A 72,089-nucleotide genomic window follows, 5' to 3' on the forward strand; every position below is an offset into this window, starting at 1 on the left:
GTGTGGCTCTGGTGTTGGGGCATCGGTAGAGGTCACAAGGAGGCTGTGTGGCTCTGGTGTTGGGGTATCGCTGGAGTTCCCAAGGAGGCTGTGTGGCTCTGGTGTTGGGGTACCGCTGGAGTTCCCAAGGAGGCTGTGTGGCTCTGGTGTTGGGGTACCGCTGGAGGTCACAAGGAGGCTGTCTGGGAATACTTCGCGGGCTGTAGAGTTAGATTCCTCCGTTGCTGAAGTTTGCAGAGTCGCTGTGGTGTTCGCGAGGTCGCTGGTCGGCACTTCAGTCGTGGCGTTCCGTCGGCCAGAAAACACGCCGTCAAAGAAGGAAGGGTTATTTTTCTGGATCCACCTCACGTACATACTCATGTGGTGCAAGAACCCTTCCTCCATCTCGCTCTGGAAAGAAAACAAAAATGATTAGATTTAATTTCCGGAAAATCGATTAATATGAACAGAATGGGCCTCTGGAAAGTAAACTAAGTAAGATAACATGACTGAAACCAGAGAGAGATCAAAAGAAGACTTATTTTATCTCCTTGTAATCAAATGAAGAGTTGAATGATGAAAGAGTGCCGGAAAATTTGACCAACATGAATAGGCACTATGACACCGTGTAAGTAACAGAAGAGGCGGTCAAGAGGAAGGGAACCACATATAAAGCGATATAGGTCAAAAGTAAACAAAATAAAAATAAATAAAGCAGAAAAAATCGTAGAAAAGCAAAGTGAATCAAGCACGAGGGAATCAAGAGGAAGAGGAGGAACAAACAAAACTGTAAAGGCTAAAAGAACAAATATAAACCACAGAGGAAGAACTCACCTCCACGGAGATCTCGCCATCCTCAGCCGGCATAGCGCTGACCAGCCCCGCGCCGCCACCCAGGAAGACGAGGAGCAACAGGAGCACGCCGGGACCCTTCATCGTCACCGTTCTTCACGTGGGAGTGGAATGATAGGACGCTAACGGGACACCTGCTTTTATACCCTCGGGTGCTGGGCCTCACCTTGCCCACGCCCTCGTCCCGCCCCAGCCAGCCACGGCCCGGGGGAGTGTGAGGGTGTGTCATTGGTCAGGTCAGGGAGCACGTGTGTAGGGGTGTGGCGTGGGGTGGAGGTGTGTGTGTGTGTGTGACAATGATAATGATAATAATGATAATAATAATAATAATAATAATAATAATAATAATAATAATAATAATAATAATCGTAATAAACGGTTTATTGTACGGTGAGACGCCAGCAGCCCTCGAGCTGAAAATATACATCAGTGGAAGATATGAACAATGTGAAGGCAAATGAATCAAACAAATGTACAAAATAATAATATGATAGAGATAATAAAAAAATAAGTGTAAATAACAATAATAGTAATAACAGCAGTAATAATGATAATAATAATAATAATAATAATAATAATAATAATAATAACAATAATGATGATAATAATAATGATAATGATGATAATAATGATAACAATAATGATAATGATGATAATAATAATAACAATAATAATAATAATAATAATAATAATAATAATAATAATAATAATAATAATAATAATAATAATCTCAACGCATATATTTACAATGCTATACAAATAATGCTGTTTATAAGAAGAAACATAAGAACACAGGGAGACTGCAAGAGGCCGGGTGGCCTACACAGGGCAGCTCCAGAATCCCCCCCACTACTCACGATGGGTGAGGTGTAGTTTCAGGGGTTACAGGCAGAGGCTTGATCCTCGTTCTAACCATTACGGGCGCGGCGGTGTTTGTGCCCGTATCGGAGCAAAATGTTGCAGCTCCTCTCGGAGTGCTGAGGGCGGCGGGTCACTGCGGGTGGGAGGATGTCTCTGTGTCTGGGCTGGTGGAGTAGGTGTGTGTGGGGGGGGAGGGGATTTCTGCATTTTTTATTTTTTCTGGGGGGGGGGTCAGTGTGTGTGTGTGCGTGTGTGTGTGTGTAGTATATTTATACTACAGGGCCGTACCAAGGGGGGTCGGACGATCACCCTCCATCTGCTTAAAGGTCCACTTTCTGAGAAAAATAAAGAGTCCGTTTTTCGTTTTGGCAGCAGGAAAACACACCCAGAAATGTCAGTGCTTCACAACCCCGGCCTCCCAGCTGATTTGGCCCGCTTCCCTGGCCCCTCGCCCCTCTTCAAGTGGCCACAAAGTCCACGTTTTGTGGAAAACACCCCCCTTTTAAATCTCTGGCTGCCCCCTGTACTACTACTGATAATAATAATAATTAAAATAATGATAATACCTAATGATGGTGGGCTTTAGAATATGACCCTCTGAGTCCCTCCTTTAAGACTTCCCTCATCAGAATAGTATATAGTAATTTACGTCAGTAACAAGGAGGCCGTGCAAGACAGTTATGGCCGTGTATATAACACTGGAATTTATTGTCCTCTGTCGGCATTAGTGACAGATATCGTTGGTAGTGGTAAAAAAATACTATGTAAATATTTATTGGAGGATAGTTACGTTACATATTCATTCTGAAAAAAAAGAGAAAGAAAGTGTATCTAGAATAACATGAGAACCTTACTTCCTATATAGTAAATAATAAACGAGGTTTCCACACCCCTGCATGTCATTACCAACCCCAGCCAGTCACGGCGCGGGGGAGTGAGTTGTTGGTCTGGTCAGGGCTCACGTGTGTAGGGGTGTGGTGGGATGAGGGTGGGAAGGGGTAAAGTGTGTGTGTGTGTGTGTACTAATACTACTACAAGGGCGGGGGAACGACCACCACCATCTCCTAAAAGGTCCACTTCCTGAGAAAATAAAAACGTACACCTGGGACAAAAGGTTCCCGGTATTCGTTTTGCCAGCAGGATAATGCACACAGTAATGTCAAACTTTAAAAATTCTGGATCCCCGGCTGATTTGTCCCGCTTCCCTTGCCACTCCACCCTCTGGCCACAAAGGTCCACATTTACTGGAAAAAGACCCCCCCCCCACCCTTTTTACAGCTCTGGCCACGCCCCTCTACTACTACTACTACTACTACTAATGACAATAATAATAATGTGTGCTCGGGCGACGAAATGTTTAAGGGCTCTCACTCGAGGCCACCGGTGTCCGCCATTCTCGTCCTGTGTAAGCCCAGGTGTGATGAAATAGTGTTGATGAATCGGGTCTGTACTGTATTTTCATACCTGTGGAATGTCCCGAGGTGAGGTCAGCCACGGCAGACGAAGCTGGGCTGCTGGGGATGACCAATGAGGGCGTACGCCCGTAGCGAAGGTGAACGAGGATCAAGCCTCTACCTGTAACCCCTGAAACTACACCTCACCCATCGAGAGTAGAGGGGGGATTCTGGAGCTGCCTCTTGCAGTTTCCCTGTGTTTTTATGTTCTTATGAGGTAGACATACTAAATATAACATCACCGAACTTGTGTGCGTATATATATATATAAATATATATATATATATATATATATATATATATATATATATATATATATATATATATATATATATATATATATATATATATCAATGAACGTAATCAAGCAAGGTGTGTGTGTGTGTGTGTGTGATAGCCTAGCCTAATATACCAAATCTACCATATAAGAATGAATAAGAACAAGCACTGATTAGGTAGCGAATAGGAAAAAAAAATTGGGGTAGCGAAGTGGACTGACTGGCTGTAACGAGATTCAGGGAGTGGCGGAGGAGGAGGAGGCGGAAGACAGCTGGGGTACTTTCCTTCACTAATCCCTTTCTGCCCTTCCCTTAATCAATAGTAAACGTGTCCTGCCTCGCCTCACAGAAACCGCCTTTGTTGTCTTTTTGTTCTTGGTAAGTTTACTGGTGGATTAGTGAGAAGCAGGTTTTGATATCTTTTTCTTATGTTCTTAAGAGGCCGGGTGGCCTACACAGGGCAGCTCCAGAATCCCCCCCACTACTCACGATGGGTGAGGTGTAGTTACAGGGGTTACAGGTAGAGGCTTGATCCTCGTTATACCGGCGGTACTAGGCACGCATCCAGCACCCGTCACCTTACTGCACCCACACCTCACTGCTACCTGTCGTCCTCGTCCATGTAGCTATCCAGTCTACTCTTAAAACAAGCTATCGTCCCTGCACTAACTATGTGATTGCTGAGTCTATTCCATTCCCCCACCACCCTATTACTAAACCAATGCTTGCCTATATCTCTCCTAAATCTATACTTTTCTAATTTAAATCCATTACTGCGAGTTCTATCCTGTTGGCTAATTCTCAGTACTTTACTTATATCGCCTTTGTTGTAACCCTTGACCCATTTGAATACTTCTATCAGATCTCCCCGCACTCTTCGTCTCTCTAGTGAATGTAAGTTTAGATGTTTCAGCCTATTTTGATATGGGAGGTTCCTCAGCCCCTGAATCATCTTGGTCATCCTCCTGTGAACTGATTCTAGCAAGTATATATATATATATATATATATATATATATATATATATATATATATATATATATATATATATATATATGAACATAGTGAAACTGAAAGAGGCCGGGTGGCCTACACAGGGGAGCTCCAGTATCTCTCTCTCTCTCTCTCTCTCTCTCTCTCTCTCTCTCTCTCTCTCTCTCTCTCTCTCTCTCTATATATATATATATATATATATATATATGCCTAGTACTGCCGGTATAACGAGGATCAAGCCTCTACCTGTAACCCCTGTAACTACACCTCACCGTCGTGAGTAGTGGGGGATTCTGGAGCTGCCCTGTAGGCCACCCGGCCTCTTGCAGTTTCCTGAGTTCTTATGTTATATATATATATATATATATATATATATATATATATATATATATATATATATATATATATATATATATATATATATATATATATATATATATATAGATAGATAGAGTGTGTGTGTATGCCTTTAGCGACCACACCCTTGCCCCTCATTGGTCGTCCCCAGCAGCCCAGCTTCGTCTGCCGTGACTGACCTCACCTCGGGACATTCCACAGGTATGAAAATACAGTACAGATCCCATTCATCAACACTATTTCATCACCCCTTCCCACCACACTTTCTCTTACATGTTTTTCTTCAACCCACTGTTTTATTTATTGCTGTTTTGAATCTATTGTTTTATAGTTTTATAGTATCTGTCTACTTCCCTTGTTTAGTTTGTTTTTGTTTGGGTACTTTTACGCTCCCCTTTAGTGTTTACTTTTTAATCCGCTTACCTCTTTGTAGTCTAGGTGGCCCGAGCCAAGCTCTAACAGTCCCGTCTCTATTTATCTACATTCATCCAGCCTTTCCTTCATTTGCTGGATACTGCTCGCCTCCACCACCTCTTCCCACAAGCTGTCACATGTGTTAACACTTCCAAGTGTTCCTTTATTAAGTATCTTCCCATGTCCTCTCAGCACCTGCTTTCTCGCCATTAAAGAGATAATTTCTGTCCACCTCATCAAACTTATTTACCAACTTATACAGCGTGATCTCTCCCTTCTTTGTTCCAGTGTCAAGTCCATCTCCCTCAATCTGTCTTCATACGTCATAATCGAGAATTCTGGGACAATTTTAGTTGCAATTTTCTGTATCCTTCCCAACTTTCTGATATCCTTTTTGTGAGGGGACCACACAATGGAATACTCTTACATTTTGCATCATCCTGTAGGTTTCTCCAAATAGCTTGTTTCCATAACATGGCATTTGTTTGCATTAAATTCCATCTCCCATAACTGGCTCCATCTATACACTCTGTCCATGTCTTTTTGCAGCTCTTCAGAGTCTTCCTCCGTCCTCACTTATCAAGATTAACTTTGCATCGTCTGCAAAAAGGCTCATATAACTTTTTATACCCTTCGGCATATCGTTTATATATATTATGAACATTATTGGTGCCACCGTCATTTCTCTTCCCTTCATTCATCCACTCGATAACCTTTCCGCCCATTCCTCCCCACTGTTGAAGTTTCTAGATTAACCTTTTGTGCGGAACCATTTAAAGTTTTTTTTTCTTTTTTCAAATCGAGATATACACAATCAGCCCATCCTTCTCTCTCTTACATCACGTCTATTGCTCTTGAGTAGAAACATAGTAAGTTAGTGACACGATTTCACTTTTCTAAATCCAAACTGTCCCTTATATATCATGTGTGTGTGTGTGTGTACTGCTGCTACGACTAATAATAATAATGCGTGTTTGAGCGACGAAATAACCCTCAGTTCCTCCAAGACTTCATTTTTTGACGCCACCTATTCCAAAGCCTTCCCTGTATCACATTAGAGTAATTTACTAGTAATTTACTTCAGTGACGAGGGCGGGGTGCAAGGCAGTCATGGTGGTGCACATAATATTTAAAAAAGTTTGGTGATATTAGTGACATTTTTGGCTGTAAAAAAAATGTTGCTATTTACACATTTATTGGTGGATAGTTACGTAACAATATTCATTCTGTGAAAAAAAATACAAAGAACAAATATCTAGAATAACTACATAAAAATCTTACTTCCTACATAACAAATACTAAACGAGGCATCCACACCGCTGCATGTCATTGCCTCCGCTATACAAGTCCATCTTTCTTGTTCCAGGTTGAAAATTAAGGGGTTGGGAAATCCCCCACAGTACAAGTTCCTTTGATGGACATTTACAGCATCAAACTCCATATACAAGCATTCGGAAACTCCTTCACCTCCGGACCCTCTCCCAGACCAGGTATTTCCCCTTACAAAAGCAAAGTTAACCCAGTAGAATCAGCATATTATTTTACTCTTGTTACTTAGAGAATTTAATGTTATCTCGCACTTACTTCCTACTTGATACTCGGTCTAAAAATATCTCTGAAGCCAATATGGCACCCTCCAGGTGTTTTTCTTCCCTTCAGGAGTAAATAAAGGCAAAAAAACATCCCTGAATATAATAAAACCCCCAAAATATCCCCAGGTGGTTTTCCTTCCTTCAGGAGTAAATTTAAACCCTAGAATTAACAAGGCAAAAAAACATCCCTGAATATAATAACCCCAAAATATCCCTGAAGCCAACAATATCCCCAGGTGGTTTTCCTTCCTTCAGGAGTAAATTCAAACCCTAGAATTAGTCGTGTAATATTGACAGGGCAAATAAACATCCCTGAAAAAAACCCCTAAAAAATACCCCTGAAGCCAACACTATCTCCAGGTGGTTTTCTTTCCTTCAGGAGTAAATTTGAACCATGGAATTTGTTGTATAATATTGACAGGGCAAAAAAACATCCCTGAATATAATAAAAAACCCTAAAAAATACCCCTGAAGGCAACTCTATCTCCAGGTGGTTTTCTTTCCTTCAGGAGTAAATTTGAACCATGGAATTTGTAGTATAATATTGACAGGGGAAAAAATGTTCCTGAAACTATATTTTTTCGGGAATAAATCCGAACCATATTTGTAGTATGGTTCTGACGGTGCCCCACTGTTATCATCTTTACACAGATATAAATATCCTTTTTTAAGAGCAACGTTGAAGCAGGTAGAATCAGTGTTGCTCCCCCGTGAAACTATTGCACATACACTCCCTCATTTCGCAATGTTAGCATCTCATTATTGATCCAAAATAACTACTCTTCAAAGGCATTCCTCTAATGATCAGGTTAGTCAAAATTCGTTCGTCATTTTCAAGCATACTTTACTATTTTCATTTAAATTGTCATTAATTTCCTTGGCCGACCATTATTAAGTGAGTCAATACTGTCTCCCAGCAAGATATCCCACACCAACCACATAACGCCATCACAGCAAAGAACGTCCATGAACAACCTCACTTAAACCGGTCTCACTCGCGCCATCCCCTACGGCCGTCGCTCCTTCGCCCTCACAAGCTCAAATCACGATCTCACTGTTGGGGCAACCCGTTGAATCAAGGTCATGCACCAGATTGCACCGCCTGCTCCTTCTGCGATGCATGACGCAGACGACGATGCAGGAGACGAGGGCGATGAGGAACACACCGAGGGGAAGATAGGGCCAGACGGTGCTGAACACCTCCCTCAGGCGGGTGTGAAGCCTGGCGTAGGGGTCTTCATTGTCTGTCGCCGCCTTCTTCGCCTCAAGCTCGCGTTCGATGGCTGCGAGACGGTCCATGTCCTGCATCATCGACATGAGCGCTTCCATGTCCTTGCGGCGCTCCTCTGGTGTTGTGGTATTGGTGGAGTTCCCAAGGAGGCCGTGTGGCTCTGGTGTTGGGGCATCGGTGGAGTTCCCAAGGAGGCCGTGTGGCTCTGGTGTTGGGGCATCGGTGGTCACAAGGAGGTCGTGTGGCTCTGGTGTTGGGGTACCGCTGGAGTTTCCAAAGAGGCCGTGTGGCTCTGGTGTTGGGGTACCGCTGGAGTTTCCAAAGAGGCCGTGTGGGTCTGGTGTTGGGGTACCGCTGGAGTTTCCAAAGAGGCCGTGTGGGTCTGGTGTTGGGGTACCGCTGGAGTTTCCAAAGAGGCCGTGTGGCTCTGGTGTTGGGGTACCGCTGGAGTTTCCAAAGAGGCCGTGTGGCTCTGGTGTTGGGGTACCGCTGGAGTTTCCAAAGAGGCCGTGTGGCTCTGGTGTTGGGGTACCGCTGGAGTTTCCAAGGAGGCCGTGTGGCTCTGGTGTTGGGGTACCGCTGGAGTTTCCAAAGAGGCCGTGTGGGTCTGGTGTTGGGGTACCGCTGGAGTTTCCAAAGAGGCCGTGTGGGTCTGGTGTTGGGGTACCGCTGGAGTTTCCAAGGAGGCCGTGTGGCTCTGGTGTTGGGGCATCGGTGGAGGTCACAAGGCCGTCTGGTGATACTTCGCTGGCGGTAAAGTTAGATTCCTCCGTCCCAGAAGATTGCAGAGTAGGTGTGGTGTTGGTTGGCTCTGCAGTCGTTGCGTTCCCTCCCTTCGACCCGTATCTGTCGGCAACGTACATGCTGAGGAGCCATAAGTCTTCGGGCTGCCACTGGTACGGGGCGGCGGTGGTAGTGGTGGGAGCATCGCTGGTGAGGAGGTACCGTTTGTACCACTCGAGCAATACGTTTCGCCGGACCCCTGACTGCGCCTCGCTCTGGAAAGAAAAATTCAGTTAATATAATAAGTTTCGGAAAATCGATTAATATGACCAGCACAGGCCTCTGGAAACATCCTAGGGAAGACAAAAAGCGTTTTCAGCAGCGGTCCGCTACAGCATACAGTGAGTTATAAGCGTTTGTACCGAGAAAAAAGTGAAAACGAATCACAGCCCCGCTGCCAGACGACAGGCGCCACTGCCCTTGTTCTGTTTATTCCTTTGTATGTGCCCCTCATCACTTGGGCGGCGGCAGACGATTTCTCCGTGGCAGGAGTTGCCTGTATAAGTTCTGAGCCAAGTCGATGTCAACTATAATATTGCAATAATATATTTCCTTGCCCGCACATGATTATGTTTTAAGAGATGCAAGAAACCCACTTAAATACGAAAAAAATATCATTGCTCCGGGATCAAAGTCAGTAACGAAATAGTCGGACAGCGCCGCCTAGCGGTCAAAAAGATGCGAAATATCATCAGAAAACGCAGCCTTATCTCATTTTCAGGTTCTGGCAAACGCCAGCCTGGGAACGTTTGCATCCGTACGCGTTGCAACCAAAGCGTCTGACTTGGCCACACTACTGATAACGCCTAATATGACCAAAACCACGCAAAGATTATTAAACGTGTTCCCGCCCAAGTACACATTTGACAAGGCTTTTGTAGTTGTTTTAGGGCATTTCCAGGGAGTTTTATGGCCCTGTGTGTAGTCTGATGCTTATGTGCCATTAATGTGAAAAAACCTCCTGAAAACCCGATTTATCTCTTTCTCCGGCCTTTGGAAAGTTGATGTGGGAGGGGAAGCGTCTTAGAACACATAAGAACATAGGGAAACTGCAAGAGGCCTACACGCCTACACATGCCTCCTTAGCCTCCTTTTAATCACTAAGTTAAAGGAAGAGTCTGCCGGAAAATTCGATTGTAAACAGGTAATGAATAACTATCGGAAAATTTGACGGGTACAAGGCTAAACACAGGTAAACTAGAACGAACAAAGGAGAAAGAAAGGAATCGAGCAAATCATGAAAAATAAAATGCTGAAGTACATACACGTTTATGCTACTGAGAAAGTAGATAGAAGGCGATCGGTGAGAGGACGGACCCACGAAGCGGAAGAAAATAAGAGTAACTAACGCAACCAAACAGCAAGGAGTGAGATTAACCAACAAATGACCAAGAGACATAGAAAGACATAGAAAGCAATATGCCAAAAAAAAAAAAGTGAACCAGAAAAAGAAAAAGAAAAGGAGAATTTGAGATTAAGTACGAGAGAATGAAAAGAAAGGACCAGAGAGAGAGCGATTCAGGTAAAAAAAAAAGAGTAGAAAATTAAAAAGGAGAAGCAAAGCAGAGAAGAAGTAGAAGTGAGATATAGATGCATGGGGAGAAAAAGGAAACAGAAAAATGGTAAAGTTGGCAAGTGTTCCTCGCGCAGTGCTGGGAAAAAAGGGCACAAATGTCTGAATAAGTGAAGATAAGTGACTATTTCAGTTTAGAAAATTACGTAACACTGAAAAGGAAGGTGCGTGAATAAGAAGGGAGGAACGAGAGGAGGAGGACCTAAGAAGCGATACAAGGCGTTACAGGTCAAAAGAAGAAGTACGAGAGAATGAAAAGGAAGGACCAGAGAGCGCGATTAAAGTAAAGAAAAAGAGTAGAAAATTAAAGAGGAAAGCAAAGCAGAAAAAAAGTAAAGTGAAATATAGCACAAGAGAGGATCAAGAGGTAGAGGATCGCATGCAAAGACGATTTTAATTAAGGTTAAAAAAGTACAAAAAAATAGAGGAAAAGCAAAGCAGAGAAGAAGCGAGATATAGCACAAGAGAGGATCAAGAGGCAGAGGATCACATGCAAAGACGATCAAAGGCAGGGAAAAAGTAGAAGTGAGATATAACACAAGAGAGGATCAAGAGGCAGAGGATCACATGCAAAGACGATCAAAGGCAGGGAAAAAGTAGAAGTGAGATATAACACAAGAGAGGATCAAGAGGCAGAGGATCACATGCAAAGACGATCAAAGGCAGGGAAAAAGTAGAAGTGAGATATAACACAAGAGAGGATCGAGAGGCAGAGGATCACATGCAAAGACGATAAAAGGCAGGGAAAAAGTAGAGACGAAAGAAGTGAGATAAAGCACAAGAGAGGATCACATGCAAAGACGATCAAAGCGGCCAAACGAAGATGATTAAACCCAAACGTGAAAGGAAGGAAGACAAAAGCAGGATTTTAAAACATTTCCCCATTACTTATAAAAATACAAACAGCAGTATAACGCCATTAAAAGTGTATGAACAAGCAGAAGAGTGAATCAAGAGGAAGAGCACACAAAACAGTACAAGCCAAGAGATATAAACCCAAGTATAAAGAATCCAACACTCACCTTCGCGTTCTCGCCATCCTCAGCCGGCCGAGCGTTGACCAGCCCCGCGCCGCCACCCAGGAGGACGAGGAGCAACAGGAGCACGCCTGGACCCTTCATCGTCACCGTTCTTCACGTGAGAATGGAATGATAGGACGCTAACGGGACACCTGCTTTTATACGCTCGGGTGCTGGGCCTCACCTTGCCCACGCCCTCGTCCCGCCCCAGCCAGCCACGTCCCGGGGGAGTGTGAGGGTGTGTCATTGGTCAGGTCAGGGAGCACGTGTGTAGAGGTGTGGCGGGGGGTGGAGGTGTGTGTGTGTGTGTGTGTGTGTGTGTGTGTGTGTGTGTGTGTGTGTGTGTGTGTGTGTGTGTGTGTGTGTGCAAGTAAATGTTTTTTATAAATAGAATGTCAGCCACGGCCAGTCGAGCCAAAAGGCTGCATGACATATTTACAAAAATATATATCAACATATCTGGACGCTTTCAACATGAATGTTTGTGTAGGTAATTATTACCTACAGTATTATGAGGAAAGAGGTCTAGCCAATCGTGCGATACGATACGATATTTTGTCAGAGAAAGACTGGGGGATAAATATGCAAACGCCCTTGTATAGGCCAACCGGCCTCTTGCAGACTCCTTACGTTCTTATATAAATGTTCACAATCGCACACATTCGCATTCATGCACATACAGGTACACAATATTGTATATTCTCATTCATTGTTTTACATACATACATAAACGTATACACATGCATACATTCACGTTTATTGGCATACATCCAGTGTGTGTATATATTTAATAGGGAAACAGGCAGGCAATGGTTTAGTAATAGGGTAGTGGGGGAATGGAATAGACTCAGCAATCACATAGTGAGTGCAGGGACGATAGCTTGTTTTAAGAGTAGACATGGACGAGGACGACAGGTAGGGGGGCGGGGGGGGGGGGGGATCTGGAGCTGACCTGTGTGCCTCTTGCAGTCTCCCTATGTTCTTATGTTCTTGTGTGTGTGTGTGTGTGTGTGTGTGTGTGTGTGTGTGTGTGTGTGTGTGTGTGTGTTCGTGTATGTGATGTAATATTCAATCAATCCAAGGTTCTTGAAGGAAACAAACCTGCAGCGTTGAAACAGGAAGTAGGTCAGAGCGGAGGTCAGGTCACATCAAAGGGCCAGCTACTTAATTCTTGCCCCAAACATAATCCCTTAATCAATAACCTTACCTGACCTGACCTCGCCTCACCTACGGACACGTGGCTAGGCGGAAAGTCAAGAGATTATGGGTCATATTCATAACCTCCCGGCGTCCCAGCACACACGTTTAACATAAGAACATAGGGAGACTGCAAGAGGCCTAATGGCCTACACAGGGCAACTCCAGTTTCCCCCCCCCCCCCCCCCTGCCACCTGTCATCCTCGTCCATGTAGCTATCCAGTCTACTCTTAAAACAAGCTATCGTCCCTGCACTAACTATGTGATTGCTGAGTCTATTCCATTCCCCACCACCCTATTACTAAACCAATGCTTGCCTATATCTCTCCTAAATCTATACTTTTCTAATTTAAATCCATTACTGCGAGTTCTATCCTGCTGGCTAATTCTCAGTACTTTACTTATATCGCCTTTGTTGTAACCCTTGACCCATTTGAATACTTCTATCAGATCTCCCCGCACTCTTCGTCTCTCTAGTGAATGTAAGTTTAGATGTTTCAGCCTATTTTGATATGGGAGGTTCCTCAGCCCCTGAATCATCTTGGTCATCCTCCTCTGAACTGATTCTAGCAAGTTGATGTCCATTCTGTAGTGTGGGCACCAAAACTGGACAGCATAATCTAAGTGTGGCCTAACTAATGCTAAATAGAGTCTGAGGATGACCTCTGCACTCCTGTTGGTTACCGTCCTGTTGATAAAACCTAATAAGCTTGTGTGTGTGTGTGTGTGTGTGTGTGTGTGTGTGTGTGTGTGTGTGTGTGTGTGTGTGTGTGTGTACGTCTACCTTTAACCGAAAATATCTCTACGTTGTTTTTGATGTAATTCATCGATCCTGATATTATTTAATTAGTGATTACAATTTAGACAAGAACGTCGTTACTAAATCAACAATTCATATTTATTTCATTAATGTTTTGCATTAGTGAGAAAGTAATTCCCATTCAATTATCAATAACGCAGGAAAAAATGTCTGTTGTAATGATAATAATGAAATAAAAGATAAACAAACAATGCTAATAATGATAATTATAATAATAATAATAATAATAATAATAATAATAATAATAATAATAATAATAATAGTAACAATAATAATGATAATAATAATACAAATAATCAATAGTAATAACAATAATGATAGGTAATACTAATAATTACAATAATAATATAAACACTGATAATCTTCCCAAATGAACACCACTGAGTGGCACTCATTGGTGTTCATTTGGGATGTTTTTCACTGTGTTATTACAGTTTCTCTGACTGATAATCTTACTGAAGTTAATCATTATTATGACAATACCGATAGTGATAATGATGACAGTAATAGTATTTATAACAATGTGAGTAACTCTTATAACAATAATAGTGACAATAACCTAAGCGATAAAAAAGTAATGATCACGTCAAACTCAAATCAACCTCTACCACATTGATGCACCACACTTTGTTTGAGCTTAAGTTTGAATTTCACAGTTGAATTACTTGTTCTTACACAATCATTGAGCTCTTTCCAGCATTCTGCACTGCTAACGAGAACACTGTGTTGGGCGCGGGGGCTCTGCAAAGGGGCGTTCTGAGGTGGTTTGATCCTCGGGCATTGAGGTTTTGAGTTGTAATGCATTGAGAGGCAGGGGGTGGAGGGAAGCAGGGAGTGGAGGGAGGCATGGAGTGGAGGGAGGCAGGGAGTGGAGGGAGGCAGGGTGTGGAGGGAGGCAAGGAGTGGAGGGAAGCAGGGAGTGGAGGGAGACAGGGAATGGAGGGAGGCAGGGTGTGGAGGGAAGCAGGGAGTGGAGGGAGGCAGGGAGTGGAGGGAAGCAGGGAGTGGAGGGAGGCAGGGTGTGGAGGGAGGCAGGGAGTGGAGGGAGGCAGGGAGTGGAGGGAGGCAGGGAGTGGAGGGAGGCAGGGTTGAGAGTGGGAGGAGAGTGTCGTTGGTGTGAGGTCGTCGTGGTAGGGGCGTGAGGTGAGGTGAGGGGCATGAGGTGAGGTGAGGTGTGTGTGTGTGTGTGTGTGTGTGTGTGTGTGTGTGTGTGTGTGTGTGTGTGTGTGTGTGTGTGTGTGTGTGTGTGTGTGTGTGTGTGTGTGCGCCTAATCCAATCCAGCTTGCACTTATTAACACTTCCTGAACAATCCGCTTTAAGCATCGGCGCACCTGAGATTTAGATAAGACCTCTCTCACTCCTTACCCTTATACCCTCCCTTTTCTCTTTCCCCTCCCACCTTCCCTTTCCCTCATTCTTCCCACCCTTCTCCACATTCCACACATTCTCCTTCATTCCTTCCTTCTATACCTTCCCTTTACTTCCATTATTCCTTCTCTCCCCTCTTCTTCTCTTTCTTTCCCTTCCTTTTCTCCTTTTCCTTCATACCTTTACTTTACCTCCCAGTTTCCTCTCTTATTCCTTCCATTTCTCTCCATTATTCCTTCCTATTCTTTCCTCCATTCCTCCCTTTCCCTCTTTCTTCCAACTCTCTTCCTTCCTCCTCTTCCTCCTTACCTTTCCTTTTACCTACCCTTCTGTTATTCCTTCTCTCCCCCTCCATTATTCCTCTCCCTTTCCCTCCTTCCCACCCTCTTCATCATTTTGTTTGGTGCCCACACTACAGAATGGACATCAACTTGCTAGAATCAGTTCAGAGGAGGATGACCAAGATGATTCAGGGGCTGAGGAACCTCCCATATCAAGATAGGCTGAAACATCTCAACTTACATTCACTAGAAAGTCGAAGAGTGCGGGGAGATCTGATGGCAGTGAGGGAGGGGGGGTGGGGGGGGAGAATCTGGAGTTATGTTCTTGTGTTCTTTTCCTCCTTCAAATCTTTCCACTCCCACTCCCTCTACCCATTTATCTCATATTCTCGAGGGTGCGTTACTTCACTCATCTCGCTGTTCAGAAGTAATAAGGTAGAGAATAAGACAGATAGGCAGGGTAAGAGAGGACCTTTGAAACCATTATTAATAGTGAAATGCAATAACTAGAAGGAGAGGGTCAGAGGATAAGCTGGAGAAGGATTGTTATTGTTATTGTTGTTATTATTGTTGTTGTTGTTATTACTATTATTATCATTGGCGTGGTTTGGTTGCTATGTAATTGATGTTAATGGTTAGTTTCGAGGAGGAGGAGGAGGACACTGATAATGGGAGGAGTGGGAATGCGAGGAAAAGGAAGAGGAGGAGCAGGAAAAAAAAAACGATTAGAGGAAGGAGGGAGAAAAAGAGGAGGAAGAAAATAGGAAAATAGTGTGGGGGGAATGTGAGAGAAGATGGCGCTGGAGACATGTAGGAAGAGAAGGAAAAGGAGAAAAGCTTGAAGGAAAGAAAAGGCAGCGAGAAGGAGAGAGCTAAGAAGAGACAAAGCAAGGAAAAAAACATAGGAGGAGGAAGAAGAAAAAGAACAAAGAGCAGAAAAAAAACATGAAGTATTATTCGTAGGAGGAAGAAGAGGAAGAGGAAGAGGAGGAGGATAATAATAATAATATAAGCAAGGCCGTAAGATAGGAGAGAAAAATGCTTGGTATCATATATTATGCGGCGGATGAGTGCATACAGGAGGAGGAGGAGGAGGGAGAGGAGGAGGGAGAGGAGGAGGAAGGGAAGAGAGAGTAATAGATGAAGAAGAGGAAATATAGGTATGGCAAGAGAGGAAGGAAGGAAGGAAGGAAGGAGAGGAAGAAGAAAACAGAGAGAGCAAATACCAAAGGAAGGAAGGAAATTAAAACTAGGATGAGAGAGAGAGAGAGAGAGAGAGAGAGAGAGAGAGAGAGAGAGAGAGAGAGAGAGAGAGAGAGAGAGAGAGAGAGAGAGAGAGAGAGAGAGAGAGAGAGAGAGAGAGAGAGAGAGAGAGAGAGAGAGAGAGAGAGAGAGAAGGGGGGGAGGAGCAGCATCATAATTTTCCGGTGCTCAGAATGGCGAGGCGGCGGCGGCGGCGGTGGTGGCGGCGGCGGCGGCGGCGGTGGTGGCGGTGGTGATGGTGGCAGGTGAGCTGGAGGGGAAGGGAGAGTGGAAGGAGGGGAAAGCAAGGTAAGGTAACGGAGGAAAGAAAAGGATTGAAGGGAGAAAGAAGGAATGGGATGGTAAGGATAAAATAAGTGGTTATGGAGGTGGGGTGGGCGGGAAGTGGTGTGGTGGTCAGGTGGAGTAGGGAAGGGGAAGGGGGAGAGGAAGGGGAGGAAAAACAGGATAAGAAAACGTGGGAAAAGAAAGGCATGAAAGAAAGGAGATTGATGGGAGAAAGAAGGAATGGGAGGGACAAGATAAAAGAAGTGGTTATTGCGGTGAGGTGGGCGGGAAGTGGTGTGCTGATGTCAGGTGGACGTGTGGAAAGAAAGGGATGAAAGGAGATTGAATAGAGAAAGAAAGAATGGGATAGAAAGAGGAAGAATATGTGGGAGAGGAGGAGGTGGTGGTGTCAGGTCGTCTAGAAGGTGGGGGGTGAGGACGAGAGGAGCCACAGGAAAAGGAAACAGGGGAAAAGGATGGAGCGACGGGAGAAAAGGAGTGGTGGTGGTGGGCTGGTCGGATAGAGCCAGAGGACAAAATCTCAGTCCCTCATATGAAAAGTGAACAAAACCCGTCTCACATATGCAGATAAATGGCCCCGAAAATTTAATGTTTTTTAGAATATGCAGATGAATAGTTACGGAAATTTCGTGTTTTTAGAGTTCATTATTGTGATTGCAATCTTAAAGTTGCCATAAATATATTTGACCAATCAATACAGTCCCCAGATATCCTTCCACCATTAAAATTGTTAGTAAAGAACGCAAGCACTGTTTCTTTCCGGGGCGGGTGTATGTAAAATTCCATGTAAAGATTGTCAACTAGTTTATGTAGGTGGAACAGGCAGGGAACCGAACACACGCATAATAATAATAATAATAATGATACTACTACTACTACTACTACTACTACTACTACTACTACAAATAATAATAATAATAATAATAATAATAATAATAATAATAATAATAATAATAATAATAATAATAATAATAATAATAATAATAATAATAATAATAATAATAATAGGTAAGTTGTCAGAACAGGTAATGATAACAACGCTATATTTAACATATGGTAAAGAATAGGAGGATTACCACAGAAGTCAAGTGTCGTATTTTTTTTTTTTTTTTTTTTTTACAGCAAAGGAGACAGCTCAAGGGCACAAAAAAGTAAACATTAATAAAAAAAAAAGCCCGCTACTCGCTGCTCCTAAAAAGAATCCAAAGAGGTGGCCGAAAGATAGGTCAGTTTCGGGAGGAGAGGTGTCCTGATACCCTCCTCTTGAAAGAGTTCAAGTCGTAGGCAGGAGGAAATACAGATGAAGGAAGATTGTTCCAGAGTTTACCAGCGTGAGGGATGAAAGAGTGAAGATGCTGGTTAACTCTTGCATAAGGGGTTTGGACAGTATAGGGATGAGCATGAGTAGAAAGTCGAGTGCAGGGGGGCCGCGGGAGGGGGGGAGGCATGCAGTTAGCAAGTTCAGAAGAGCAGTCAGCGTGGAAATATCGATAGAAGATAGAAAGAGAGGCAACATTGCGGCGGAATTTAAGAGGTAGAAGACTATAAGTATGAGGAGGAGAGCTGATGAGACGAAGAGCCTTTGCCTCCACTCTGTCCAGAAGAGCTGTGTGAGTGGAGCCCCCCCACACATGAGATGCATACTCCATACGAGGGCGGACAAGGCCCCTGTATATGGACAGCAACTGTGCAGGGGAGAAGAACTGGCGGAGACGGTACAGAACGCCCAGCCTCGAGGAAGCTGATTTAGTAAGAGATGAGATATGAAGTTTCCAGTTGAGATTTTGAGTTAAGGATAGACCGAGGATGTTTAGTGTTGAGGAAGGTGATAGCTGGGTGTTGTCAAAGAATAGGGGATAGTTGTTTGGAAGATTGTGTCGAGTGGATAGGTGGAGAAACTGTGTTTTTGAGGCGTTGAAGGACACCAGGTTCTTCTTGCCCCAATCGGAAATAATAGTAAGGTCTGAGGCTAAGCGTTCTGCAGCCTCCAGCCTTGAGTCGTTAAGTTCCTGAAGAGTGGGTCTTCTATTAAAAGAAGTTGAATAATGCAGAGTGGAATCACTGGCGTAGGAATGGATAGGACAGTTCGTTTTGGAAAGAAGAAAAACAATGAACAACAGAAAAGAGTGGAGATAGGACATAACCTGTGGGACACCACTGTTAATAGATTTAGGGAAGAACAGTGACCGTCTACCACGGCAGAAATAGAACGGTCAGAAAGGAAACTGGAGATAAAGGTACAGAGAGAAGGATAGAAACCGTAGGAGGGTAGTTTAGAAAGCAAAGATTTGTGCCAGACCCTATCAAAAGCTTTTGATATGTCCAGCGCAATAGCAAAAGTTTCACCGAAACGGCTAAGAGAGGATGACCAAGGGTCAGTTAAGAAGGCTAGGAGATCACCAGTAGAACGCCCCTTGCGGAACCCATACTGGCGATCAGATAGAAGTTCAGAAGTGGAAAGGTGCTTTTGAATCTTCCGGTTAAGGATTGATTCAAAAGCTTTAGATAGACAAGAAAGTAAAGCAATAGGACGGTAGTTTGAGGGATTGGAGCGGTCACCCTTCTTAGGCACAGGGTGTATGAAGGCATACTTCCAGCAAGAAGGAAAGGTAGATGTTGACAGGAAGAGGCGAAAGAGTTTGACCAGGCAGGGTGACAGCACGGAGGCACAGTTTTTAAGGACAATAGGAGGCACTCCATCAGGTCCATAAGCCTTCTGAGGATTGAGGCCAGAGAGGGCATAGAAAACATCATTTTGAAGAATCTTTATAACAGGCATAAAGGAGTCAGAGGGGGCTGAGTAGGAGGAATATGCCCAGAATCGTCCAGAGTGGAGTTTTTAGAAAAAGTTTGAGAGAAGAGTTCAGCCTTAGAGATAGATGAGACGGCAGTGTTGCCGTCAGGACTGAGGAGTGGAGGGAAAGATGAAGAAGTGAAGTTTGAGGAGATGATTTTGGCTAGATGCCAGATGTCACGGGTAGAGTTAGAGAAAGCAAGGTTTTGACATTTTCTATTAATGAAAGAATTTTGGTTAGTCGGAGAATAGATTTGGCACGATTTCGGGCAGAAATGTAAAGTTCATAATTAGCATTAGTTTGAAGGCTCTGGTATCTTTTGTGTGCTACCTCTATCATTGACAGCACGAGAACAAGCGTGATTAAACCAAGGCTTTTAGCGTGAGGAGTAGAGAAAGAACGAGGAATGTATGCCTCCATTCCAGAGATAATCCCTCTGTGATGCGCTGAGCACACACAGAGGGTCTCTATCCTGGAAGCAATAATCATTCCACGGAATGGAAAAGTACATCCTCAGGTCGTCCCACCGAGCTGAAGCAAAATGCCAGAAGCATCGCCTCTTCGGTGGGTCCAGAGGGTGTACAGGAGCGATAGGACAGGATGCAGAAATAAGATTGTGATCGGAGGAGCCCAACGGAGAGAACAGTTTGACAGAATAAGCAGAAGGGTTTGAGGTAAGGAAGAGGTCTAGAATGTTGGGCCGATCTCCAAGACGGTCAGGAATACGTGTAGGGTGCTGGACCAACTGCTCTAGGTCGTTGAGGATAGCAAAGTTGTAGGCTTGTTCACCAGGATGGTCAGTGAAAGAGGATGAAAGCCAAAGCTGGTGGTGAACATTGAAATCTCCTAGGATGGAGATTTCAGCGAAGGGAGAGTGGGTCAAGATGTGCTCCACTTTAGAATTCAAATAGTCAAAGAATTTTACATAGTTGGTAGAGTTAGGTGAGAGATAAACAGCACAGATGTATTTAGTAATAGAATGACAGTGAAGTCTTAACCAGATGGTGGAAAATTCAGAAGAGTCAAGGTCGTGGGCACGAGAGCAAGTGATGTCGTTGCGCACGTAGGCGCAACATCCAGCTTTGGATTGAAATTTAGGATAGAGATAGTAGGAGGGAACAGAGTTGAGATTGCTGTCAGTAGCCTCAGAAACCTGTGTTTCGGTAAGGAAGAGAAGGTGAGGTTTAGAGGAGGAGAGATGATGTTCCACAGAATGAAAATTAGAGCGAAGACCGCGAATGTTGCAGAAATTGAGAAGAAAGAGGTTCGAGGAGTTATCAAGACACCTCTCGGGTCGGCAGCCAGGTATACATGTAATGACTAAAAAAACCGTCGTGTTATTGAAGCAATGTGTAGTAAGAGTTACAACACTATATGAAAAGAAGGTACTTTCAACAACCACCACCAGCACTTCGTCTCATTACCGGGATTACCTTCACTTGCAACGCGAGGATTTTTACGCCGAGATGATTTTCGCGCTGATCTGCTTTCCCTTTTAGTGCCATTAGTCATTAAATTTATATAAGCTTTGTTAACGGCGTGATAATGCTTTTTCTTTAGTAGTAGTAGTAGTAGCAGTAGTAGTAGTAGTAGTAGTAGTAGTAGTAGTAGTGAGAGAGAGAGAGAGAGAGAGAGAGAGAGAGAGAGAGAGAGAGAGAGAGAGAGAGAGAGAGAGAGAGAGAGAGAGAGAGAGAGAGAGAGAGAGAGAGAGAGAGAGAGAGAGAGAGAGAGAGAGAGAGAGAGAATATTTCATGCTATATAAAGCTAGACAGTATAAGCTGAACTAATTCCACAGTGGTATAAATGTAAGAAAAAAAGGATCATACTGACACAGCAACAATCAACCGGAGAGAGAGAGAGAGAGAGAGAGAGAGAGAGAGAGAGAGAGAGAGAGAGAGAGAGAGAGAGAGAGAGAGAGAGAGAGAGAGAGAGAGAGAGAGAGAGAGAGAGAGAGACTACCAACATCTTCATACATCTCAGGCCAAGTTATGCTAATTGAACTCATAATATTAACTGAATAACTAAAACGAATATCTGAAACAAGGTAATTTGATAAAGAAGAAACCTAGGGGAGAGGGAGAGAGAGGGAGAGGGAGAGAAAGGGAGGGAATGAAAAGGAAAAGAGAAATAACAGTAGGGGAAGAGGGGAGATAAAGAGGGGGGAGGAGAGGAGAGGTTGGAGAGAAGGAGAAAGGGGGAGAAGGGAGGAGAAGGGGTTAAGGGAGGAGGAGGAGGAGAAGTAAAACAGTTAATTCAAGTGTAAGAACAAATCACGTAAATATAATAATCGTCAATATGTTAATTTCAATACTCTCTCGCAAAAGGTCACCGATATCAAACCCAGACACAGATTAACCACATCTCCTCCTCCTCCTCCTCCTTCTCTCTGTTCTCTATTCGTTGCTTTCATATATTTTCTCTCTTCCTCTCTCTTCCTCCTCACCGCTTTCCACTCTTCTTTTGTTTCCACCTTAGCTACTTCATTTGTTTCTTTCGCTCCTTCTTTCTTTCTTTCTTTCTTTCGTTCTTTCTGTCTGTCCATTTATTTGTATTGTTTTTCTTTCTCCCTCACTCGTGTCCTCCTTCCAACTTTGTCTCACTCCCACACTTTCCTTGCTCGCTCTTTCCATCCCTCCTCCTCCTCCCCCTCCTCCTCCTCCTCCTCCTGAGATGGTAGTTATATGCCAGCAGGTGTTTCTCTGTTCCCTTCTCTTTCATGTTTTTGTTCCTCTTATCTCCTCCTTTCCTCATTCACCTCCTCCTCCCTCTTTTCTTTCTCTTTCATTTTTCATCTTCCCTCCTCCGCTTCATTTTCCTAATCCCTAACACACACACACACACACACACACACACACACACACACACACACACACACACACACACACACACACACACACACACACATTTGACCATCAACAAACCACTCGTATACTATAAAAACTCCTCAAAGTACCATTCTTCCACGTCCTCCTCCTCCTCTTCTTCCGCTCCTTCTCCTCCTCCTCCTGGGCCGTGAGTGGCGGTGGAGGGCTCGTAATGGCAGTAATTAATCTCCCTGATGGAGCAGACAGTGGCCACGTCAGCACTGAGGGGCGGCGACCACAGACCACACCATGACCGGGGCTGATGGGGGGGGAGGAGGAGGGGGAGGGGGAACAAAAGAACACAAAGGAAGAACAAACAACATCAAACCTGCTGGTCCTTACGAGGCTGTTTGTGACAAGCTACACTAACTATCTAATCAAAGGTGGAAGATGAAGGACAACAAAGGCGAAGGCTCCTCCCCACCCCCCCATCCCTCCAGCCAAAGCTGGCAGGAAAGGAAAACGAACCATGCAGCATGGAAAAACTGCATGGAAATTATGTAGGAAAGAGGAAAGAACTACCATTACTGCTACCACTAACCGGGCGATAAAAGCGGACAAGGACACAAGAACTTAACGTTATTACGACAATGAGTAATATCTTAGTTGCTGGTTGGATTCAAAACACTTGTCTAATCTATTCTTGAAGGCCGTAACTGTTGTACTATCAACGACATCACAAGGTAGAGAGTTCCAAACATTAACAACTCGATTGAAGAAGAAGTGTTTAGCTTCGTGCGATGATAATCTTTTACCACTTATCTTCATATTGTGATTTCTTCTTGTTCTATTTGATCGATCAATTGTAAAGTAATTTTCCGCATTAATATCACTGAATCCTACCTTTGTTCATATGACAAATTTCTCAACCTAGGAATCATCTTTGTTACTCTTCGTTGGACCCGTTCCAACTTTTCTATGTCTTTTCTGTAGTAGGGAGACCAAAACTGTACACAGTACTCTAGACGGGGTCGAACCAACGAATTATACAGTTTTAATATTACTTTTTCCGATTTATTATTAAAGACTCGTCCGATGAAGCCAACCAATTTGTTTGCAGTTTTAACTACCTCTGAACAATGCTGACCGGGCTTTAAATCGCTTGATATAGTGATTCCAAGATCCTTTTCTTTACTTACTGCAGAAAGTTGTTTGACATTCATTACGTACCGAACGCGATTGTTATTTTTTCCGATGTGCAACACTTTACATTTGTCAACGTTAAATTTCATTTGCCATTGATTGGCCCAGCGTGCAAGTCGATCTAGATCTGATTGTAAAGCTTCTTCGTCGAGTGTCGCAGTTACTTTACTAGCAATTTTTGTGTCATCAGCAAATTTTGATACTTTGCAAGTGAGCCCATCATCGATATCATTAACATAAATTAAGAAGAGCATGGGGCCAAGCACTGATCCTTGAGGTACGCCGCTTTTGACATCGAGCCAGTTAGATGTAACACCGTTTAGAACTACTCTCTGTTTCCGCTCAGAGAGCCAGTCCACAAGCCAATTGTGAATGTTACCCGAGATACCGTGCGCCAGTAGTTTGCTGAGCAATCGTTGGTGGGGGACCTTATCAAATGCCTTTTGAAATTCCAGATATATGATATCTACTGATCTGCTTTCATCGAACACCTCAAAAATATAGTGAAAAAAATCAAGTTAGTCAAACACGAACGTTTACTGCGGAAGCCATGTTGCGAATTATTTATTATATTATTTTCTTCGAAGAATTTCACCATATTGTCGCGAATGATAGTCTCCATTAACTTACAAACAATAGATGTCAGGCTAATTGGTCGATAGTTTCCTGGATGAGACTTGTCCCCCTTTTTGAAAACTGGTGTGACATTTGCAAGTTTCCAATCCGACGGAACTTTTTCAGCTGTTAAAGATTTATTGAATATGATGGAGAGCGGTTTATAAACTTGATGTTTGATTTCTTTTAAGACCCTTGGGGTAATTTTGTCTGGACCAGGAGGAGGAGGAGGAGGAGGGGGAGAAGGGGGAGGAGGAGGAGGAGGAGGAGGAGGAGGAGGAGGGAAGAAGTGGAGGGGGGGGGAGAAGAGGGGGGTTAGGAAAGAGGAGAGGGGTTGGAGAGGCGGAAGAGGAGGTGAGGGAGGGAGATGAGGAGGAGGAGGGAGGGAGGAAAGAAAGGTTATGGAGAGAGGAGTGAGGAGGTATGGGGTAAGGGAGGGGGAAGGGAGGGGGAAGAGAGGAGGAGAAGGGGGTTAGGGAGTAGGAGGAGGGAGAGGAGGCGGGGAGGGGAAGGAAGGGAAGGGATGGCATAAGAAAGGTAAATGGAAGGTACGATTTTTTATTTATTTATTTATTTATTTTTATTTATTATTTTTTTGCCATCACGTCTGAGCGGGACATTCGGCCATAGTGTCAATGTTTGTTTGTCAGCTTAAAGGTCTTCACTTCATTTGTTGTTTCCTTCTTTCTTCTCACCGCCACCATTCAAACAGCCATCCGTACATGACACACACACACACACATACACACACACACACACACACACAAAAAAAAAAAATAATAATAATAATAAATAAAAAAGAATAAAACAAAATAAGTAAAAAATAAAATGAAAAATAAAATAAATAAATAAAATAAAATAAATAGAAAAAAAGAATAAAGAAAGAAAGAAAAAAAGTGAAAAGTAGAAAAATTAAAAAAATAAAATGTGATGGGGCCTCAGTCACAGCCACCAGAGCAAGGGGGTAGTGGGGGGGGGGGGGCACTCACGCACACAACAACATCGTCACACACGGGGTCTGCGGGGCGAGGCAAGAGCTCCAACATCGAATACAAAAACAAGTCATCAACACACATAGCAATTTCAAATGAATCACCTGCTCATTATCACGTGGATCATATTAGCGATTATATACATGGCCTGGCGGAGTTGCTGAGTAAGACCAGATTAAGGTGGTTTGGACATGTGAGGAGAAGAGGAGAAGATATCCTGAGGCGTGCACTGAACTTTGAGGTAGAGGGCAGACCACCAGGAGGGCCAAGGAAGACGTGGAGAAGGGTGGTGGAGGAAGATATGAGGAGGCAGAACATCACGGAGGAAATGGCTATGGACCGGCAACAGTGGAGGAGGCTCATATCCCGTCCAACCCCACCATAGGAAATAAATGGACGTTAAAGGATGATGATGATGATGATGATGATGATGATACAGATTTTTTTTTACGGTTGAGGAAACAGCTCAAGGGCAAAAACAAGGAAACAATAATGAATTAAAGCCCGCTACTCACTGGTCCTACAAAAGAGTCAAGAGGAGTGGCCGAAATATAGGTCAATTTCGGAAGGAGAGGTGTCCTGATACCCTCCTCTTGAAAGATTGACACATGTTTATAAAGGGAGAGGAAATAATCAACCAAAACATTAGGGAAGAATCTGTCGCATCTCGTCGATCAAGCGGGTCTGTCAAGCATCAACACATCGGCCGCCACCTCGAAATTCCCGTCACCAACTCTTCCCTATCCTTTCTCCTCCAAGCCTTAACCCGTCCGCTGCGATTGGCACGGATTTGGCTTTCACTGGTAGCCTGGTAACACATAATCCCAGGTCTTTCTCTGCCTCTGTGGTGGATAGTGCAGTGTTTCCCATGTGGTATTGGTGTGCTGGATATCTCCAGGACTTTACATTTTTCTTCATTGAATCGTAGCAGCCGCTTTTTTATTTCAATTCCTGCAGCTTGGTGAGGTCTTCTTGTCAGAAATCAGCAGTCAGGGGTTAACCAGGGATCAGTAACATCTAACATTAGCAGCATAACCTTCAAGCCTGCCACACCTAACCTGTATCCTTGTTCTCCCTTCTTTCCTTCCTCTTGTCTTTCCTATATCTTCCATAATGTATTAATTGGTTGAGGAAAGGTGTGAAGGAGGAGGAAGAAGGAATGAGGAGGGAGGAAAGGGGAGAGGGGAATGGAGGGGGTGGCAGGGAAGATTAGAGCACTTGTGTACCTACTCTTGGGAACGTTCAGTTCACGTTGCAGCAAAGTGGGCGATCAATGCGTTTCTTGAAGGAGTTGATGGTCTTCTGCGCAACCACTTCGCTGAAGCTGTTGTTCCAGTGCGAACAACTCTATTAAAGAAATAACTCCCGATGTTTCTTCTCTTCAGGTTAGTTGTTAGCGTGAAGAAAGAGTGATCAACGTTGCTGAGCTTGTTCAGGTACTACTTACTTAAAGACTTGTATCCCCGCAGTCGTCTTTTTTTCGTTTTCGAAGGTTGAGTCGTGCGAGTCGTTTCAGGTATTCGTCGTCTTCGTGGATGGTATATGGGTATCATCTTCGTGGCGCGGCGCTGTACTTCTTTCAAATTGTAGGTCCTGTAAAGAGATTGCAGACACGGCTTATTCCCAGGTGGGGCTACACAACGAACTACATATACAAATATAAAGTTATTAGGGGGGTAGGAACGGAATAACTATGGAAATAATAGAGGTGGAGGTGGAGGGAAGCTACAAAGGAGGAGGAAGGAGAAGGAAGCGCTAACCTTTTTTTTTTTGTGATAACTCTACGGAATTTGTCAGCCATTTTTCGGTTATTAAATATACATACTAATAATATTATACATCTGCTTTCTAAAACTATCGAGAGGGCGGAACTGATTCAAACAGGTCCATCTTATTACACTTCCCACGCTCCCTTCATTAGGCTATTTCCCAAGGCCACAGAGAAGATTAACCGGGTATTCATGGGTGATATTCCCGTTCAAAGGTGTAGAAGCCGTGAAAAACTATCACCATTATCACAAAACAGTCCATGAAAACCCCCGTGTGACTTCTACGAGATGATTTTCAAACGGGTGAAGTGAGGCCCCGATACTGACTCGCTCGTTCGGATGGGTTTTCATGGGTGATTTTCCCGTTCAAAGGTGTAGAAGCCGTGAAAAACTATCACCAGCATCACAAAACAGTCCATGAAAACTCCAGTGCGACTTCTACGTGATGATTTTCAAACGGGTGAACTGAGGCGCCGATACTGACTCGCTCGTTCGGGCAGTGGTTTGGCGCGGTGGGTTCATGTCTGGCTCAACCCTCACGCGTCTTTTGCCAGCGAGCCTCCGCGGTGCACGGACACACACACACACACACACACGGAGATCATCGTCCATTACTCCGGGGCTGGAAAGGTTGGTCTCATTACTCATTCATCACAAGGATTTTGAAGTTACCCAAAGATTCTAAGTCTGGTATTATCAAAGGAAAGGGGGAGAGAAAAGAAAGAGTGTGTGTGTGTGTGTGTGTGTGTGTGTGTGTGTGTGTGTGTGTAGGAATGAGGAAAAGTTGGTGGAAGAGGGAAGATGAATGAGATAGGAGGGAGGAGGAGGAAAGGAGGAGAGGAAAATAATATAGAAACATGGAAGATCAGGCGACAGATAAACACTTGTCATATGTATATAACTACCTACCTATAAACTACCTGCTTAAGTGATTTAATTCGTCAGCCATTTGAGGAGGAGGAGGAGGAGGAGGAAGCGTTGAGGAGGAGGAGGAAGCGTTGAGGAGGTGGAAGCGTTGTGGAGGAGGAGGAGGAGGAGGAGGAAGCGTTGAGGAGGAGGAGGAGGAGGAGGAGGAGGAGGAAGAGGAAGCGTTGAGGAGGAGGAGGAGGAAGAGGAAGCGTTGAGGAGGAGGAGGAGGAAGAGAAAGCGTTGAGGAGGAAGAGGAGGAAGAGGAAGCGTTGAGGAGGAGGAGGAGGAAGCGTTGAGGAGGAGGAGGAGGAGGAAGAGGAAGCGTTGAGGAGGAGGAGGAGGAGGAAGCGTTGAGGAGGAGGAAGCGTTGAGGAGGAGGAAGCGTTGAGGAGGAGGAAGCGTTGAGGAGGAGGAGGAGGAGGAGGAAGAGGAAGCGTTGAGGAGGAGGAGGAGGAGGAGAAAGCGATGGTAAGAGCGGGAGGGGAAGGTGTGGGAGTCACTGTTCTTGTTACTATTTTTTTATGATTATTTTGTTACTATTTTTTGTCACGTTTTAATGTTACGGTTTTTGTTACTTTTATTGTTATGACTTTTTTGTTACAACTTGTTACGACTATTTTTTGTTACTTTTTTTTGTTACGATTTCTTTAAAGGCCAGGGATGAGCCACTTCAGGTTGTCATGTCAGACCAGTAAACCCTTTTCCCTAATCGCCCATATTGGTGAGTTCATTGTGAGTTTCATGATTCAGTATTACAATGAGAACAGGTAATGACGTACTGATTGCAGGTATGGGAAAGGTAGGAGGGGGAGAGGGGGTACAAGGGAGGGAAAGAGGGGGTAGAAGGGAGCGAGAGAGTTGGGTAAAAAGGTATGGGAGAGGAAGGGAAGGAAGAGGACTAAGGAGAAGAGAGGAGTTAAAAGGATGATTTTTTAAAATTATATTTGAAGGAGTAAAAGTTTGGGTAAATCTCAGGAATAGCGGCTCCTAGCGGGTGTGCGTTTAGGGCACGGTGTGGTGGTAATTACAACGTTTCTAGCACGTACGACGGGGTTTTGGCAAGCGGACAGGCGTGTTTATGTCACAAGGGTGTATTTTTCCACGCTGGCCTCACGATTTCTTCCAAGTCGATGGGCGATGAGACTGCGAGCTCCGGGGTGAAGAAAGGGAAGAGCCCGCGCGGAAAAATACACCCCTTGTGACATAAACACGCCTGTCCGCTTGTCAAAACCCCGTCGTACGTGCTAGAAACGTTGTCATTACCACCACACCGTGCCCTAAACGCGCACCCGCTAGGAGCCGCTATTCCTAAGATTTACCAAAGTTTGGGGGTGGTGGTAGTGTTGGTGGTGATGATGGTAGTGATGATGGTGATAGGCGTGGTGGTGTGATGGGGTGCTCGGTATGGTGGTGGTAGTGAAGGTGGTGATGATGGTAGTGATGATGGTGATAGGCGTGGTGGTGTGATGGGGTGCTCGGTATGGTGGTGGTGATGATGGTGGTGATGATGGTGATAGGCGTGGTGATGATGGTGATAGGCGTGGTGGTGTGATGGGGTGCTCGGTATGGTGGTGGTAGTGTTGGTGGTGATGATGGTAGTGATGATGGTGATAGGTGTGGTGGTGTGATGGGGTGCTCGGTATGGTGGTGGTAGTGTTGGTGGTGATGATGGTAGTGATGATGGTGATAGGTGTGGTGGTGTGATGGGGTGCTCGGTATGGTGGTGGTAGTGTTGGTGGTGATGATGGTAGTGATGATGGTGATAGGCGTGGTGGTGTGATGGGGTCCTCGGTATGGTGGTGGTAGTGTTGGTGGTGATGATGGTAGTGATGATGGTGATAGGCGTGGTGGTGTGATGGGGTGCTCGGTATGGTGGTGGTGATGATGGTAGTGATGATGGTGATAGGTGTGGTGGTGTGATGGGGTGCTCGGTATGGTGGTGGTAGTGTTGGTGGTGATGATGGTAGTGATGATGGTGATAGGTGTGGTGGTGTGATGGGGTGCTCGGTATGGTGGTGGTAGTGAGGGTAATTATTAAAAACCTTTAGTCTCCCATTAGAGAGGAAAAAATAATATATATAAATATTACAAAATATTTAAAGAGATAATAAACTTTCTACAAATACAGGAATTTAATATTCTCAATAATAGTGAGACACGAGATTAGGTTTACAGTGAGTGGGGTTGTGTTTATAGTGAGTGCCAATACAACCGTAGTGCATTCAAGAAAACGTTACGCAAGTCCATGAATAGTGAAGTGAGGTGAGGTTAGGTTTATAGCAAGTGCCAATCAGGGTTGAAAAAATCAATGATATTTTTAATAAAAATATAAAAATCAATTTGACATTTTTTTTTTGCTTTAATAATTTTCTGGTTTGCATTGATTATTTGCTTCACTTTTATGAGGGCATTTTCTCGTGAGAAACTTTGCCAGTGTTCAATGAAACCATAGTTTAGCATTGTCAAATTGCCCAAGATGAGTTTTCACTTTGAAAATCACAAGTATAAAAATGCCGAGTTTAATAAGATCTCTGACAAGTTAAAGTAACCAGCACTTGAATACAGAGAAACAGGAGAGGAACTTCAGGCAGCATGTGGTCAAGTTTGATTGATATTAATAAGAAGTTTGACTCAGTCATGTTTCTGTGCATTCAAAAATGAATTATGCTCGTTAAACTTCATTATTACATATATTTGTAGTGCGGCGACTATGCCTGATGAACGAGCCTCCCATAACCCACTTAGGCAGTGGGGTACCTCTTTGGCCGACTCGGTAGGGAGTGGCTCTCCCGTCACGCTGGTCGCGGGTTCAATCCCAGGCAGTCGGGGAATACCCGGATCTTGATTAATATCTCGTGTGTTTCGATACACGCAGAAGGACGTGTGGGACCGAGAGAGTAATAGAAAAGAGAGAATAGAAAATCTCATTAAATATTGTTATCAACAAAAAGACATTACTTTCCCTTTATATGCTTTTGAATATTTGTCTTGTAAGAGATGATTCAATGATTCATTGGTGCCTGACTTGCTACAGGACCACGACAGGACCAGTACATGGCAAGCAAACTTGAGGCTTTAAATTCTGAATACAGTAATTAATTTTTATTTATATCATGATTTATTTACTCTGATTTAAATTGATTTAAAGCAAAATGCTAATACAATAAATACCTTCAGGAAAAGTTAGATAGACAAATTTATGTGTACTGAGGTTAGGCAGTGTTAGGTTTACAGTGAGTGCCAATACAATGGATGCATTCAAGAAAGGTCAGATTCAAGAAAGGTCAGATAAGTTCATGGGTAGTGAGGTTAGGCGGGGTTAGGTTAACGCTACAAGAGCTGCCTTGTATTGGCTTGCCAGCCTCTTGCAGACTCAGTGTGTCCTTGTGTTCTGAAGGGGATTACAGAGAACACTTATTGCAGGTTGTGGAGGAGAAGGGAGAAGAAAGAGAAGAACACTGGAATGGGAGAAGAGAACCAGTGCGAGAATAAAGTGAAAAGTGAAAGAGGAAGGAAGGAAGAAGAGAACACTTGTGGGGAAGAAGAACATTACTGCAGCCGTGGAAGAGAGAAGAAAACATCAGTGTGAAAGAAGAGAGAAGAGGATATTATACAGGCATGGAGGAGGAGGAAGAAAGACGAGAAAACTACAAGCATTAATTATGGTAAAGAACTAATATATGCATGGAATAGATAGGAAAGGGAAGAGGAAGGAAGGGAGGGAGGGAGGAGGTGAATGAAAATTGGATAGGTAGATAGGAGGAGGAGGTAGAAAGAAGAGAACACAGGCATTGAGGTAAAGAACTAATACAAGCCTTCGATAGTCTGGCACAACTCTTTGCTTTCTGAACTTCCCTCCTATTGTTTCTATGCCTTTCTTTGTACTTTCATCTCCGGTTTCCTTTCTGGCTGATTTATCTCCGCTGTGGTAGACGGTCACTGTTCTTCCCCTAAACCTATCAACATTGGTGTATCTCCCACTCTGTTTCTGATGATCATCAGTGTTCTTTCAAAAAAGCTTTCCTATCCTCTCGTATGCTGATGACTCTACATTATTCAACTTCTTTCAACAGAAGACCCTCACAACAAGAACTACAAGACTCTAAAAGACTGGAGGTTGCAAAATGCTTAGCCTCAGACCTTGCTATCATTTCTGATTGGGGCAAAAAGAACTTGCTGTCCTTCAATGCCTCAAAAACCCAAATTTCTCCACCTAACAACTCGACACAATCTTCCAAATATTTGTCCCTTATTCTTCAACAATACTCGGCTATCATCTTCTTCGACACTAAATATCCTCGGTCCATCCTTAACTCAAAATCTCGGGAAACTTCACATCTCCTCTTACTAAATCAGCTTCCTCTATCTCTATCTTCTACCAATATTTTCAAAGTGACTGCTCTTCTGAATTTGCTAACTGCATGCCTCCCCCCCCTCCCGTGGCCCCGCTGCACTCAACTTTCTACTCATGCTTATCCCCAAACTGTCCAAATCCCTTACACAAGAGTTAACCAGCATCTTCATTCCTTCATCCCCTTCGTTAGTAAACTCATGAACAGCCTTCCTTCGTCTGTATTTCCTCCTGCCTATGACTTGACCACCTTCAAGAGAAGAGTATCAAGACACCTCTCCACATGAAATTGACCTCACTTTTGGCCACTCATCTTCACTTGCTTGTGTAGGAGCAGTGATTAGCAGGCTTTGGTTTTCTCATTTGTTTTTGTCCTTGAGCTGCTTCTTTCACTGTAAAAAAAAATCATAAATAAAATGCATGGGAGAGGAAGGAAAGAGAAAGAAGGGAGGGAAGGAAGAAGGAAGGAAAACAAGAATACTGGTTAGGTATAGCAAGCATGGAGGTTTTGCTGCTAATGTTAGGAGTTAATTTTACTGACCCCTGTTAATTAGGGCTTGAGTGAGGAAAAAGGGGGAAGAGGTGAAGGAAGGAAGAAGGGAGAGCAAGATTACAGGTTAGCAGGTGTTGCAAGCATGGAGGTTTTGCTGCTAATGTTAGGAGTTACTTCTTCACTGACCCCTGTTAATTAGGGCTTGGGTGAGGAAAGAGGGGGAAGAGGTGAAGGAAGAGAGGTGAAGGAAGGAAGGAAGGAGGGAGAGCAAAATTACAGGTCAGCAGGTGTTGCAAGCATGGAGGTTTTGCTGCTAATGTTAGGAGTCACTGATCCCTGTTTGGCTTGGAGGAGGAAGGAAAGGGAAGAGGTGAGGTAAGAAATCATGCCAGAGAAATGAATGAAGGAAGGAAGGAAGGAAAGAGAACAAGAGTACAGGTTAGGTGTGACAAGCATGGAGATTTTGCTGACGTTAGGATGTATGATTTGTTAAGGCTTGGACGAGGAAGGAAAGGAAAGAAGTGAAGGAAGAGGAAGGAAGAAAGAACGAGAGTACAGGTTAGGTGTAGCGTGCATGGAGGGTTTGCTGCTAATGATACGAATTACCGTTCCATGTTAACCCGGTAGCTGCGGGGATCATGTTTCTTAAAGGCCCCTCTAAGTGAGAATAATGAGAAAAGTCATCACTCGCGCAAACCATTTCATAATATATCAACGCATTTTTGATCAGTTTATGGACCATCTATTTTAGGGGGTTTATATCATGGCAAAAACTTGGCCCGTCACTAGTTCACGGTAAAGCCACAAATATGGCTCGTCGCTGCTATCGGGTTAAGGGTTGGATGAGGAAGGAAAGGGAAGAGGTGAAGGAAGAGGATGGCCAGAGGAAGGAAGGAGGACTAGAATACTGAACAGGTTAGGTGCAGCAAGCATTGTGGCTTTGCTGCTAATGTTAGGAATACTGATCCTTGTCAAGACTAAGAGGAGGAAGGAAAGGAGAGGTGAAAGTAGAGGGCATGCCAGAGGGAGGAAGGAGGGAGGTTACAGGTCACAGGTTAGGAGTATCAAGTGTAGCAGGTTATTCTGTTGTGAACCACTGATCCCTGTCTAGACGCTTGGGTTCATTGTTCAGCCTTTCTTGGTTTATGACTTCCCAACACTCCAATCCTGCTCTTCGAGGGGAAACTGCTTGGCCCTACATCAGTTCTTTATTTCCCCTTGATGCCCTTTACTGGATCTCAATAATAATAATAATAACAGTAATAATACACCTGAGCGTCTCCACTCTGGAACCACACATCAGTATAGAGACAGGGAGCATGCTGGCCGGGTGGGGCAGGAAGGCTGTGGTGGTGTTGGGAGACTTTTCAGGCAGAGAGTCATGTGTGCAAGTTACGATGCATTAAGAAAGAAGCCGTGCGCTGTTTAGGTCAGTCAGCAGCAGTGTGTATGCTCACGCTGATAAGCCAGACTAATCATATTTATTTAACACTATTCCTCAATGTTTATTTTGCAACATTTCTTGTAATGATTCAGGAAAGATAAGAAATTAATGAAAGCTCTAATCAATTTATAAAGGTCTGTAGCACACTGTATTGAGGTATTGGTCGTTTTTAACACAGCATCAGGGCAGGAGGCAGGGAGTGAGCAGACGCTGGCCTCTGCCGCCTCCACTATTCCTTAAAGCCCTTTGGAGGCAACAGTTGGTGCATCCTTTTATCAAGTGACGAAAAACCTTTTAAACTTCATCAATGACGTTACTGCACATAGTGGTAGAGATATATGTTAATCATATACAATTTTCCAAAGCTTTTATCAGTTTTACACATTGCTGTTTACTGTGACATTAATTTTCATTCTTTGATATACTGTTTTTACATGTACTAGTAAATTATTTTGATCTCCATTCACCTTTGTGCTTCAAGGCTTTCTCTAGATTTCTTGAGCAGTGTGTCAGGACACACACACACTATGCCTTCCCTTCAGGCAGAGTGGCGGGCCACCACGACTCGTGTAATGTGTTGACTGAATATTCGGTTTCACTCAATATAAAACTATACAGCCACAAGATTGCTGCCAAAAATAAAGCTGATGAAAAAATTCCATATATGTATATATTTGTTGGGTCTAAAATATTAAGATTATGTAGAATGAACACTGAAATACCCCTTTTTCAGGCTCTGAAAACTGTACTAAGTCCTAACTACCTCAAGCAGGCTCCGGAGACAATCTGGAAGCCTTTTGTGATTAAATGAAGTAATAAGAGTGTGTGGATCAGTTTATTTAAGGAAAAATGACAGGTGCTTGGAACATTCTATTATTCTTAATATAAACTTGCTGCTGAGAGAACTCGTGATGGCTTCTGTCCTGTTCCTTCCAGGTGTGGTGCAGTGTAGGCCCAGCCACACATCAGCCCTCCAGCGATCCACTTACCCGGCCCCTGTGGAGACACTCCTGCATGTGTCCTATGGCAGTCCGGTTGTCAGCCAGGCAACCTAGATTCAGGAAGGAATGAAGATCAACGTTAGTTTTGTGACAATTGTGTGTGCTCTGCCCACCATGTGTGTAATCATCACGGATAAACTAAGGGTCACACATGTTAGTTTCTTTCTCCCAAGATCCTTCCAGTCATTCTCCGGAGACACTTTCAAGTAGTTTGGACTTAGTACCATTTCATAGGCCATTTTTTGCCCTATAAATGCATTTTTCCTCAATTTCTGGCAAGATTTACAGTATATTGAATTTTTCAAATGTTACAAAAAATTCATTCTGCAAATTTAGCCAGAAATTCAAGGAAAAATGCATTATCTCTTTGGATAAATATTTAAAGTTAATTATACAGCAAGTATTGTAAAATATTTATGATTTTGTGAGATGCTTTTATGCCTTACCAAATGTTAAAATGCAGGGATATTACTAGTAACTTTAAAATATTTGCTTGATGCCCAGCAACGGAATTGTACTAATGTGAAGATTGCCGCCTCGCCACCTGAAGGACGGGAGGCAAGGCGAGCAGTGGCACCGGTTCATTGCCAGTGCTGGGTAGGAAGCAAAAAGCCTGATTATTGAACTGAAAGTATAACCAAATTAATACGTCTGATTAATACGTCTGATGTTGATAATATTTGTGGATTGCCAACTCCCGCAACAAGAGTTAGCAATACCGTCTCTGTTCAGTCCAAAAACTGAACATAGACTTGTAAAGATCACCAACCCCAGACACACATGTACTCACACGCACACCAGCCGTGAAAAGGAGGAATTCCTGCCTACATATACTTGTGGCACAGGGCAGCAAGTGAGTAGCGTTGCGTCACAACCGTCGAGAGTCGAGAACACTGGCCACAGATTCATCAAACAAGGAGTGTGTGATGATTATCGGGCTGCTGGAAGAACAAAAATACAAACACAACACTGACTGGTGAAAGAAAACAGCCTCACTAAAGGTATTGCATCTGTACTAGAGAATACAGGATAATGTTGAATGCAAAAGAGCTTGCAATGCATTTGTTGACTTTTCTGCAGAGAGGAGGAAAGTTTGGCTAGTTGTAGAGCTAAGTCCAAGAAGGAACCTGAGCTGCTCTATAAGTGTCATTGGCAGAGAAAGACAAGGTACGAGTGAAGGGAAGAACATGTGAAGATAATGAAGAAACTAATAAGAGTAGAGAGAAGTCTGTGAAGATAATGAACAAGCTGAGAGTGAAGGAAAAGACTCTGAAAATAATGAACAAGATAAGAGTGGAGGGAAAAGTCTAAGGAAATATTGAATAAGCTAAAAGTGAAGGGAAGGGCATGTGAAGATACTGAACAAGCTAAGAGGCAGGTATGCAGATGTAGGTCGTTATTGAAAGGACACTGATTGACCTTGTTATTGGTTTATGTAAGAGCAGGGAAGGAAGGGAATGGAGAAAAGGGCGTCAGACAAGTAGTATATCATGTGTCTGTCTGTGTGGGTTTATATTAAGCTGAGAAAAGGCAGAGAGAGTGTGTTAGTGTGTGAGAACTGATGACTGGAGGGGTGGATTGAGAATTCGAGAGCAGGAAAAGAAAGGGAAAGGAAGGAAAGGGAGTCAGACAAGTAGAATATTATATGTCTATCCTTGTCTAAGTTTATATTAAGCTGAGAACAGATAGAGAGAGAGTGGGTGGTGTGTGAGAACTAATGACTGGTGGGGTGGATTGAGAGTTTGAGAAGAGAGGAAGGAAGGGAAGGGGAAGAATAAGGGAGTTACAGTTGGAATATTATGTGTCAGCATGTACGTGTAGGTATATATTAAGCTGAGAACAGGTAGAGAGAGAGAGAGTGGGTGGTGTGTGAGAACTAATGACTGGTGGGGTGGATCCAGAGTTTGAGAGCAAGTAAAGGAAGGGGAAGGGAGGCAGGCATGCAAATGTAGCTCGTTATTCAAAGGACACTGACTGACGTGGTTATTGGTTTTGCAGAAGGGAACGAAGGGAAGGGAAGGGAAGGGAAGCAGAGGAAGAAGATGTCAGAAGAAAGGAAGACGAGACAACTGTAACAGGAAAAGATTGAAGAAAAGGAAAATTGGAGAGGAAGAAAGACATGCCAGAGAGGAAAAAATAAAGAAAAGAACAGGAAAAGACCAGGAAAAGGAAGACGAGAGGAAAAAGTAAAGAAAAGAACAGGAAAAGACCAGGAAAAGGAAGACAAGAGAGGAAAAAGTAAAGAAAAGAACAGGAAAAGACCAGGAAAAGGAAGACAAGAGAGGAAAAAGTAAAGAAAAGAACAGAAAAAGGAAGAAAGGAGAGGAAGAAAGACATGCCAGAGGAAAAAGTAAAGAAAAGAACAGGAAAAAGAAGACAAGAGAGGAAAAAGTAAAAAAAAGAACAGAAAAAGGAAGAAAGGAGAGGAAGAAAGACATGCCAGAGGAAAAAGTAAAGAAAAGAACAGGAAAAGGAAGACAAGAGAGGAAAGAAGATATGCCAGAGAGGAAAAATAAAGAAAAGAATAGGAAAAGGAAAATAAAGAGAGAAAAGAAGATGCCAGAGAGGAAAAAATGAAGAAAAGACCAGGAAAAGGAAGACAAGAGAGGAAAGAAGATATGCCAGAGAGGAAAAATAAAGAAAAGAATAGGAAAAGGAAGAAAAGAGAGGAAAGAAGATGCCAGAGAGGAAAAAATGAAGAAAAGACCAGGAAAAGGAAGACAAGAGAGGAAAGAAGATGCCAGAGAGGAAAAATTGAAGAAAAGACCAGGAAAAGACCAGGAAAAGATTAAGGAAAAGAGAAGACAGGAGAGGAAGAAAACATACCAGAGAAAAGTAATGAAAAAGACCAAGGAAAAGAGAAGACAGGAGGGAGAAAAAAATACCTGAAGGAAAATAAAGAAAAAGAAGGAAAAGATGAAGAAAAAGAAGACAGGAGAGGAAGAAAACATACCAGAGAAAAAAATAATGTAAATGACCAAGGAAAAGAGAAGACAAGAGAGGAAAGAAGACATGTCAGAGAGGAAAAAGTAAAAGATGAAAAGAGAGGAAAGATGCCAGAGAGGAAAAAATGAGGAAAAGACCAGGAAAAGGAAGACAAGAGAGGAAAAAATGAAGAAAAGACCAGGAAAAGACAAGGAAAAGGAAGAAAAGAGGGGAAAGAAGATGCCAGAGAGGAAAAAATGAAGAAAAGACCAGGAAAAGACCATGAAAAGGAAGACAAGAGAGGAAAGAAGATGCCAGAGAGGAAAAAATGAAGAAAAGACCAGGAAAAGACCATGAAAAGGAAGACAAGAGAGGAAAGAAGATGCCAATAAGAATAAAAACAATAAGAAAAAGATCTGGGAAAGGAAGAGGAAAGGAAAAAAAAAACCTGAGAGAAAACAATAAAGAAAAAGAACAGAAAGATAATCAGGAAAAGGAAGAAAGCATAGGAAGAAAAACATAGCAAAGAAAACAATAAAGAAAAGACCAGGAAAAGATCAAGAAAATGAAGGCATGAAGAAAGAAAATGTACCAAAGAGGAAAAAAAAGAACAGGAAAAGGAGGGGAAGAAAAACAAAACAAAGAAAACAATAAAGAAAAGACCAGGAAAAGATCAAGAAAAGGAAGACAGGAGGAGGGAAAATGTACCAAAGTGGAAAAAGATCAAGAAAAAACTGGAAAATAACTGAAAAAAAATCAAGAAAAAGGGAAAACAGGACTGGAAGAACAACATACCAGAGAAAAAAACAGGAAAAGAAAGACAGGAGGAAGAAACATACCAGGAAGAAAAATTAAGAAAAAAAAACATTGAAAGATCAGGAAAAGAAAAGCCTGTGAAAATAATGAACACGGTAAAAAGTAAAATGAAGGGAAGGGAAAGGAAGGAAAGGGAAGGGGTGTGAAGTGAAGGGACGCAAATTAAAGGGAAGTGAAGGGAAGCAAAGGAAAGGGAAAGGAACCGAAGCAAAGGGAAAGGAAAGGAAGTGAAGTGTAGGGAGGGAAGGAAAGGGAAGTGAAGGGAAGACAAGGGAAGGGAAGCAAAGGAAAGGGAAAGGAACCGAAGGAAAGGGAAAGGAAAGAAAGTGAAGTGAAGTGGAGGGAAGGAAAGGGAAGTGAAGGGAAGGAAAGGAAAGTGAAGGGAAGACAAGGGAAGTGAAGGGGAAGGAAACAGAAGGAGAGTGAAAGAAAGTGAAGGAAAGTGAAAGGAAGTGAAGTGAAGTGGAGGGAAGGAAAGGAAAGTGAAGGGAAGACAAGGGAAGTGAAGGGGAAGGAAACAGAAGGAGAGTGAAAGAAAGTGAAGGGAAGTGAAAGGAAGTGAAGGGAAGTGGAGGAAGGAAAGGAAAGTGAAGGAAGACAAGGAAGTGAAGGGAAGGAAACAGAAGGAGAGTGAAAGAAAAGAAGGAAAGTGAAAGGAAGTGAAGTGAACGGAAGGGAATGGAAAGGAAAGAAGGGAAGACAAGGAAGTGAAGGGAAGGAAACAGAAGGAGAGTGAAAGAAAGTGAAGGAAAGTGAAAGGAAGTGAAGTGAAGTGGAGGGAAGGAAAGGAAAGTGAAGGGAAGACAAGGGAAGTGAAGGGGAAGGAAACAGAAGGAGAGTGAAAGAAAGTGAAGGAAAGTGAAAGGAAGTGAAGTGAAGTGGAGGGAAGGAAAGGGAAGTGAAGGGAAGGAAAGGAAAGTGAAGGGAAGACAAGGGAAGTGAAGGGGAAGGAAAGAGAAGGAGAGTGAAAGAAAGTGGAGGGAAGGAAAGGGAAGGAAAGGGAAGTGAAGGGAAGGAAAGGAAAGTGAAGGGAAGACAAGGGAAGTGAAGGGGAAGGAAAGAGAAGGAAAGTGAAGTGAAGTGAAGTGAAGGACCATTGAAGGTAGAGTAAAGGAAGGAAAGCTAAAATAATGAACAAAAGCTTCCAATTAGTCTGAAAAAGAAAGGGATTTAGTGGAGATGAAGGGAATTGCTAACATCCTGTAAATCACAACTTAGTAAATACACACTCAAAACAACAAAAAGATAAGGAAAGATAAAATTAAATATATAACAAACAGTAGATACTCCAAGAGAGAGAGAGAGAGAGAGAGAGAGAGAGAGAGAGAGAGAGTGTGTGTGTGTGTGTGTGAAGGAAGAGGAGGAAAGATGAGGACAAGGAGAATGAAGAAGGGGAAGAAAATAAGAAAGAGGAGGAGAAAGAGAAGAAGGAAAGAGGGAGAGATAAATAAATACACACACAAACTGAACACACACCCACACACACACACACACACACACACACACACACACACACCACCCTTCCACGGTCCCACCCACACACACGCTAAAAAAAAAAAACAGTCGCCCCCACAACCAACCTTTACACAAAGCCAAATTATTGTTCTATTATCTCCATATGAATTGATTATAATTACCAAAAGAGAGGATCGACTTAATACCACGGCCCTGATCACTAGACTCCCCTTCCTCCCAGCACCTTTGGCCTCCTCTTTCCTCCTCCTCCTCCTTGATCCTTCCTCTGTCTCTGCTCCTCCTCCTCCTCTTTCTTACTTCCTCTTCTCCCTTTTCCTCTCTCTCTTCCCCCTTTCCTCTTTCTACATAGTTCTCCTCTCATCCTTTTCTCTACCTGCTTGGCCCTTCCTATGTCTCTCCTCCTCCTCCTTTTTCTTACTTTCTCTTCCCCCTTTTCCTCTCTCAACAACAAAGAGTGGTGATTGACGGATTTAACTCAGAGTGGGCGCCGGTCACTAGTGGAGTCCCTCAGGGCTCGGTTCTTGGTGTTTCTTATTTCATTATTTACATATCAACGGTGTTGATGTTGGACTCAATAATCGCATTAGTAAATTTGCAGACACAAAGATTGGTAACTCGGTTTCACTGATACAGGCAACACGCCCAAGAGGATTACATAAAATTACAGTTTGTCGGATTTGGTTGGAGATGCCCTTAACGCAGACAAGTGCCAGGTGCTTCAAGAAATAATCAAGCAATAAATACGTCTGATTATGAAATGCGCGGCGTTAAACTCCACAAGCCGCTCAATGCGTTAAGGATGCGGCAAACAAATCAAGGTCAAACCTCACAAATTCTCACAGCACGCATCGATGCATAAATAAAGGAACAACATGTTGGGCTTCATTAAAAGACTTATTATTCAAGATAGATGATGTAATACTCCGCCCTAAGAGTTTAGTTTCAGACCCTACTTGGAAATAGTTAGAGTACAGTCCCACAAAGCTCAATGCAAAGGATATTAAGGGTGTTAAGCTGTTCAGCAAGGCAACCAAAATCTTCAAACCTTGCGCAGCAAACCTCATTGACGAGAAATGTTTCCAATTCTTAACATGTTCTCTCTTGAGAAACGTTGGAAATTGTTTAAACTGATTTAATGTTTTTAAAATACTTAATGATTAAAATTGTGACAACCAAATTGTTTCAGACTGCACCAAATTTTTCTTCACCAACGTTGTAGTGTGAGAATGGAATAAGCTCCCACCTTCAGTGGTCCAGTGTAATGCGATTGACTCCTTTAAAAACAAGCTCGACTGTCAATTCCTTCAACTTAATGTTAACTAGAGTGAAATGCAGTTTTGGGGCCATCCAATCAATGTAGAATCACTTATTTTTAAGGACAGATCACCTAGTCTGGACCTTGGGGTCTGTGTGGTCTGATTTTCTATGTAAATCTATGTAAATCCTTTTCCTCTTTCTCCTCCTCCTCTCATTCTCTTTCTGTCTCTCGTCCTCCTCCTTTTTCTTACTTTCTCTTCAACTTTTTCCTATCTCTCTTCCTCTGTTTCCTCCTCCTCCTCTACCTCTTCTCTTTCTCCTTGACCCTTCCTCTGTCTCTCCTCCTCCTCCTCCTTTTTCTTACTTTCTCTTCCCCCTTTTCCTATTTCTCTTCCTTTGTTTCCTCCTCCTCTTCCTTTTCTGCTTTCTCTTCCTCTTCTTCCTTCCCCTCCCTTCTCTATCATTCCCTACCTCACCCTACATAATTTTTCTCCTTCTCCTTCTCTTCCTCTTCTCTTCCCCTCCCTTCTCTATACATCCCCTACCTCTCCCTACATCATTTTTCTGGGGCCCACAATGACATGATTCAGACGTGTATTCCCAAACCAACTGGAACGATTATTACTCCTGAATGCACTGTGATGTGATGGATGGGTGGGCTACTGTGTGTGTGTGTGTGTGTGTGTGTATAGTCTCTCTCTCTCTCTCTCTCTCTCTCTCTCTTACACACACTTAACTTCATTTTGTCTTCCATTTTTTTATACTTCTTTTGCCCCTTTTCCTTGATGTGTCTTCATTTGTCCTCCTCTTCCACCTTGATCTTCTTTTCCTCTCTGGTATGTGTCTTTCTTCCTCCTGTCTTCCTTGTCCTGTTCTTTGTCTTCTTTCTGGTATGTCTTCCTTCCACTCCTTTCTTCCTTTTCCTAAATCTTTTCCTGTTACAGTTGTCTCGTCTTCCTTTCTTCTGACATCCTCTTCCTCTGCTTCCCTTCTCTTCCCTTCGTTCCCTTCTGCAAAACCAATAACCACGTCAGTCAGTGTCCTTTGAATAACGAGCTACATCTGCCTCCCTTCCCCTTCCTTCCTTTACTTGCTCTCAAACTCTCAATCCACCCCTTCAGTCATTAGTTCTCACACACCACCCACTCTCTCTCTTTACCCGTTCTCAGCTTAATATTAACCTACACATGCAGATACATAATATTCTATCTGTAACTCCCTTTTCCATCCTTCCTTTGCTCTCAGACTTTCAATCCACCCCTTCAGTCATTAGTTCTCACACACTAACTCTCTCTCTCTCTACCTGTTCTCAGCTTAATATAAATCTACACATGCAGACACACAACATTCTATCTGCTTGACTCCCTTTTTCATCTCTTTTCCCTCCTTCCCCTGCTCTCAAACTCTCAATCCACCCCTCCAGTTATTAGTTCTTGCACTCCACTCCACTCCACTCCACTCCACTCCACTCCTCTCCTCTCCACTCCACTCCTCTCTTCTCCATCACCAACTATCCTTCTGTTCTTCTTCCTCCATAAGCCGCTTTCCCACGTGCTGATCTGAGTCCCTGATGCTGAGTGCTGACCATGGTGCTGATCCCTCTTGCTTGGTATAACCTGAAAGATCACAAACCCTCATCAATACTCACCCATACTCACTGTACACACAACCACACACTCGCACAACCACACTCAACCACATTCACTACTCAGGGACTCACACTCATTCTCAAACGTTTGCGGCTCTTGTTACGAACGTTTTTCAAGGTCGGAGAGGAACTATACGTCGGGTTGTAATAATTGTCAGACATCAACTATTTCCAGAGGCCAAAAGGATGATTAATAGGGTTCTAATGAGTGTCTTTTTAGGTTCAAGATATAAAAGAAGGGTCAGACTACCACCAGGGTCATAAAACTACCCCTGGAAATGCCCACAACTCCTACGAAAGCCTTGTCAAATATGTGTAGCTACTTGGGGGACGAAATGTTTAAGAGAATGACCCAGCCGTCTCTAACATCAACTATTTCCAAAGGCCAAAATAGGAGATCAGTCAGGTTCTAATGGGTGTTTTCTTAGGTTCAAGGTACAGAAAAACGGTCAGACTACCACCAGGGTCATAAAACTACCCATGGAAATGCCCACAGCTCGTATGAAAGCCTTGTCAAACATGTGTAGTCTACTTGGACGATTAAATGTTTAAGAGAATGACCCAGCCGTCTCTAACATCAACTATTTCCAAAGTCCAAAAAAGGAGATAAATTGGGTGTTAATGAGTGTTTTCTTGGGTTCAAAGTACAGAAGAAGGGTCAGACTACCACCAGTGTCATAAAACTGCCTCTGGAAATGCCCTCAAGAACTACGAAAACCTTGTCAAATATGTGTAGCCTATTTGGGGGACGAAATGTTTGAGAGTATGACCCAGCCGTCTCTAACATCAACTATTTCCAAAGGCCAAAAAAGGAGATAAATTGGGTGTTAATGAGTGTTTTCTTAGGTTCAAAGTACAGAAGAACGGTCACACTACCACCAGGGTCATAAAACTACCCATGGAAATGCCCACAGCTCGTATGAAAGCCTTGTCAAATATGTGTAGTCTACTTGGACGATTAAATGTTTAAGAGAATGCCCCAGCCGTCTCTAACATCAACTATTTCCAAAGGCCAAAAATGAGATAAATTGGGTGTTAATGAGTGTGGTCATAAAACTACCCCTGGAAATGCCTCAAACTCTTACGAAAGTCTTGTCAAATGTGTGTCAAGGAATATGACCCAAGGACTTCGAAGAGTTAGGTAATATGGAACGCAGCATCGCCAGCACCAGTATTCCCAGCTAATTCCCCTCAGCCACAGAAGAGGGAAAATAAGACCGCTCGTAACTCCCTCCTGAAGGTATTAATAAAGCCATTATGTGAAGGGCTAACTAATTTGTGCGGCCGAGTAGATGAATGGACGGGAAGGGAAGGAGGATTAAATTTATATAAGGAGGAGGAGGAAGAGGAGGAGGAGGAGGGTGAAAACGGAAGAAGACTGAGAGATGAAAGTACAGATGAATAAGAGGAGGAGGAAAAAGATGCGGAAAAAAACGAAGACAAATTAAAATAGAGAAATAGGAGGAGGAAGAAGAAAAGGAAGAAATAGGATAAAGACTGAGAGATGAAAATACAGAAGAACAGGAGGAGGAGGAAGAAGGAGGAGGAGGAGGAAGACTGAGAGATGAAAATACAGAAGAACAGGAGGAGGAGGAGGAGGAGGAGGAGGAGGAAGAAGGAGGAGGAGGAGGAGGAAGACTGAGAGATGAACGTACAAGGATGAAATATGACAAAATGAGAGAGAGAGAGAGAGAGAGAGAGAGAGAGAGAGAGAGAGAGAGAGAGAGAGAGAGAGAGAGAGAGAGAGAGAGAGAGAGAGAGACCTAATAACCTAACAACAATACACTTATTTGCCTGTCTTTCACTTTCACTCTTCTTTCTTTCTCTTTTTCTCTTTTCTTCTTTCTTGGTTTGATTGCTTCCTTTCTCTCAGTCTCTCCCTCTTCTTCCTCTCCTTCTCTTCTCTCTTCTCTCCATCCCTTCTCTTAATCTCTCTTGTGTCGAATATATTTCACAAAGAATGATCATTTTAAGTCATATTTCATCACTATATTTTCATCTCACTTTTCCTCCTTCTCTCTCTCTCTCTCTCTCTCTCTCCCTTTTTATTTATATATTTTCCTTCCTGTCATTCCCTCACGGCGTGCAATTCTGAGAGAGAGAGAGAGAGAGAGAGAGAGAGAGAGAGAGAGAGAGAGAGAGAGAGAGAGAGAAAAGAGAAAGAAAAGAAGAGGAGAAAAGGAAAAGAAGAAAGCAGAGAAAATTAGAGAAAAAAAAAGAAAAGAAGAGAAAAAATGAGAAAAGAGAAAATAAAATGAGAAAAGATAAGAGGAAAAGAGAAAAGATAAGAAGAGAAAAAAGAATAAAAGAGAGAGAGAGAGAGAGAGAGAGAGAGAGAGAGAGAGAGAAAGAGCAAGCGAGAGCGGGAGAGAGAACAAGCGAGCGAGCGAGCGAGCGAGCGTAGTAACAGGCTCCTATTACTCCCATATATCCCAGGCAATATTCCCCCTGGAGGGCCGATAACACGAGGCCGCTCAGACGGACGGGCCTTCTTATGTGCGAGACCGCTGACTTGTGTGGCGACCGGCCGGGGAGGAGAAGGGGGAGGGGGAGGAGAAGGAGGAGAGGAGAAGGAAAAAATAGTGGGGAAGAAAAAGGTAAACGAAATTAGAGTGAGATACTTAAAGGAGAAGGAAGGAAGGAAAACTAAATGAGAAAGTGAAAGAAGGAAGGAAGGAAGGAGGGAGAATTAAAGAAAAAGGAGGAAGAGGATAGAAGGAAGAGAAAGAAAGGAAGGGAAGAAGGTGCAAGAAGTGGAGAAAGGAAGCTAGTGTTTAAAGTAAATAGAGAATGGAGAAGAAAGAAGGAGATAGAAAGAATAAAAAGCAAGACGAGAGGAAGAGAGGGAGAATCGAAGAACCAATGAGTAATAAAGAAAAGGGGAAAGGATACTAGAATGAAAAGTAAATAGAGAAATGAAGAGGAGATGAGAAAAGAGAAGAAAAGAGAAAAGAAAAGGAAGAGAAAACGCAGAGAAAATAAGAGAAAAGAAAAGGAGAAAAAAAAATAAAAGGAGAAAAAAGGAGAAAAAGAGAAAAGAAAATGAGAAGACAGAGAAGAGAGAGAAGAGGGAGAAAGAGGAGGAAAAAGGGAGAAAGGGGAGGAGGGAAAAGGGAGAAACAGGGAGCTAATGTTAAATGAAAGGTAAATACAGAAAGGAACAGGAAGCAGAGGGAGAAGACAGAGGAGAATAGGGAGAAAGAGAGGAGGAAAAAGGGAGAGAGCAGAGGAGGGAGGAAGGAGGGGAATGATGCTAGAGTAAAAGCTAGATAGGAAAAGGAGGAAATAAAAGGAAACGGATAAAGGAGGAGGATTGGATAGGGAGAAAAATAAAGTCAATAAATAAGAATGGAAAGAAAAGGAAGGAAACTAGAAAGGTAATGAAGAAAGGAAGAGGAAGAAGACGAAAGAGGGAGAAAGGGGGAGCCAATAAGTAACAAAGAGAACCAGAGGAAAAGAAAAAGTTGAAAAGTAAATAAAAGAAAGTGTAAAAAAAAAAATATGACAAATGTAATGGTGAGAGAGAGAGAGAGAGAGAGAGAGAGAGAGACTGATTAAGTATATATATGATTTATGGAAGACATTTCGAGGTGTGTGTGTGTGTGTGTGTTAAATTGTGTTCTTGAAGCTAAAAAAAGAAGTGAAAGACGCGAAGATGTTGACAAAGAAAAAAAGATCGTGTTTTTTTCTTTTTCTTTCTTCTTGTATGACGCAAGTTCGAGGAGGAAAGGAGGAGGAGGAGGAGGAGGAGGAGGAAGGGGTGGAGGAGGAGGACAGACAACAACATTTTTTTTTGTGTCTGGCATTATTACCTCTCTCTCTCTCTCTCTCTCTCTCTCTCTCTCTCTCTCACGTTTTCTTTTTCTTTTTCCTTCTTTCTCTCCTTTCTCGATCACTCTTTATTTCACTCCTCTCTCATTTTTTTTCCTTTCTTTGATTTTTCTTTCTCTCCTTACTTTCCCTAGTTCTTTCTTTCTTTCTTCTATCTTTATTTTTCCATCCTTCTCTCTCCTTTTCCTTCCTCTATAGTCTATACTTCTCTCTTTCACACACTCACACCTCTGATAGCTCAGTCAGTAAAGCGCTGTGCTGCCAGGCTTCACAGCTTGACAGGCGGCGGTTCGAGCCCGCTCAGTCCGTTTTTTTTTTCTCCGCTGACTAATAAGAGGTGCTACTGTCCCCCATTGAACAAGGGGATGGGCGTGTGGCGTGAGGTCCTGGCAGTACCCAGAGATCGACTAATGAGCCTTGCAGTTGCTCTAATCGGGAGGGTTCTTGCTGGGGATTGAGTGTCCAACTCGTGATCAGTCCGTGGGTGAATTACACACCAGAATCAGTGACGCTCGTGTGTCGTTTCCTTGGCAGCGACCTCAGCGAGTGGCAGTGAGAAGGTACAGAAACGTGAGCAGGGAGAGGCAGGAGGAGGGCCCTCCATCCCCCCCCATCCCACCAACACCCACCACCTCTCCAAGCCTCATCTCCATGGATGATGCTCATCTCCCTCCATTCTCTACCCTTCCCCTCCTCCCAAGTCGACCTTTTCTTCTCCTCCTCCTCCTTTCCTATCCCATCTATCTCCCCTCTCCCTCATCCCTCCCCTCCTCTCTGTGCCATGAATGGAGGTATATAGGTGCCATGCCACCAACACACTCCTCCTCACCTTTATCCTCTTCCTCCCCCCCCACCCCCCACCCAGCCGTCGTCACACTCGGCAGCGCCACACACCAGGGTCTTGGCCGTGTCGGGTCCGCGTCGCCGCGCCGTGCAGCCAAACAACTTGTTTTTCCCCAGTCAGTGACGCGGGCTGCTGCAGGCGTTCCCAGCCAACCCGCCCCTCCCCGCCCCCATCTGTTTCCCCATGTTAACCATGTCACCCAAGGCCACGGTTATTGATAGGAACACCCAGGGACATGAGGGATGTACGAAGAGACTGACAAGGATGCTGAGGACATTACCTGGAGCACTCAGGGACGGGAATAATGTAAAATACATGCACCGACACTGACACTCATGGGCACGCGATATTAACAGTAAGGGGGGAGGGCGGCTGAGTGGTCAGCGTGCGGCCGCGGCGTCCAGGAGGACCCACGTTCGCGTCCCGCCCGCCGCGACAAACAAGCTGGGAATTTTTCAGCCATCTCCGAGTGGACCAAGACTACCCACATGCTGTCCTGAAGACCACCCATCAACCCGGACTCTCTTTAGATTTTATCTAAAGAGGATCAAAGATGAGCCCCGGGGTGCAGCATGAGCCAAGCAAGATGGCGCCACTATCAACACTCGCCTGCACCGAGAAAGCCTGCCGGCGCCCCGGGAGAAATGTAGGAAATAAAGGAACAGCACGAGAGAGAAAATAGTTGCATGGAATTGACAAGGACGCCCAAGGGAATTAGCATATAACAGGAACACTCACACGCATAACAATACATGGCATTAACAAGGACACCCAACGACGCCAAGCTCTGCACCGGACCTCAGCCACGAGGGATCAACAAGGCACTGGAGTAATTAGAGACACTCGAGGACGCGGAAACGACTTACCTGTTACCTGAAGATCGACAATGCCACCCCCGCAGCGCCGTGGCAAGATATGGAGTTAGATAGTTTTCCTCTTTTTTTAAAAGTCTTCCTTACGAGATTCAGTAGTGTAGATGATTCAGTGAGGGGCGGACAATAAACCATGCAGTCCACTTCCTGAAAGCATTGACAAGAAAATAACTCCCACCAAGCCTGAAGCGCCTGAAAACATTCAATAAGGCTTTTGCTATAGGTTGTGTTGATAGGGGGTAGTTCTGTACGCCTATAATATTTCAATTTGAATCGGGTCGGTGGGGTGTTGGCCGCTGCGGGGTCAGCCCCGCCCCACACCCGCAGCACCTCTCGCTGCCTCTCAAGATTGTTTCGTTTTTAGGATAATAACAAATATTTTGTATAAATACCACGACACTTCACAACGTTGGAATACAACGTTGTCAAGTGTCGTGGTATTTATACAAAATATTTGATATTATCCTAAAAACGAAACAATCTTAACACTATTTTAGATTATCCAATTATTCAATTAAATCAATTTAAAGGTAGTAAATAGCTGTCCTAATTATGAGAGGCAGCGAGAGGTGTTGAGACTTGAGTGGCAAGGTGCGGGGCGAGGCTGACCCCGCAGCGGCCAACACCCAACCGGCCAGTTTCAAATAGGGATGGGCAAGTACCGTTAATATGAGTACCGGTAGTACCAGTACCGAAAACTCAGGTACCATTAGTATCGGTACCGGTACCCAAGTTTTTTCTTTATCTTAATGCCGTCTGATGAAATTCCTAAATAAATTTTCTGTAAAGAAAACGCTCTCTCTCTCTCTCTCTCTCTCTCTCTCTCTCTCTCTCTCTCTGAATGAAGTGAATATTTATTTTTTCCATAAAAAATAGCATGTATAGTTATTATGGATGTACTCGATCATAGTCTAATAACAATAACAATATTTATAAGCAACCTAAAAAAAATAATCGGACATGAAGAATTATCAATAAATCCACTAAATAAATCCGAGCAATCTGGTACCAGTACCGTATCGTTTAGCTGGTACCGTTAGTACCGGTACTGGTACCGGTACCTGCCCACCCCTAGTTTCAAAGGGAAGTACTATAGTGATAGTTTGACAAGGCTTTGGTAGAGGTTGTGTTAATATTTTCATGGGGGATAGATTTGTACGCCTAGTGGTAGTTTGACAAGGCTTTGGTAGAGGTTGTGTTGTTAGTATTTCCACGGGGGTAGTTTTATGAGCCCGGTGATAGTTCAACATGGCTTTATTAGAGCTTGTATTACTAGAATTTCCATGGGAAGTAGTTTTATGGGCCTATAGTCTGGCTTCTAAACGTGCGGTTGTGGGCGGGTTCAGCGTAGGGGATCCCCTTGTACAGCGGTGCCGCGTGTCTCCCGGCCCGCGATGTAGAAAATTTCTAAAATAAGTAAAACCATGGCAAACATGATCAGCAAATATGCATACACAATTTTAGCATTATAATGTATGAAAGAACAGTTAAGTTATTATGGATAAGATATTTTATAAGCATAAAAAGAAACGTGGCATACATATTTTACAGTGGTGCTAAAAAAAAATATATATATACTTATTATTGTTTCCTTTTCGTTTTGGGATGTGTCAGTACATAGCATAAGAACATAAGAACGTAGGAGTCTGCAAGAGGCCGGTAGGTCTGTACAAGGCAGCTCCTTTCACAATTATATTTAGATTATATCGTGAAGGAATGTACGTTAAAATAAGCTGACATAAGTAATATCCGAGAGAGAGAGAGAGAGAGAGAGAGAGAGAGAGAGAGAGAGAGAGAGAGAGAGAGAGAGAGAGAGAGAGAGAGAGAGAGAGAGAGAGATTTACATAGAAAATCAGACCACACAGACCCCATGGTCCAGACTTGGTGGTCTGTCCTTAAACCTAAGTGATTTTACATTAATCAGAAGACTCCAAAACGTTGCATTTCTACTCTAGTTGATATTAAGTTGAAGGAAGTGACGGTCGAGCTTATTTTTGAAGGAGTCAATCGTGTTACACTGGACCACTGATGATGGGAGCTTATTCCATTCTCGCACTACAACGTTGGTGAAGAAAAATTTGGTGCAGTCTGAATTTACTTGTCTACATCTGAGTTTTACGCCATTGTTCCTCGTGCGCAAAGTGTCATCAATCATAAACAATGTTGATCTGTCTACATTCGTGAAACCATTAAGTATTTTAAAACATTCGATCAGTTTTCCTCGGAGGCGACGTTTCTCAAGAGAGAACATGTTAAGGGTAGAAAGCCTTTCTTCGTAGGATTTGTTGAGCAAGGAAGGGATAATTTTCGTTGCCCGACGCTGAACACCTTCTAATTTAGCAATATCCTTTGCATGGTGGGGAGACCAAAACTGTACCGCATATTCCAAGTGGGGTCTGACTAAACTGTTGTAGAGCGGGAGTATTACATCTTTATTCTTAAATAAAAAGTTTCTTTTAATGAAGCCCAACATTCTGTTCGCTTTATTTGCTGCATCGATGCATTGCTGTGAGAATTTGAGGTTTGACGCGATTTTGACCCCCAAGTCCTTGACGCATTGAACGCTTTTGAGTTTAACGCCGCGCATTTCGTAATCAAACTTCTTATTCCTCGTTCCAACTTGAAGGACCTGGCACTTGTCTACGTTAAAGGGCATCTCCCATCTATCCGACCAAGCTGAAATTTTGTGCAAATCCTCTTGGAGGCTTTGCCTGTCTTCGTCAGTGAGAACCGAGTTACCAATCTTTGTGTCGTCTGCAAATTTACTAATGCGGTTATTGAGTCCAACATCCACGTCGTTGATGTAAATAATGAAGAGCACTGGGCCAAGAACCGAGCCCTGAGGGACGCCACTAGTGACCGGCGCCCACTCTGAGTTAAATCCGTCAATCAGAGAGAGAGAGAGAGAATAAAAATGAGAAAGAAAGATGATAAGAATTTGAGAATAAGAATGAGAGAATGAGAATTAACGTTGTCAGGCAAATGAGTGCCCGTGGGTTGAATGGACTCGGTAACTTGCCCAGGTTTACACTCTTATTTTACATGTTTTGCAAAATAACTATGTGTGTGTTCATTGTACTTCTGATAGTATCCAAAGACCTCTACATTCCAGTAATGTGACCTGTTTGTGTGTAATAACCTTGGGAGATTAATTAAAAATGATTTCCCTGAAATTTCCACCAAGGAATCATTCGCATTCTTTTGTGTCGTCTTTTTCAAGCTCAGTTTTCTCGCCTCCTATATAATGTTTCACCACAAATATAATTTTGTCTTACCGATGAAACGTTATGCAGGCATCCCAGCCTCTGTGGGCGCAACCAAAGGCAGAGCAAGCCGGCAGGAAGGCAAAATGTTAGAGGTGTGCCGGTGTCGCGCGTCCGGCCAGCCGGGCAATGTTATGGGTGGACTTGAGGGAGGGGGCGGAGCAAAGTCCAGGCCAAGACTGCTTCACTTCTGTGACGTCATGCCCCCAGGGTGGTGGCGTAATAGGGCGGTGGGGGAATGGAGACTAATCACATAGTTAGTACAGGGAAAATAGCTTGTTTTAAGAGTAGACTTGATAGCTACATGGACGAGGATGACAGGTGGTAGTGAGGTGTGGGTGCAGTAAGGTGACAGGGTACTGGAGCGTACGGCCGTACCGAAGGTGAGCGAGGATCAGGCCTCTACCTGTAACTCCTGAACTACACCTCACCCATCGTGAGTAGTGGGGGGGATTCTGGGGCTGCCCTGCGTAGGCCACTCGGCCTCTTGCAGTCTCCCTGTGTTATGTTCTTTCATTCTTCCTTCAAGCTTCAAGAGCGGCGCCCGCTGAGGGCCACTCCATGTAGTATTCTTCCTCCAAGGTGTGTGGCATGCACGGGGAGGGGCTGACCCCGCAGCCACCCGCCAGATTCTCGTGGAAATACTATAATGGGACTTTCTATACAACAAAGTGGGGTCTTTATTTATTGATTTATACCATTAGGTGCTGGCAATCATGTGTTTGAAGATACCCTAAAGTTAGCCTAACCTAACCTAGTAAAGCTAGTTACCATACGTCTTACTCCGAAAAATCATATATGCATCCTTACGAATGGCACTTATTATCTGACAAAGTGTGGTCAATCTTGGTTATTTTATGCCATCAGCTGTCGCATATCATGTGTTTGAAGATGCCCTAAACTTATCCTAACCTGACAAAACTCGGAACAGTTACCAAACGTCAGTCCTCAGAAGGATCATGTATGCTTCCTTACTCATGAGAGTTTCAGTATAACAAAGTGAGGTCTTTATTTGTTGATTTATGCTACAAGTTAATTGGCTGTCATGAATCTGAGGATGCCCTAAACTTAACCTAACCTAACAGAATCACAACACACACTGAAACCCATAGGTACGCAGAATATTTACTACACATTGCCAGTACATGGTGCGTGTCCAACCATATCAATCCTGATCCCGCCCCGAGTGAACAAGTTAACGACAGTACCTCACGTAACATAGTTACCACAGCTACAGCCTTATCTACGTAGTAATCACTGCGTGAAGTCCTTGAATCAGTACACGAGACAAACATACCTGTTTTCACGTTCACTTAACACCCTGAAGCATCCCGATGACTGGTCAATCAGACACCACTAAGACTGATCGAGAAGTCGGCCTCCGGTCACGCCGGCCTGGCAGCAAATGCACGGCCCTGGTGCTGCGGCCCTACATGCTGAGCCTCACTTCTTCCTGCTAACAGAAGTGACCAAGCACATGCACATCAGAATTTTAAATGAAAAATATACAAGAAAACACATTTCATATGATGCAATAAAACAAATAGCAAACGAAAATTATAATAATCCTAATAACAGAAAACCTGCAGTAGGGTACACTAAACTGGATAGCTGCATGGACGAGGACGACAGGTGGCAGTGTAGTGTGGGTGCAGTAAGGTGACGGGGTACTGGTGCGTGCCTAGTACCGCCGGTATAACGAGGATCAAGCCTCTACCTGTAAGCCCTGTAACTACACCTCACCCACCGTGAGTAGTGGGGGGGATTCTGGAGCTGCCCTGTGTAGGCCACCCGGTCTCTTGCAGTTTCCCTGTGTTCTTATGTTTATGTTCTTATGTCTCCGACGATACAGCTATTATTGTTAATATGCAATAGGTGTCTGGATATCATTTGTTTGAAAACTACCTCAAGTTAATCTACCCTTACCAGGATGAAGTATTCGTATTCGGTATTCGATTACATTCGAATGTCATATTTGGAGGTATAATTGGTGGAGTCGCCATGTGCCGCTCATCCCATGGCAAGAGGTGAAGCAAGGCCATCCAGAGGCCATGGCACTAAGTTCGAGATTTGGCAAGCTTATCAGACCACTAACTCACTGACTCTATTTAGCGTTAGTTAGGCCACACTTAGATTATGCTGTCCAGTTTTGGTGCCCACACTACAGAATGGACATCAACTTGCTAGAATCAGTTCAGAGGAGGATGACCAAGATGATTCAGGGGCTGAGGAACCTCCCATATCAAAATAGGCTGAAACATCTAAACTTACATTCACTAGAGAGACGAAGAGTGCGGGGATATCTGATAGAAGTATTCAAATGGGTCAAGGGTTACAACAAAGGCGATATAAGTAAAGTACTGAGAATTAGCCAGCAGGATAGAACTCGCAGTAATGGATTTAAATTAGAAAAGTATAGATTTAGGAGAGATATAGGCAAGCATTGGTTTAGTAATAGGGTGGTGGGGGAATGGAATAGACTCAGCAATCACATAGTTAGTGCAGGGACGATAGCTTGTTTTAAGAGTAGACTGGATAGCTACATGGACGAGGACGACAGGTGGCAGTGAGGTGTGGGTGCAGTGACGGGGTGCTGGATGCGTGCCATGGTACCGCCGGTATAACGAGGATCAAGCCTCTACCTGTAACCCCTGTAACTACACCTCACCCACCGTGAGTAGTGGGGGGGATTCTGGAGCTGCCCTGTGTAGGCCACCCGGCCTCTTGCAGTTTCCCTATGTTCTTATATATATATCTCTCTCTCTCTCTCTCTCTCTCTCTCTCTCTCTCTCTCTCTCTCTCTCTCTCTCTCTCTTATAACATAAGAACACAGGGAAACTGCAAGAGGTCGGGTGGCCTACACAGGGCAGCTCCAGAATCCCCCCCACTACTCACGATGGGTGAGGTGTAGTTACAGGGATTACAGGTAGAGGCTTGATCCTCGTTTACTTTCGGTACGGGCGTACGGTCCAGTACCCTGTCTCCTTACTGCACCCACACCTCACTGCCACCTGTCATCCTCGTCCATGTAGCTATACAGTCTACTCTTAAAACAAGCTATCGTCCCTGCACTAACTATGCGATTGCTGAGTCTATTCCATTCCCCCACCACCCTATTACTAAACCAATGCTTGCCTATATCTCTCCTAAATCTATACTTTTTAATTTGAATCCATTACTGCGAGTTCTATCCTGCTGGCTAATTCTCAGTACTTTACTTGTATCGCCTTTGTTGTAACCCTTGACCCATTTGAATACTTCTATCAGATCTCCCCGCTCTCTTCGTCTTTCTAGTGAATGTAAGTTTAGATGTTTCAGCCTATTTTGATATGGGAGGTTTCTCAGCCCCCGAATCATCTTGGTCATCCTCCTCTGAACTGATTCTAGCAAGTTGATGTCCATTCTGTAGTGTGGGCACCAAAACTAGACAGCATAATCTAAGTGTGGCTTAACTAACGCTAAATAGAGTCTGAGGATGACCTCTGCACTCCTGTTGGTTACCGTCCTGTTAATAAAGCCTAATATCCTGTTAGCCCTATTCCTCGCACTAATACATTGCTTCCTTAGTTTTAGGTCAGAGTTCAGTAATAACACTAACTCTCTCTCTCTCTCTCTCTCTCTCTCTCTCTCTCTCTCTCTCTCTCTCTCTCTCTCTCTCTCTCTCTCTCTCTCTCTCTCACTCTCTCTCTCTTATGTGTGTTTGAGTTTGTGTGTGTGTGTGTGTGTGTGTGTGTGTGTGTGTGTGTGTGTGTGTGTGTCATAACAATCAATAACACACCAAATAACAATGATAAGAAGGAATAAGAACATGTGTGTGTGTGGTGTGTGTGTGGTAGCGAAATGGACTGACTGGCTGTGACGAGATTCAGGGAGTGGCGGCGGAGGAGGAGGAGGATGAAGACAGCTGGGGTACTTACCTTCACTAATTTCTTTCTGCCCCTCCTTTAAACCAATAGTAAATGTGGCCTGCCTCGCTTCACACACACACACACACACACAACCCCCTCACCTCTCTCCACCCCAACCCACACCCCTTCCTTCCACCCACCCCACCACACCCCTACACACGTGCTCCCTGACCTCTCTCTCTCTCTCTCTCTCTGAGCCAGACATATTGATGGAATTCTTTGTTTATCGTCCAAGTTATTAATATGGTGTCACACATTCTTCTTGTTTTCCTTTTCTTTAAATATTTGTATACCCAGTCTTTTGATTTATCCTTCGAGTTTCTAATTTTTATCTTCCTCCTTGACAATAACAGCACAGCAGCGATATTTCCAGGTTGAAGGACAGAATCGTACAGCTAACAAATGGTGTAAGCAGGTCCCGTGCAGGTCTGATGCTGGTGCAGTGTGAATACACATGTTGTTGCCGGCCCGTGGCCGTGCAGTACTGGACGGGCACCCCCCGTAAACGTGCTAGTGTAGTGTGAATCAGTACTACGTGTCCTACCCGATTCTCTTACCATCAGAACGTTATTAATTAAACACACACACACACACACACAAATATAAGAACATAAGAACATAGGGAAACCGCAAGAGGCCGGGTGGCCTACACAGGGCAGCTCCAGAATCCCCCCACTACTCACGATGGGTGAGGTGTAGTTTCAGGGGTTACAGGTAGAGGCTTGATCCTCGTTTACCTTCGGTATACGGGCGTACGGTCCAGTACCCTGTCTCCTTACTGCACCTACACCTCACTGCCACCTGTCATCCTCGTCCATGTAGCTATCCAGTCTGCTCTTAAAACAAGCTATCGTCCCTGCACTAACTATGCGATTGCTGAGTCTATTCTATTCCCCCACCACCCTATTACTAAACCAATGCTTGCCTATATCTCTCCTAAATCTATACTTTTCTCATTTAAATCCATTACTGCGAGTTCTATCCTGCTGGCTAATTCTCAGTACTTTACTTATATCGCCTTTGTTGTAACCCTTGACCCATTTGAATACTTCTATCAGATCTCCCCGCACTCTTCGTCTCTCTAGTGAATGTAAGTTTAGATGTTTCAGCCTATTTTGATAAGGGAGGTTCCTCAGCCCCTGAATCATCTTGGTCATCCTCCTCTGAACTGATTCTAGCAAGTTGATGTCCATTCTGTTGTGTGGGCACCAAAACTGGACAGCATAAGCACCAAAACTGGACAGCATGAACACCAAAACTGGACAGCATAAGCACCAAAACTGGACAGCATAAGCACCAAAACTGGACAGCATGAACACCAAAACTGGACAGCATAAGCACCAAAACTGGACAGCATGAACACCAAAACTGGACAGCATAAGCACCAAAACTGGACAGCATGAACACCAAAACTGGACAGCATGAACACCAAAACTGGACAGCATGAACACCAAAACTGGACAGCATGAACACCAAAACTGGACAGCATGAACACCAAAACTGGACAGCATGAACGCCAAAACTGGACAGCATGAACACCAAAACTGGACAGCATGAACACCAAAACTGGACAGCATGAACACCAAAACTGGACAGCATGAACACCAAAACTGGACAGCATGAACACCAAAACTGGACAGCATGAACAAAACTGGACAGCATGAACACCAAAACTGGACAGCATGAACACCAAAACTGGACAGCATGAACACCAAAACTGGACAGCATGAACACCAAAACTGGACAGCATGAACACCAAAACTGGACAGCATGAACACCAAAACTGGACAGCATGAACACCAAAACTGGACAGCATGAACACCAAAACTGGACAGCATGAACACCAAAACTGGACAGCATGAACACCAAAACTGGACAGCATAAGCACCAAAACTGGACAGCATGAACACCAAAACTGGACAGCATAAGAACCAAAACTGGACAGCATGAACACCAAAACTGGACAGCATGAACACCAAAACTGGACAGCATAAGCACCAAAACTGGACAGCATGAACACCAAAACTGGACAGCATAAGCACCAAAACTGGACAGCATGAACACCAAAACTGGACAGCATGAACACCAAAACTGGACAGCATGAACGCCAAAACTGGACAGCGGGTGAGTATAAATCAGACGACCCCTCAAAATGGCACTTATCAAAAAAAATAAAAAAATAAATAAAGTAATGACCAAAATGCGTCATGGACGAGTCTTGCTGCAGAAAAAAAAAATACTGTGTACTACGTCAGGAAGGAATGGGAATAATTCCAGGTTGGTCTTCACTAGCGCTTCCTTCTCTTACATCAAACATTTCAAAAGGCCTAAACGGAGGTCAAACGCGTCGCATTGGCTGTTTCTTTACGTTCGTGGAGCAGAAACTTTGTCAAAACTACCGCCAGGGCCTTGTTAAGCGTGTGTGCTGGGGCGCCGGGAGGTTTAATTAAGACTGACTCATAATCTGTATTTCCGCCTAGCCGCGTGTCCGTAGGTGAGGCGAGGTCAGGTCAGGTCAGTTTTAATTAAGGGATTATGTTTGGGGCAAGAATTAGTACCTATTATTATTACCTCCATGGCTCTGACCTACTTCCTGTTTCAACGCCGTAGGTTTGTTTCCTTCAAGAACCTTGGATTGATTGAATATTATATTACATCACACACACACACACACACACCTTTATCATTCTTCTTCTTCTTATTATTATTACTATTACTATTATTATCTTTACAATTATCATTGCTATTATTGTTATATATATTCTCATTTTTATGATCAATCATATTATTTTGTTCATTTGTTTCATTCATTTAATTTAATCTTCCACTGATGTATATATTCAGCTCTAGGGCTGCCTGGTTCTTCATACAATAAACCGTTTATTATTATTATTATTATTATTATTATTATTATTATTATTATTATTATTATTATTATTATTATTATTATCATTACACACACACACACACACACACACACACACACACACACACACACACTGGATATGAATGTATGCCAATAAACGTGAATGTATGCATGTGTATACGTTTATGTATGTATGTGAAACAATGAATGTGAATATACAATATTGTGTACCTGTATGTGTGTGCGTCGATGAATGTGAATGTATGTATGTAAACGAGCACATCTATTCATGAATGTGCATGAATGGGAATGTGTGCGATTGTGTACATTTATATAATATAAGAACGTAAGGAGTCTGCAAGAGGCCGGTTGGCCTATACAAGGGCGTTTGCATATTTATCCCCCAGTCTTTCTCTGACACAATATCGTATCGTATCGCACGACTGGCTAGACCTCTTTCCTCATGGGTAATACTTAATACTGTAGGTAATAATTACCTACACAAACATTCATGTTGAAAGCGTCCAGATATGTTGATATATATTTTTGTAAATATGTCATGCAGCCTTTTGGCTCGACTGGCCGTGGCTGACATTCTATTTAATACACAGTGCATTTATTTATATATAAATAATAAACATTTACTTGCACACACACACACACACACACACACACACACAACCTCCACCCCCCGCCACACCTCTACACACGTGCTCCCTGACCTGACCAATGACACACCCTTCACACTCCCCCGGGACGTGGCTGGCTGGGGCGGGACGAGGGCGTGGGCAAGGTGAGGCCCAGCACCCGAGCGTATAAAAGCAGGTGTCCCGTTAGCGTCCTATCATTCCATTCCCACGTGAAGAACGGTGACGATGAAGGGTCCAGGCGTGCTGCTGCTGCTCCTCGTCTTCCTGGGTGGCGGCGCGGGGCTGGTCAGCGCTATGCCGGCTGAGGATGACAGGAGCCCCGTGAAGGTGAGTTCTTCCTCTGGTTTATATTTGTTCTTTCAGCCTTTAAGCTAGGTTCCCTCGTGCTTGATTCACTTTGCTTTTCTACCATTTTTCCTGTAATTTTCTTTGTATGTGTTTCCCTTCCTCTTGACTGCCTCTTCTGTTACTTACACGCTGTCAGTGCTAAAGACAGGTACACCGTACAGGGTGCACACTGTCGGAAGTAGGAAAATGGAGGAATTCGACGATTTGTTCATAGAGGGTGACAGATCACCTGCATGTGTTTAATCCTTTGTATATGCCCCTCATCCAGCGGCAGGCGATTTCTCGGATGGCAGGAGTTGTGTTTACAGTTCGCAGGTATGAGTTCTGAGCCAATGGTAATTTTCTCCTTGTTTTAGTTTGATGACCACTAATATTGTAAGAAACGCCCTAACATGCGAAAAAGCAGCTCTGCTCCGGGAAGTCACAGAGTCGGTCAACGCTGCCTAGCGGTCAGATAGATGCAAAATGTCATCACAAACGCAACATCTTCCCTTCTTTCCCTTGCCTTAAGTAATTTTCAGGTTCTTTTTAATGTGAAATGACAAGGAAATAAATATTTCTTAATACAACACCAACTTTCTGGGTCTCAAAGAGCATTTCATGCTATATTTTATTCTTCAAAATACATTCCTACGGGAACTTGACTGTTGTGGTGCTGTGGTTACTACTCGTTGATTGGCCGATGAAAAGCGATTGCCTTTTGGCCTCGGAAAGGCAAACGCTATCCTGGGCACGTATGGTACCGTTTGCGTTTGACTTGTCGGTGACACTACTGAAAACGTTTTTTCTTTCTTTCTTGAGGCCTGTGCTGTTCATAATCGATTTTTCGGAACTTCTATTTAACCTTTTTATCTTTCCAGAGCGAGGCGGGGAAAGGATCCAGCCTGTACTCCTGGTACCACTCCAAGTACTGGAATCAATTCACCTCCACCATTATTTTCCATGACGTGTTCCAGTCGCGCTCCACCACCCCCGGCACCCTCGCCACCACCACCCCGCACCAGTTGCGTCCCGCAGACGTGATATGGTTCTACAGCGTGCAGCCTTCCTTGTTTGAGGACTTGTCTACTGACGGAGGGAACGCCACGACTGAAGTACCAACCAGCGACCTCACTAACACCACAGCGACTCTGCAAACTTCAGCAACGGAGGAATCTAACTCTACCGCACGCGAAGTATCCCCAGACGGCCACCTTGGGAACTCCAGCGATACCCCGATACCGGAGGAGCGCCGCAAGGACATCGAAGAGCTCAAGGTGGTGGCGCAGGACACTGACCGTCTGGAAACCCTCCAACGTCAGCTTGAGGCGAAAGTGGCGGCGATTGACGATGAAGACCCCTACGCTAGGCTCCTCACCCGCCTGAGGGAGGTGTTCTACACCTTCTGGCCCTATCTTCCCATCGCAGTGTTCGTCATCGCCCTCGTCTCCTGCATCGTCGTCTGCCTCGGGAATCGCAAAAAGAGCAAGAGGTGCAAGTTTGTGCACTACCTTGATCATTCCACGGATGACCCCAAAAGCAAGGTGGTCATCTGCCGGGCTTAGGAGGGCGAAGGGGCGAGGATGTGAAGGGAAGGGCGCGAGTGTGGATTTGGAACGTTGGAGATGGTTGTTCGTTTTCGTTGTTTCTACTGCGATGTGGTGTTGTGTGATGTAGTGACTTGATTGGGAGACTGAAACGAGTGAATGAAATGTGAACGAGAATGATAAAATGAAAATGAGAACGTTGAAGCGCTATCTTGCTGGTTGGCCACGTAAATGAAAATGCCGTAAATGGAATTAAGAATGAAAGTGATATACTGTAAATGAAAACCTGATCACACAATAAAGCGGTACCTGAATGTGTTGTGTTTCAGGCAGCCTATAAACCGTTGTTCTAAGTCTATGGAAGTTTACTCTGGAGGTTACTTACTAATTTCCAGATTCTAGGGATAGTTTTAGGGATAGATGTTAGTTTCAGGGGTAGTAGTTTTTTTTTTTTTAGACCTATACAGATTCTACATGGCAACTTTTGCTCTTGTTAGGGGAAGTACCTGGGCTGGGATAGGATCCGGAGGTGAGGGAGTTTCCGAATGCTTGTATGTGGAGTTTGATGCTGAAAATGTCCATCAAAGGAACTGTGGGGGACTTTCCTAACTTCTTATTTTTTAACCTGGAACAAGAAAGATGGACTTGTATAGCGGAGGTAATGACATGCAGCGGTGTGGAAGCCTCGTTTAGTATTTATTATATACGAAGATTTTCACGTAGGGTAGTTATTGTAGATACATATGTCTTTTTTATGAATATGTATGTAGTATGGACGCATCGTTTAGTATTTATATAGAAGGTAGGATCTCGTATAATTATTCTAGATACATTTTCTTGGATTTTTTTAAAGTAGATACATTTTCTTGGGACTTTTTTTTATATTAATATTTATAACTATCCACCAATAAATATGTAAACAGCTAACCTTTCTTTCTTTTTCCACTACCAACAATAAGTCACTAAAACCAACAGAGGACTGCCGTGCACCCCATCCTTATCAGTGAGACGTAATTTTTTTTATAGTAATATTTATAACTATCCACCAATAAGTACAAATAAATAACCTTTCTTTCATCACTACCAACAATAACAGTCACTAATACCAACAGAGGACGATGATTTGTAAGGTTTATATACGCCACCATAACTGCCTTGCACCCCATCCTTAGCATTGAGGTAAATTATTATATATATTTCTTAGCTGGAGCAAGTCTAAAGGGAGGGAGCCAGGCACTTAGGAGAGAGAAACAGCACATTAATCACGGCTATGGTGTCAGGGATGAGGAGGACATTAGCAGCAGTAGGTGAAGTGCCGAGCAAGACAATGCCATATCTTTGAAGGGTCTTAAAAGCTCACTGCCTCCTAACCAAACCTACCTCAACAAACAGTTTTTTTAACAGGATAGGAAAAAGATCAAAGGCAAATGACCAATGCTGTTCTTATCCCAGAATACTGTATGTAGAGCCTGTATGCATAAAGGGGCTATTACACTGGGCAAATTTTCCGTGGATCTCCAGTCAAACCACGATTTCCGCTAGCGTGGCTCATTTGTTTCTTGTTATCGCTGCTGATGATGATGGTGAGTAATACCGTCGTCATTCGATGAAATCTACCGTAGCTTTGGAAGATCGTGGACACGTCAGAAAACCACGGAAATATGAGAACCACGCCAGCGGAAATCGTGGTTTGACTGAAGATCCAAGGAAAATTTGCCCAGTGTAATAGCCCCTTAGGGAGAGCTGCATAATGTATAACCTGTATGTATAAGGATAGGGTAGCCATGTATTGACTCCAAATGCCACCTTACATAACCAACACTTACTTAGACCCCTAGATACTGTATGGGGCCAAAGCCAAGTTGAGTTTCGCTATGAAAGAGCTCCCAAAACACCAACTTGCATATACCACTCCAGTCCATTGCCTCCAACCCCGCCCTTCTCCCTCAAGACAAACTCCTTTTTTTTTTTTACAGTAAACGAAGCAGCTCAAGGGCAAGAACATACAACAAAACAAAAGAGCCCACTACGAATTATTCCTGTAAAAGTTAATAGATAGTGACACCTCTCCTCCCGAAATTGACCTCTCTTTCGGCCACCTCATTTGATTTTTTTTTTTAGGAGCAGCGAGTAGCGGGCTTTTTTTTATTGTTTCTTTTTTTCGTGCCCTTGAGCTGTCTCCTTTGATAGATTAGCCATGTATAGACTCCAAATGCCACCTTACGTAACTCATGGAACCCGACTGCTCTTCTTCGTGGCCTTGGGAAACAGCTGCTGTGGAACCCGGAAGAGTGAGAATGCGGACCCCTCACTGTAGCGTGTTGGCACCAGAACCTTTTTTCGCTTTTTTCTTCGTTTTTCGCTTTTTTTTTTAACTAACACGCAAAGAACAGCGAGCCAATCTCCATAGTGATTGGGGCAGCTCTTAAACGGGGGAGATATGCAAAGATAGTCTCTCTCTCTCTCTCTCTCTCTCTCTCTCTCTCTCTCTCTCTCTCTCTCTCTCTCTCTCTCCCATCTTCATTAATGAGTTCCTTTGTTCCCTCCGTGTAACAACTGAGGATTTGAATCTCTCTCTCTCTCTCTCTCTCTCTCTCTCTCTCTCTCTCTCTCTCTCTCTCTCTCTCTCGTCGTAACTTAAAACAAATAAACAGGGTCGCTCCCCTCTAAAATAAACACACACACACACACATACACCCAAGCACACAAACACACGTAACTCTTTCCTTTCTCTCCCTCACATCCTACATTCTCTCTCTCTCTCTCTCTCTCTCTCTCTCTCTCTCTCTCTCTCTCTCTCTCTCTCTCTCTCTCTCTCTCTCTCTCTTTCCTCCTTTTTTAATAATTTTCACTTTCTCTGTAGTGTTCGTTTTCTAGTTCCTAAGTTTGTTCTTTATTTCAATTATCTTTTTAGTTTTTTTTGTTTTTTATCCTTTATTTTTTGTATCGTATTCTCTCTTTATTATTGTCATTTATTTTCTCTATCATTCGCCCTCCGTTTCATAATTTTTTTTCCCTCATTTATTCTTCCTCTACTTTCTTCCATCATATTCTTAACTTCCTTTACGTTCTTCCATCGTATTCTTAACTTCCTTTACGTCTTCCATCGTATTCTTAACTTCCTTTACGTTCTTCCATCATATCCTCAACAGTAACTTCGCATCCGTATTCACAGTCGAGAACATCGAAACCATGCCCGAGAACCCTGACCCGCCGAGGGGAATCACGCCCCTGATAATTGACTCAATATGCGACCAAGAAGTGAAAGAGTATTTGGATTAACTCGACACGAACAAGTCAACAGGACCTGACGGTTTGTCCCCGCGGTTATTAAAAGAGCTTAAACAACAAATACTTCAGCCACTCACTAACATATTCAACCAGTCTGTTCAATTGAAAAAGGTCCCGGAAGACTGGAAGATAGCGAACGTAACACCAATTTTCAAAAAAGGAGACAAAAGCGTTGCATTAAACTACAGGCCCATAAGTTTGACATCAGTGGCAGGAAAAATACTCGAAAAGATTATTAGAGACAAACTTGTTAAGTTCCTAGAAGACAATAATGTAATTTCCGACACCCAGCATGGCTTCAGAAACAAGCGCTCCTGCCTAACGAATTTATTAGACTTCTTCCAAGGTATATATAAGAACTGGGATGCCCACATCCCCAGTGATGTTATATACCTGGACTTTCAGAAAGCCTTCGACAAGGTACCGCACGAGCGACTCCTTAAGAAACTGCACTCGGCGGGCATCGGAGCCAATCTGATCGCGTGGATAAGAGATTGGCTCACCGGCAGAAAACAACGAGTACTACTCAACGGACAGCCTTCCGATTGGCTTCCAGTCACTAGTGGAGTGCCTCAAGGGTCAGTGCTGGGACCCATTCTCTTCATCATATATATCAACGACCTCGAATCAGGACTGAAATCCACAATATCGAAATTTGCTGATGACACTAAGGTGGGGGGAAAGGCCCTCACAAAGACCGACTGCGAAATCATTCAGAAAGACCTCAATCACATTATCGAATGGTCGGAAAAATGGCAAATGTCCTTTAATGTTGACAAATGCAAAGTCATGCACATTGGGTCCAGAAATAGTAACCACACATACATCATGAATGGGAGACCTCTGCAAGCGATGCAGGAGGAAAAGGATCTTGGAGTCACTATCAGCAGTGACCTGAAACACGCGAATCACTGTAAAAAAGCATACAACAAAGCCAACACTATGCTCGGGTTCATAGCGAGGAACTTCGAGTGTAAAACGCCAGACGTGATGCTATCCTATCGAGTATGTAGTACAGTTCTGGTCTCCTAATTACAGAAAGGACATTGATTTACTGGAAAGGATTCAACGACGCGCCACGAAAATGATACCAACCTTAAGGGCTCAACCGTACGAGGAACGACTCAAGCGACTCAATCTCTTTACATTAGAGAAAAGACGCCTACGAGGAGATATGATTCAAGTCTTCAAGTATCTGAAAAAATTCAATAACGTCGATTACTCCAATTTCTTTGAATTGCAAACCAACCTAAGAACTAGAAATAACGGTTTACCCATTCAGTCTAGTCGATGTAACACAGACATCGGAAGGAGTTTCTTTTCAAACCGAGTCATCCGTCACTGGAACAATCTTCCTTCAGAAGTAGTAAATGCAAATACTATCAACTCCTTCAAATATAGAATCGACCGTCACTTCGCTGCGTCGGGAGTAAACTGAATATTGAGGTGCTTTCATCTGCTCCTCAATATCGAGGTGCTTTCATCTGCTCCTCAATGTCGAGGTGCTTTCATCTGCTCCCCAGGCCCCAAGTGGCTGTCGAGCAGATTAAATCACCAAAGCGGGCAACCTCGTAATGAGCCAATAGGCTTTCTGTTGCCTGCGTTTCCATGTTTCCATGTTTCTTCCATCATATTCATAACTTCCTTTACGTTCTTCCATCATATTCATAACTTCCTTTACGTTCTTCCATCATATTCATAACTTCCTTTACGTTCTTCCATCATATTCATAACTTCCTTTACTTTCTTCCATCATATTCATAACTTCTTTTACTTCCTTCCATCATATTCATAACTTTTTACTTCCTTCCATCATATTCATAACTTCCTTTACTTTCTTCCATCATATTCATAACTTCCTTTACTTCCTTCCATCATATTCATAACTTCTTTTACTTCCTTCCATCATATTCATAACTTCCTTTACTTTTTTCCATCATATTCATAACTTCCTTTACTTCCTTTCATCATATTCTTAACTTCCTTTACTTCCTTCCATCATATTCTTAACTTCCTTTACTTCCTTCGATCATATTCATAACTTCCTTTACGTTCTTCCATCATATTCTTATCTTCCTTTACTTTCTTGCATCATGTTCTTAGCTTCCTTTACTTTCTTCCATCACATTCATAACTTCCTTTACTTCCTTCCATCATATTCTTAACTTCCTTTACGTTCTTCCATCATATTCTTAACCTCCTTTACTTCCTTCCATCATATTCTTAACTTCCTTTACGTTCTTCCATCATATTCTTAACTTCCTTCCATCATATTCTTAACCTCCTTTACTTCCTTCTATCATATTCTTAACTTCCTTTACTTTCTTCCATCATATTCTTAACTTCCTTTACGTTCTTCCATCATGTTCTTAACTTCCTTTACGTTCTTCCATCATATTCTTAACTTCCTTCCATCATATTCTTAACTTCCTTTACGTTCTTCCATCATATTCTTAACCTCCTTTACTTCCTTCCATCATATTCTTAACTTCCTTTACTTTCTTCCATCATATTCTTAACTTCCTTTACTTTCTTCCATCATATTCTTAACTTCCTTTACGTTCTTCCATCATATTCTTAACTTCCTTTACGTTCTTCCATCATATTCTTAACTTCCTTCCATCATATTCTTAACTTCCTTTACTTTCTTCCATCATATTCATAACTTCCTTTACTTCCTTCCATCGTATTCTTAACTTCCTTTACTTCCTTCCATCATATTCTTAACTTCCTTTACTTCCTTCGATCATATTCATAACTTCCTTTACGTTCTTCCATCATATTCTTATCTTCCTATACTTTCTTGCATCATGTTCTTAACTTCCTTTACTTTCTTCCATCACATTCATAACTTCCTTTACTTCCTTCCATCATATTCTTAACTTCCTTTACGTTCTTCCATCATATTCTTAACCTCCTTTACTTCCTTCCATCATATTCTTAACTTCCTTTACTTTCTTCCATCATATTCTTAACTTCCTTTACGTTCTTCCATCATGTTCATAACTTCCTTTACGTTCTTCCATCATATTCTTAACTTCCTTCCATCATATTCATAACTTCCTTTACTTCCTTCCATCATATTCTTAACTTCCTTTACGTTCTTCCATCATATTCATACCTTCCTTTTCTTCCTTCCATCATATTCATAACTTCCTTTACGTTCTTCCATCATATTCTTAACTTCTTTTACGTTTTTCCATCATATTCATAACTTCCTTTACGTTCTTCCATCATATTCTTAACTTCCTTTACGTTCTTCCATCATATCAACTTCCTTTACGTTCTTCCATCATATTCTTAACTTCCTTTACTCTCTTCCATCATATTCTTAACTTCCTTTACGTTCTTCCATCATATTCATAACTTCCTTTACTTCCTTCCATCATATTCTTAACTTCCTTTACTCTCTTCCATCATATTCTTAACTCCCTTTACGTTCTTCCATCATATTCTTAACGTCCTTTACGTTCTTCCATCATATTCTTAACTCCCTTTACGTTCTTTCCTCATATTCTTAACTTCCTTTACGTTCTTCCATCATATTCATAACTTCCTTTACTCTCTTCCATCATATTCTTAACTTCCTTTACTCTCTTCCATCATATTCTTAACTTCCTTTACTCTCTTCCATCATATTCATAACTTCCTTTACTTCCTTCCATCATATTCTTAACTTCCTTTACTTCCTTCCATCATATTCTTAACTTCCTTTACTCTCTTCCATCATATTCATAACTTCCTTTACTTTCTTCCATCATATTCTTAACTTCCTTTACTCTCTTCCATCATATTCATAACTTCCTTTACTTCCTTCCATCATATTCTTAACTTCCTTTACTTTCTTCCATCATATTCATAACTTTCTTTACTTCCTTCCATCATATTCATAACTTCCTTTACTTTCTTCCATCATATTCATAACTTCCTATACTTCCTTCCATTATATTCATAACTTCCTTTACTTTCTTCCATCATATTCTTAACTTCCTTTATTTATTTTCTTCTCTTTCTCTACACCGTTATGTTTTTTTGGTCTTTCTAATCTTGTGTTCGTCTTCCATTGTTTCTTTAATCTTTCTTTTGTTTCCTATTGCATTTATTATCATTATCAATCTTCTCTCTTGCGTTCGTTAACTTGTTTTATTTTCTTGTTCTTCTTTACCTCCTACATACCTGTTTTCACTTCCCTTTCTTTCCTTTTTTTTTGGTTTCTATAATTTTCTTCCTGTCATTATTCTCTTTCTACATTTCGTTTCTCGTTTTCTGTTTTCTAATCTTCTTTTTGCTTATTCCTCTTTTCGTTTTTCTCACCTCCCTTTCTTTCTCCTTTTTTTTTGTTCATATCTTTTTTTTCCTTCCATTATTAGTTCTTGTCTCTCTCTTTACAGTTCGTTTTTAGTTTCCTGTTTCCAATCTTTGTTCTTCTTTAGTTCCTACATTCGTTTTTCTCACCTTTCATCGCTAAACTCTTTTCTTTTCTACAGTATTCCTTTTCCTTTCTTATTTTCTTCTTGTTGTTCGTTCTATTTCTTAATCTTGTTCTTCATTATTCCATTGGTTTTCTCATTTCCTTTTTTTGCTTTTCTATCGTTTTTCCCTTTTATTATTTATTTTTTCCCTCTAAGGTCCGTTTTTCATTTTGTTGCTTAATCTTGTCCTTCCTTACTTCCCCATTCGTTTTCTAGCCTTCTTTCTTTCTTCTTTTTGTTGTTTTCTATCGTATTTCTCCCTTCCATTATTATTTCCCTTTCCTCTTTCTACATTTCGTTTATTTTTTGTTTCCTTATTTTGTTCTTTCTTATTTCCTCCATTCGTTTTCTTCATCTCCCTTTCTCTCTTTATTCTCCCTTATTTTTTCTACTGTTTCCTCCTCCCTTTATGCATATTGTTTCCTGTCTTGTTTTTCCTTATTCCTTTCGTTTCCTTATCTCCCTTTATTTCTCTATTCTCCCATGTTCTTCCTATTTCTTTCGTTTTCTGACCTCAATTTTTCTTTTTTATCTTATTTTCTTCGCTATTTCTCCTCTTTTTACTCACATATTTCCTAACCTTCATCTTCCTTACTTCCATCATTCACCTCCCTTCATTTCCTTATTCTCCCTTTACTTTCTCTACTGTTGTTCTTTCTCTTTCCTTTCTTTACGCACATAATCTTTCACTTTTATCTTTTCCCTTCATTCGTATCTCCATTTCTCTCGCTTCCTTGCTTCCCTCTTTTCCCACTCGTTGCTTTCATTTATTTTATCTTTCTTTCTCCTCCTCTTCTTCCTCTTCATTGCCTTCCACCCTTCGTCCTTTGCTTTCAGGCTACATGCTTCATTTGTTCTCTTTTTCTTTGTAATTCTTTCTTTCTTTCTCTCTCATTTGTCTGTCTTTTTATTTGTATTCTCTCTCTCTCTCTCTCTCTCTCTCTCTCTCTCTCTCTCTCTCTCTCTCTCTCTCTCTCTCTCTCTCTCTCTCTCTCTCTCTCTCTCTCTCTCTCTCTCTCTCATATCCGTAAGTCCTTTCCTCCTCCTCCTCCTCCTCCTCCTCCTCCTCCTCAATGTCATGTCCCGTAAGGATCAGAATCGCTTAAGCAACAATGCAAAACTCGACCTTATATATGTGTGTGTGTGTGTGTGTGTGTGTGTGTGTGTGTGTGTGTGTGCGTGTGTGTGTGTGTGTGTGTGTGTAGCTCCTGGCGATCATGATATTGCTTGCTTGCACACACACACACACACACACACACACACACACACACACACACAAATACACGGGATAAGTGTGAAATAGAAAAAGTACGAAGAGGAGGAAGAGGATGATGAGGAGGATGAATATTAAACGAAGAGAAGGATAAGAAAGAAGTAAAGACGAATAACAAGACAAAACGAAACAAGAAAAAGAAAATCGCTACAACAACCAGGAATGCAAAACGAAGAGATGAAAAGGATAAAAATGAAGTAAAGTAAAAATGAAGATGAAAGAAATGAAGAAGAATGACTAATAATGCAAAATATAACAAAAAAAACAAAGGAAAAAGGAGGAGGAGGAGGAGGAGCAAGAGCAGAACGTAGAGAAAGACGAGAATGAAGAAAGGCTGAACTAATAACACAAAACAATATAGAAAACAGAAATCCGCCATTTTTCGTAGTGTTGAGGAATAAGAAAATACGAGGAGGACGACGACGAAGAAGACGACGAGGAGGACGAGGAAGAGGAACAGAAAGGCAGAGAAAGAGGACAAGGGCGAGAATTATCAAGTGAAGAACTAAAAGAAGAAGACGAGGAGGAGGAGGAGGAACAGGAAGGCAGGGAAAGAGGACAAAGACGAGGATATGAGCAATATAAGAACTAAAAGAAGAACCAGAATATATAAAAAAATAAGACCAGTGATAATAAAAGACACAATTGAACACTGAGACCCGACAACGCCCAACCTCAAAGCCATTTCTTGTGAGTGCTGACGAAGAGCAAAACGAGAAGGAAAAAAAAAAAGACTACTAATAACAAAACAAAACATATATAAAACGAAGTAAAGAAAACCACGCAGCCTTTTCTTATGAGTGCTGACGAAGAGAGGAACGAGAATAAAGAAGCATGACTTATATCGACAAAACAAAACATATATAAAAATAAGTAAAAAAACCCACCTCGCAGCCTTTCCCCGTGTGTTGAAAGGTGAACGAGGATGAAAAATAAAGGTACAACTCCCCTCCTCTCGATATTGACCTCTCTTTTGGCACTCTTCTGAACACTTTTTTTATAGGGGCAGTGATTAGAGGGCATTTTTCTCTCATGATCACGAAATAAACAAAACCTCACAGCCTTTTCTTATGAGTGCTGACGAAGAGAGGAACAAGAATGAAGAAGCATGACTAATATTAACAAAACAAAACATATACAAAACGAAATAAAGAAAACCTCACAGCCTTTTCTTATGAGTGCTGACGAAGAGAGGAACGAGAATAAAGAAGCATGACATACCGACAAAACAAAACATATATAAAAAGAAGTAAAAAAAAAAATACCTCGCAGCCTTTCCCCGTGTGTTGAAAGGTGAATGAGAATGAAAAATAAAGGTACAACTCCCCTCCTCGATATTGACCTCTCTTTTGGCACTCTTCTGAATACTTTTTTTTATAGGAGCAGTGATTAGAGGGCATTTTTTTTTCATGATCACGAAATAAAGAAAACCTGGCATCCTTTTCTTTTGTATGTTGACGAAGAGAGGAACGAGAATGAAGAAGCATGACTAATATCGATAAAACAAAACATATACAAAACGAAGTAAAGAAAACCTCGCAGCTTTTCCCCGTGTGTGTTGAAGGATGAACGAGGAACGAAGGTGAACGGGGATGAAAAATAAAGGTAACAACTCCCCTCCTCTCGATATTGACCTCTTTTTTGGCACTTCTAAACTCTTTTTTTGTAGGGGCAGTGATTAGCGAGCATTTTTTTCTCATGATCACTTTTTTTTGTCCTTGACCTGCTTCCTCTGCTGTAAAAAAAAGAAAAAAAAAAGAACTAATAAAACCAGACGAAAAAATAACAGAAATACAGTCACCCTCCAAGCCTCCACAATCCCGCAGCCTTCTCTCTCGTGTATTG

At 42.9% G+C, this 72,089-nt stretch overlaps 1 long non-coding RNA gene across 1 annotated transcript; it reads left to right on the forward strand.

Moving 5' to 3' along the window:
• Positions 1-27,262: 27,262 nt before the first annotated feature.
• Positions 27,263-35,128, forward strand: LOC126995817 (uncharacterized). The gene is made up of 3 exons (XR_007750732.1): positions 27,263-27,410; positions 31,113-31,354; positions 34,914-35,128. It is a non-coding gene; the product is annotated as an uncharacterized LOC126995817 (long non-coding RNA).
• Positions 35,129-72,089: the final 36,961 nt, after the last annotated feature.

The sequence above is a fragment of the Eriocheir sinensis genome, chromosome 9 (genome assembly GCF_024679095.1).
Source record: "Eriocheir sinensis breed Jianghai 21 chromosome 9, ASM2467909v1, whole genome shotgun sequence".
NCBI classification, from domain to species: domain Eukaryota; kingdom Metazoa; phylum Arthropoda; class Malacostraca; order Decapoda; family Varunidae; genus Eriocheir; species Eriocheir sinensis.